Genomic DNA, 72,089 nt, shown 5'->3' with positions numbered 1-72,089 from the left:
GTGTAGACAGTAGGGGTATATAGGAAACCTGTGTGCCTTCTCTCAGCTTTGATATGACCCTAAAATTTCTCTCAGAAATAAAGTTTATTTTTTATATAAATGGGTAATATGGTAAATTTTCTATTACTTTTTTTACCACAATTAAAAATAAAATAAAAAGCAAACAAACAGAAAGAGGGGATCTTGAAAGCAGCAAGGAAAAAACTACTAATTACATTTAATTACAACTAATAATATGATTAATAGAGAAGTTCTCATCAGAAACCATGAAGAATAAAAACAGGGAAGGTCAAAACCAAAGAGCTGAATGTGCTGGAAAAACAAAAAAACAAGACACAAACCAAAACCCCTCAAAAAAAAAAAAAAACCCACAACAAAGCAAAACATGACAAAGAAAGCTTGTCACAGAAACGTTCCAAATTCAGCAAAACAGTCTTTCAAAACAGAAGGTGCATGACGACCTAACGGAGTTTCTTAGCAGACCTGTTCTCCGTAAATGTTTTTCAAGCTAAAAGTAGATGAGAAGGGATGGTGTCCACAAGAAGGAAAAAAGATCAATAGAAATGGTAAATATGTGGGTAAATTTAAAAGTCTCTGTGTGTGTTTGCTTCTCTCAATTTTTTAAGAGGTAAGATTATTTAAAACCACAATTAAAGCCCTGTATGGTTGGGTCTATACCATATATGGATACAACCTTGTGCTGGTAATTGAGCACATCAGAGAGGAAAGAAAACCTTATTTTGTTAGCACTTGTTGATTTCTGTGGTGCACAGTCACTGTGAAAGGTTCAAGTCACCAATGTGAAATCATGAGCACGGTGTTGAAAAAGATATGCATAATTAGTGGTCAGAAACCAGTATTAGCTGGCTTCAGCACTGTTTCAGAAGTACATACAGGTTTCCGTCCCTATCTGAAAGTAGAGCGCTTTTATGAAATCATCCGTAAACTGAAATGGCGTAAATTGAATAAGCTATTATCATTAATGCATATGCAAAAGTTTCAAGCATTCCCAGACTGCCACCTTGTCCCTGGACTACTACACCCTGCCTCTGTGCCCAAGCATCCCTGAACCTCATAATCCCAGAACTTGTGTCACTGAGGCATTTGCTTCACCAGCCAGAGTCACAGTGACTATCTATCCCCTGAGATGTAATTACAGTATCCCTCGGATATCGGCACATGCCTCCACCGTAGCCATCAGTTCCAGTGTGACAGCAAGTGAAACTGCCCAGGACCCTACACCGTGGAAGTTCCATTTGCACTTGTTCCTAGCACTATGGCTCCAATACTGCTTGGAGTGCCAGCATGCCAAGAAGGGTCACTTCAGCCAAACCTTCTCCCATGCACAAGCCCAGAGAGGGTAGAATGTTTTCTTTTTCTTCTTTCTTCTTTTTACTTGCAGTACAGCTAACATACTATAGTGTTTTATTAGTTTCAGGTATGTAATAAAGTGATTAAACATCTCTATATGTTTCTCATTGCTCATCATAAGTATAGTCTTAATCCCGTTTACTTACTTCCCTTCTGGTAAGTTCTCCGTAGTGAGAGTTTGTTTTTGGTTTGTCTCTTTGTTTCCTGGTTCATATGTTTTGCTTCTTAAATTCCACATATATGTAAAATCATACGGTCTTTGTCTTTCTCTGACTGTCTTATTTCACTTTGCATTATACTCTTTAGATCCTTCCAAGTTTTTTCAAATAACAAGATTCATTACTTTTTATGCCTGAGAAATATTCCATTGCAATAAACACATTGCAATGGTGTCTATACCTTTTCAAATTAATGTTTTTATATTCTGTGAATAAATATTCAGTAGTGGAATTATAGATCATAGGAGAGTTCTATTTTTAATTTTTTTAAGGAATATCAATACTGTTTCCACAGTAGGCTGCATCACTTTTCATTCACAGTCATGCACAAGCGTTCCTTTATCTCCACATCCTTGCCAACACTTGCTGTTTCTTGTGTTTTTTTTTTTATTTTAGCCATTTTGACAGATGTGACATGATATCTCATAGTAGTTATGATTTGCATCTCCTTGATGATCAGTGCTGTCGAGCATCTTTTCATGTATCTATTGGCCATCTGTGTTTCTTCTTTGGAGAAATATCTGTTCATGTCTTCTACCCATACTTTAATTGGAGTATTTGGAGGGTTTTATTGGTTTTTTGCTTTTTTTTTTTTTTTTTTGGTGTTGAGTTGTATATGTTCTTCATGTATTTTGGATACTAACCAACCCTTTGTTGGATATGTCATTTGCAAATATCTTCTCCCATATAGTATGCTGTGTTTCAATTTGGTTATTTCCTTTGTTATGCAGAAGCTTTTTTATTTTGATTTAATCCAAATAGTTTACTTTGCTTCAGGAAGCATATCTACAAAAATGATGCTGTGGACAAGATCAGTGAAATTACTGCCTCTGCCCTCTTCTAGGATTTTTTTTAAGGTTTATTTATTTTTGAAACAGAGAGAGACACACCATGAACGGGGGAGGGGCAGAGAGAGAGGGAAACACAGAATCGGAAGCAGGATCCAGGCTCTGAGCCATCAGCCCAGAGCCGGACGGGGGGCTCGAACTCGCGGACTGCGAGATCGTGACCTGAGCTGAAGTCGGATGCTTAACCGACTGAGCCACCCAGGCTCCCCTCTCTTCTAGGATTTTTATGGTTTCAGCTCTCACATGTAGGTCCTCAATCCATTTTGAGTTTATTTTTCTGTATGGTGCAAAAAAGTGGTCCAATTTCATTGGTTTTTTTTTTTTAATTTTAATTTTATTTTTTATTTTTTAAAATTTACATCCACATTAGTTAGCGTTGTTTTGCATGTAGCTGTCCAGTTTTCCCAGCACTATTTGTTTAGGAGACTTTTTCCCATTGCATATTCTTGCCTCTTTTGTCAAAGATGAATTGACCATATACTTCTGGGTTTATTTCTGGGCTCTCTATTCTGTTCCATTGATCTCTGCATCTATTTTTGTGCCAATATCACACTATTTTGATTATGACAGCTTTGTAGTGCATCTTGAAATTTGGAATTTTGATACCTCCAGTGATGCTCTTCTTTTTCAAGATTGCTTTGGTTATTGGGCATCTTTTGTGGTTCCATACAAATTTTAGGATCCTTTGTTCTGGTTCTGTGAAAAAATGCTGTTGGTATTTTTATATGGATTACGTTAAATCTGTAGATTTCTCTGGATAGCATGCACATTTTAACAACATTTGTTCTTCCAATTCATGAGCATAGAATGATTTTCCATTTGTGTTGTCTTTCATTTCCTTCATCAATGATTTACAGTTTCAGAGTACATGTCTTTTACCTTCTTGGTTTAACTTATTCCTAGGTAATTTTTCGTGCACTTTCAAATGAGATTGTTTTCTTTTTTTTAAATTTTTTTCTATGTTTATTTATTATTGAGAGACAGAGTGAGACAGAGCATGAGCATGGGAAGGGCAGAGAGAGGAGACACAGAATTTGAAGGAGGCTTGAGGCTCTGAGCTCAGAGCCGATGCGGGGCTCCAACCCACCCACTGCAAGATCATGACCTGAGCCGAAGTTGGATGCCCAACTGACTGAGATTGTTTTCTTAATTTTTCTTTCTGCTACTTCATTGTTGGTGTATAGAAATGCAACAGATTTCTGCATATTGATTTTTGTGTCCTGCCATTTTACTGAATCCACGTATCAGGTCTAACAATTTTTTGGTGGAGTCTCATGGGTTTTCTAAATAGAGGTATGATGTCATCTGCAAATAGTTTTACTTCTTCCTTACCAATTGGATATCTTTTATTTCTTTGTGTTGTCTGATTGCCGTGGCTAGGATTTCCAGTACTATTTTGAATAAGATTGTGAGAGTGGGCAACCTTTTCTTATTCCTGACCTTAGGAGGAAAGCTTTTAGTTTTTCACCATTGAGGATGATGCCCGCTGTGGATTTTCATATATGGCCTTTATTATATTGAGGTATGTTCCCTGTAAACCTACTTTGTTAAGGATTTTTAACAAAAATGGATGTTGTACTTGTCAAATGGTTTTTCTCCAGCTATTAAAGTGATGATATGGGTTTTATTTTTTCTCTTGTTGATGTAATGCATCACACTGATTGATTTAAAAATACTGAATATTTGCATTCCAGCAATAAATTCCACTTGATTAGTGTGAATAATTTTTTAGTGTATTGTTGGATCTAGTTTGCTAATATTTTATTGAGGATTTTTGCATCTGGGTTCATCAGAGATAATAGGCTGTAGTTCTGGGTTTTGTTTTTGTTGTTGTTGTTGTTGTTTTTCTAGTGTCTTTATCTGGTTTTGGTGCCAGGGTAATGCTAGCCTCATGGAATGAATCTGGAAGCTCTCCTTCCACTTCTATTTTTTAGAATGGTTAGAGAAGAATAAGCATTAACTCTTCTTTAAGTGTTTGGTAAATTCACCTGTGAAGCCATCTGGTCCTGGAAGTCTTTTGTTACTCTTCAATTTCATTGTTGGTAATCAGTCTGTTCAATTTTCTATTTCTTCATGTTCAGTTTTGGGAGGTTATATGTTTCTAGGAATTCATCCATTATTTTTAGCTTGTCCAGTTTGTTGGCATATAATGTTCTTTTACAATCCTTTGTATTTCTGTGGTGTCAGTAGTTATTTCTCCTCTTTCAGTTCTAATTTTATTTGATTCCTCTCTCTCTCTCTCTCTCTCTCTCTCTCTCTCAGTGAATCTGGTTAGAAGATTATCAAGGTTTTTTTTAATCTTTTCAAAGAACCAGCTCTGGATTTCATTGATCTGTTCTATTCTTTGTTTACTTTCTATATCATTTATTTCTGCTCTAATCTTTATTATTTACATTCCTTTTCTGGTTTTTCCTTTGTTTTTGTTTCTTTTTCTAGCTCCTTAAGTGTAAGTTTTCGATGTTTATTTGTGATTTTTCTTCTTCTTGATGTGGGCCTGTATTGCAATAAACTTTCCTGTTAAAGAGCTTTTGCTAGGGGCGCCGGGGTGGCGCAGTTGGTTAAGCGTCCAACTTCAGCCAGGTCACGATCTCGCGGTCTGTGAGTTCAAACCCCGCGTCAGGCTCTGGGCTGATGGCTCGGAGCCTGGAGCCTGTTTCCAATTCTGTGTCTCCCTCTCTCTCTGCCCCTCCCCTGTTCATGCTCTGTCTCTCTCTGTCCCAAAAACAAATAAAAAACGTTGAAAAAAAAATTAAAAAAAAAAAAGAGCTTTTGCTGTATCCCAAACACTTTACACTGTTGTGTTTTCAGTTTCATTTGCCTCTATTTATTTTTTTATTTCCTCTTTGATTTCTTAGTTGTCCCATTTACTGTTTAGTAGCATGATCTGTGTCTCCCTCTCTCTCTGCCCCTCCCCCGTTCATGCTCTGTCTCTCTCTGTCCCAAAAATAAATAAAAAACGTTGAAAAAAAAATTAAAAAAAAAAAAAGAGCTTTTGCTGTATCCCGAACACTTTACACTGTTGTGTTTTCAGTTTCATTTGCCTCTATTTATTTTTTTATTTCCTCTTTGATTTCTTAGTTGTCCCATTTACTGTTTAGTAGCATGAAATTTAACTTTCATGTTTTTGTGTTCATTCCATATTTTTTTCTTGTGGCTGATTTCTAATTTTAGAGCATTGTGGTCAGAAAAGATGCATGGTATGACTTCAGTGTTTTTCAGTTTGCTGAGTCTTGCTTTGTGGCCTATTCTGGAGAATGGTCCATCTGCACTTGAAAAGAATGTGTGTTCTGCTCTTTTAGGGTGGAATGTTCTGAATATACCTGGTAAATCCATCTGTTCCAGTGTGTCATTCAAAGCCACTGTTTCCTTGTTGATATTCTGTTTGGATGATGTATGCATTGGTATAACTGGGGAGTTGAAGTCCCTTACTATTATTGTATTTCTATCAGTTACTTCCTTGTAGTTTGCTACTAATTTCTTTATGTATTTGGGTGCTCCCATGTTGGTTGCATAAATATTTATAATTGTTTTATCTTTTTGTTGGATGATTATAGAGTGTCATTCTTTGTCTCTTGTTACAATCTGTTTTAAAGTCTATCTTGTCTGAAATGAGTATTGCTACCCTGGCTTTCTTTTAGCTTCCATTTGCATGATAAATGCTTTTCCATCCTTTCACTTTCATTTTCATGTGTTTTTAGCTCTGAAGTGAGTGTCTTGAAGGCACATATACATGGGTCTCGCTTTTTTATCCGTTCCATCACCCTGTGTCTTTTGATGGAGCATTTAGTTCATTTACATTCAACGTACTTATTGACAGGTATGTAATTATTGTCATTTTGTTACCTATTTTATGGTTGTTTTTGCCATTCTATTCCGTTCTTTTCTTCTCTTGCTCTTTTCTCTCATGGTTTCCTAGCTTTCTTTAATGACATATTTGGATTCCTTTATCTTTATTCTTACATATCTATTACTGGTTTTTGATTTCTGGTTACCATTAGGTTTATGTTAACATCTTCTGCATATTATAGCAGTCTATGTTATGTTGATAGTCTCTTTTGAACCCATTCTTACTGCTCTCCCACCACACATTTTAGGTGTATGGTGTCATACTTTATATCCTTTTATTTTGTGAATCCCTTGCCAGATTTTTATGGATATACTTAATTTTAGTGCTTTTGTGCTTCCTGTTTTTCTTAGTCCTCCTTGTGGTCTTACCTTTCCACTCAAAAAGTCCTTGTTAACGTTTCTTGAAGGGATGGTTTAGTGGTCGTTAATTCCTTTAACTTTTGTTTATCTGGGAAACTCTATCTCTCCTTCTGTTCTGAATGATAGCTTTGTTGGAAAAAGTATTCCTCATTGCAGATTTTTTTTTTCATTCAGCACTCTACATGTATCATGCGGTTCCCTTCTGGCCAGCAAAGTTTCTGGTGAAAAAGCAGCCAATAGCCTTATGGTGTCTCTGTTGTATGTAACTGTTTTCCTTTCTCGTGATGCTTTCAATATTCTCTCTTGACCCTACTTTTTGTCATTTTAATTGCTATGTGTCTTGGTGTAGATCTCCTTAAGTTAACTTACTCCACCTCTTATTTCTTCAAATAAATATTCTACCACCTTTTCTCTCTCTTCTCCTTCTAGGATCTCTATAAAGCAAATGTTATTACATTTGATGGTGTCTCCAAACTTCCTTGTTCTATTTTCATTTATTGTTATTATTTTCTTCTTTCTCAGGATCAGTTGGGTTGCTTTCCATTACTCTGTACTCCAGGTTGCTGATGTGTTCTACTTCCTTTAGTCAACTATTTACTCCTTCTGGTTTACTTTTAATTTCAGTTATTGTGTATTTTTTCTTTCTCCGTTGAGGGTCTCGCCGAGGTCTTCCACTCTTTTCTCAAATTCAGTGAGTATCTTTATGGCCATTGCTTTAAATTCTCTATCAAACATACTACTTATCAATGTTTCGTTTACATATTTTGCTGTGATTTTGTCCTATTCTTTCACTGAAACATTCCTCTCTCTCCACATTTTGCCTAACTCTGTGTCTATTTCTGTGTGTTAGGAAAGGCAGCTACATCCCTGTTCTTGAAAGTAGCAGCTTTATGAAGAAGAGCTCCTGTAGAGCCCTGCTATGCAATGTCACTTGTTCAGAAGAACCTGGCATTACAGGGGTGTCTCCTGTGTGTTGTGCGAGCCCCACTGTTGTGCCTGAGCTGCTATTGCTTTCACTCCAGTCATCTGCAATGATTCTCTGAGTCTGTTGGGAGCAGAGTTTGGTTCCAGTATTATTAGTGGGACACCCTGGGGCTTCCTTGAGCTTGAGTTGAGTCAGACCAGGCATTTGCCAAAGATTCGGTAGCACAGAATGGCAAGGCATCATCCCTATGTTGTTCTAGGAGAAGTTTTGTGAGCAGTGCATGCAGTCAGACTAGATATCAGACTCCAGCCCTCTACTGGGCCACATTTGGACCTGGATGTGTGGTACGTTCCCTTGTCTTCCAGGGCAGGAAACCTCTGGAGTGGTGCTGGCCCCTGTTGTGGCCGCTTGCCTACTACCAGGCTTGTGACACCACTTTGGATGGGCTCTGGCCAAGGGCATGTTGAAAGGGGCAGATTCAAAGGAGAATGTGAGGCAAGGAACATGGTATTAACAAGGCTTACTCAAGTCTGCTGTGGGAAGAGACCTGGGGAGGGGCTTGGCAGAATAGGTGTGTTTCCAGGGTAGCACAGAAGTAACATACTGTGTTATCAAGTTGGGTGGAGATCATTGGTAAAGCACTGATTCTCACAGGTGTCTTGGTCACTATGCTAGAGAGCAAGAGAGGGAGATGGCACCAGACAGCTCCTTTGTTCTTGGAAAAGAATCCTAAAGATCCCTGCCCTCCAGCACACGCTCTGAGATTAGTAAATATATCTCTTTCTTGTATATCCCCGGTGTTTTTCAATTCATGTTTTTGTTGTGCTGTCTCTTTAAGGGTGAAGAATAAGTGTTCTATGCTCTCTGGGCTCTCCCAGAGCTACAACTACTCGGTTTTAAAGATGCAGGTGTTCACATTAATCAAAGAAAGATTCAGAACAACCCAGTCCTCTCAATAGGAGCAGAAAAGCATGAGACAAAAGGCAGCACTCTTCCTCGAGGAAAACTCTCAAAGGAGTAAGAATAAAAACGACATACCTCAAGGCCATAAAGGTCATATATGAGAGGCCCACAGCTAATATCATCCTCAGTGGGGAAAAACCGAGAGCCTTCCTCCTAAAGTCAGGAATACAACAAGGATGTCTACTATCACCACCACTGTTCGACGTAGTGTTGGAAGTTCTAACCTCAGTGATCAGACAACAAGAAGAAATAAAAGCCATCCAAATCAGCAAGGAAGAAGTCAAACCTTCACTCTTTACAGACAACAGGATACTCTGTGTGGAAAACCCAAAGACTCAACCCAAAACCTGCTAGAACAGATTAAGGAATTGTTAAGGAATTGCAGGTTATAAAAATCAATGTACAGAAATCAGTTGCACTTCTATACACCCTTAATGAAGCAGCAGAAAGAGAAATCAAGGAATTGATCCCATTTATAATTGCCCCGAAAACCATAAAATATCTAGGAATAAACCTAACGAAAGAGGTAAAAGATCTGTATGCTGAAAACTATAGAAAGTTTATGAAAGAAATTGAAGAAGACACAAAGAAATGGAAAAATTGTCGATAATACCCAAAGCAATCTACACATTCAATGCAATCCCTATCAAAATAACACCAGCATTCTTCACAGAGCTAGAACAAACAGTTCTAAAATTTGTATGAAACCACAAAAGACCCCAAGTAGCCAAAGTAATCCTGAAAAAGAAAACCAAAGCTGGAGGCACCACAATTCCACACTTCAAGCTGAATTACAAAGCTGTAATTATCAAGATGGTATGGTACTGGCACAAAAACAGACACTGAGATCAATGAAACAGAATAGACAATCCAGAAATGGACCCACAAATGTACGGCCGACTAATCTTTGACAAAGAAGGAAAGAATATCCAATGGAAAAAAGTCTCTTCAGCAAATGGTATTGGGAAAACTGGATAGCGACATGCAGAAGAATGAATCTGGACCACTTTCTTACACCATACATAAAAATAAACACAAAATAAATGAAAGAACTGAATGTAAGACAAGAAACCATCAAAACCCTAGAGGAGAAAACAGACAGTAACCTCTTTGACCTCACCCACAGCAATTTCCTACTATACATGTCCCCAGAGGCAAGGGAAACAAGAGCAAAAATGAACTATTGGGACCTCATCAAAATAAAAACTTCTGCACAGCGAAGGAAACCATCAACAAAAATAAAAGGAAACTGATAGAATGGGAAAAAATATTTGCAAATGACATATCAGATAAAGGGCTAGTATCCAAAATTTTAAAGAACTTACCAAATTCAACACCTCCCAAAAACAAGTAATCCAGTGAAGAAATGGGCAAAAGACATGAATGCTTTTCCAAAGAAGACATCCAGATGGCAAACAGACACAAAGATACTCAACATCACTCATCATCAGGGAAATACAAATCAAAACCACAATAAGATACCACCTCATGCTTGTCAGAATGGCTAGAATTAACAACTCAGGAAACAACAGCTGTTGGTGAGTATGCAAAGAAAGGGGACTCCTTTGGCACTGCTGGTGGCAGGCACTCTGGAAAACAGTATGGAGTTTCCTCAAAAAACAAAAACAAAAACAAAAAATAGAGCTACCCTACAACCCTGCAATTTCACTAGTAGGTATCTATCCAAAGGATACAAAAAATGCTGATTTTATATATATATATATATATATATATATATATATATATTCACTAAAAGTGAAATATATATATATTTCACTTTTAGTGAATATATATATATATATATATATATATATATACACATCACTAAACGTTAACTAACTTGGATTTAAATAAAGTCTTAAAAAATAAATAAATTTCCATGTGTTAAGCCAGGTTGATTATAAGAACTCACAAAATAAGACCCCTCTGGTTTTTGAAGCCAAATGTAATGGAAATTCATCTTCTCTGAGTGTGTTCCCCATGTCTGGGGTGCTTTGTGTGAGGGCCTTTTCTTCTCCTCTCTCCACACCCATGGCATCCCCTCTTCTCATGCACGGTCCTGAGGGTCTGCCTAGCTTGTGACTGGATCTTTGGACTTTCTACGCTCTTGGATGTGTCCTCTTTTCTACATTCAGCTGTTCAGAGTCTGTTCTGTAAGTATTTGGGTCATTTTCTAGGTTATTTACAGTTATGTGGGTGTTATCTAGTTTTGTCCATGAGATGAGGTGAGTTTAGGACCTTCTTACTCTGCCTCTTCCCCAGAATTTGGGATACTATTTTCAAAGTGATCAAAGGCAAAAAATAACTGTCAACCAAGAATACCTTACTCAGCAAAGCTATCATTCCAAAATACAGGAGAGATAAAGAACTTCCCACCATCCCAGGGGATGGTGGATTGGATCAGTTTCTACTCTAGCCGTAGGTGTCAGTCACAGGATTACAGCAACAGGACTCCCCTGGTGATCTGTTAAAGCCATGCATCATAAGTACTAGACCTCTATCCCATAGAAATGCTAAAGGGAATTCTTCAAACTGAAACAGCAACCAAAAAAATCATAACATAAAAATGTATGAAAGTATGCAATCACTGGTACAGACAAAAGGAAAATGATCCTTGACAGTGGTCCAGGCAATAATGTCTAGAATATGTCACCACAAGCACAGGCACCAAAAAATAAAATAAAAAGTGAGGCTACATTGAAATAAAGAGCTTTTGCACGGCAAAGGGAACAATCAATAAGCTGAAAATACAATGTATTGAATGAGAGAATGTAATTGCAAACCATACATCTGACAAGGGACTAATTTCCAACATATAAAAAGAACCATTCCAACAGTATAACAAAAAAGAAACTAATCCAATTTTTAAAATGGGGAACGGATCTGAGTAGACGTTTTTCTGTAGACATATAAATGGCCAGTAGGTACATGAAAAGGTGCCCAACAAATGACTCTTCGGGGAAATACAAATCAGTGAGCATAAAGTAATGAGATAATCACCTCACATCTGTTCAGATGACTTTTATCACAAAGAGGAAAGATATTGGTAGAATGTGAAGAATGGGAAAAATTCAGGTGGGAGTGTAAATTGGTGCAGCCACAATGGAAAATAGTATAGTGGTTTTTCAAAAAATTAAAAATAGAACTATCAAATGATCCAGTAATCTCACTCTTGGTATCTATTAAAAGGAACTGAAGTCAGTATCTCAAAGGGATCTCTGCACAGCCATGCTCAATACAACATTACTTACAGTAGCCAAGATACGAAAACAAACGAAGTGTCTTCCAACAGATAAATGGTTATGAAGATATGATATGTATAATGACATTATATAGATATAGATTGGATATAGATATAGATGGATATGGAAGTTAATTAAAGTCATAGTAGGAAGGAAGAAATGATAAACATATATATATTTGAAAGCTGATGCTAAAATATGAATAGTAGAAGAACTCGTGGTAGCCTCAAATGGAACAATACCCCAAATTCCAAGGGCATCATCAATAGAATGGAAAAATACGTTGTAGCAGAATCAGACAATAGAACAGCAAGGAAGTGTCGAGAAATTACAAATTCATGCAATTATAGGGATGGGTCTCACGAGTTTAGCTTTACCTAAAAAAGCCAAATATAAAGTATACACATAGTATGATTTCATTTATATAATGTGCTCTTTAATGAAGAAAAGGACATGAAAGGGGTATTTTGCAGTGCTGGTAAAATTCATTTCCTCATTCCATGTGACAGTGACACTTGAAAATTCTGCCATCTGTTGGCATGAATGACATGTGTTTTCATCTGTATGTATATAATACTTCAGTAAAATTATATGAGAATATTATGAAAATATGCAAATATGTTTAAAAATTCTATCAAACATTTAAAGAAGAGTTGATGCTTATTTTTCTCAAATTATTCCAAAAAATAGAAACGGAAGGAACACTTCCAAACTCATTCTATGAGGCCAGCATTACCCTGATTCTAAAACCGGACAAACACCCCACCAATAAAGAGAAGTATGGACCTATATCCTAGATGAACATGAATGCAAAAATTCTCAACAAACTACTGGCTTGTTGAATCCAATAGTACATTAGAATAATCATTTACTATGATCAGGTAAGATGTATTCGTGGACTACAATAGTGGTACATTATTTGTAAATCAATCAATGTGATACAGCACATTAATAAAAGAAAGGCTAAGAACCTTATGATCCTTCCAATAGATGCAGAAAAAGCATTTGGCAAAATACAACATCCAGCCATGATGACTCAACATAATAACCATCAACAAAGCAGGGATAGAGGGAATATGCCTCAACATAATAAAGGCCATATACAAAAAACCCACAGCTGATATTATCGTCAGTGGGGAAAAACTGGGAGCTCTTCCTCTACAGTCAGGAATAAGACAGGGAATGTCCACTCTCACCATTGTTATTTAACATAGTACTGGAAGTCCTAGCCTCAACAATCAGACAACAAAAAGAAATAAGAAGGATCCAAATCAGCAAGAGAGAAGTCAAATTTTCACTACATGATACCCTATACAGAAAACCCAGAAGACCCCACCAAAAAGTTGCTGGAACTAACACATGAATTCAGTAAGTTGCAGGATACAAAATCAATGTACAGAATTCAGTTGCATTTCTATACACCAAAACTAAAGCATCAGAAAGAGAAATTAAAGAATCAATCCCATATAAAATTGCACCCCAAACCATAAGATACTTAGGAATAAGCGTAACCAACCAGGTGAAAGCTCTGTACTTAAAAACTCTGAAACAGTAATGAAAGAAATTAGAAGGTGACACAAATAAATGAAAAAAACATTCCATGATCATGGATTGGGAGAAAAAATATTGTTAAAATGTCTATACTGTCCAAAGCAATATACAAATTTAATACAATCCTTATCAAAATACCAATAGCAGTTTTCAAAGAGGTAGACCAATCTTAAAATTTGTATGGAACCACAAAAGACCCCGAATAGCCAAATCAATCTTGAAAAAGAAAAACAAAGCTGGAGGCATCACAATTTTTGTCTTTAAGATGTATTACAAAGCCGTAGCGATCAAGACAGTATGGCATTGGCACAAAAATAGACAGATCAATAGAACAGAATAGAAAACTCAGAAATGACCCACAACTATATGGTCAACTAATCTTTGATAAAGCAGGAAAAAATATCCAATGGAAAGAGGATGGTCTCTTCAACAAATGGTGTTGAGAAAACTGAACAGAAACATGCAAAAAAAAAACAAAAACAGGATGAGTTTTTTACACCATACAAAAAAAATAAATTCAAAATGGATAGAAGGTCTAAATGTGAGACAGAAAACTATCAAAATCCTAGAGGAGAACACAGTCAATAACCTCTTTCACATCAGCCATAGCAACTTCTTATTAGATATATCTTCTGAGGCATAGGAAACAAAATCAAAAATGAACTATTGGGACTTCATCAAGATAAAAAACTTCTGCATAGAGAAGGAAGCAATCAACCAAACTAAAAGTCAATCTTTGGAATAAGAGAAGATATTTGCAAATTACATCTGATAAAGGCTGAGTATCCAAAATCTATAGAGAACTTATAAAACTGAACACCCAAAAAACAAATAATCAAGTGAAAAAATGGGCAGAAAACATGAATAGACGTTTTTTCACAGAAGACATACAGATGGCTAGCTAATAGACACATGAAAAAAATGCTCAACATCACTCACCATCGGGGAATATTACAATGAGATATCACCTCACACCAGGTAGAACAGCTAAAATGAACCACACAGGAAACAACAAATGTTAGTGTGGATGCATAGAAAGGGGGACGCTCTAGCACTGTTGGTGGGAATGCAAACTGGTGCAGACACTCTGGAAAACAATATGGAGGTTCCTGAAAAAGTTAAAAAGAGAACTACCCTACAATCCAGCAATTGCATCTCTAAGTATTGACCCAAAGGTTAAAAAATATAGATATGAAGGAATACATGCAACCCAATGTTTATAGCAGCATTATCAACAATAGCCAAATTATGGAAAGTGCCCAAATGTCTATCGACTGATGAATGGATAAAGAAGAGGTGTTACATATATATAATGGAATACTACTCAGCCAAAACATAAAAAATGAATGAATTTTTGCCGTTTGTAATGATGTGGATGGAGCTAGAGACTATTATGCTAAGATAAGTCATACAGAGAAAGACACTTACCATATACCGTATGCTTTTACTCACATGTGGAATTTAAGAAAAAAACAGATGAATTTAGGGGAGAAAGAGGAGAGACAAAGTAGAAAACAGACTCTTAAATAGAACAGAGTGATGATTACTGGAGGGGCATGGGGGAGGAGATAGGTTAAATGGGTGATGGGTATTAAGGAGGGTACTTGTGATGAGCACTGCATATTGTAAGTGATGAATCACTAAATTCTACATCTGAATCTAATATTACACTATATGTTAACTAACTGAAATTTAATACATTGCAAAAAAAAATGACTTCGCTGTTGCAGAAGGCATTTGATAAAACTAATATTCTTATTTGAAAAAATAACTTTTAAAAAATAAAAATAAGAGAAAATACCACTCAAATATCTAGAGTAGTCAAGACAACAAAGCAAAATTAATATATATGTATTTTTTAAAAAAATAGCTTTTTAAACAGGAAATTGAAATAAAAATACATAACTAGGGGCGCCTGGGTGGCTCAGTTGGTTAAGCGTCCAACTTCGGCTGGGGTCATGATCTCACAGTTTGTGGGTTCAAGCCCCGCATCAGGCTCTGTGCTAACAGCTCAGAGCCTGGAGCCTGTTTCAGATTCTGTGTCTCCTCCTCTCTCGGCCCGCCCCCCCACCACCACCACCTATGCTCATGCTCTGCCTCTCTCTGTCTCTCAATAATAAATAAACGTTAAAAAAGTTAAAAATAATACATAACTAGATTAATGAAACAGATTAGAAGGTGAAAATTTATATCCACACATATAGGGAATGCAGATTTCAACAAAGATGCATAGTCATTCACTGGAGAAAGTATAGTCTTGTCAACAAACGCTGTGGAAATAACTATCAAATAATATTAATAATTACATGCCCTAAGCTCCATACAAAAATGCTCCAAACTGATTGTAAACCTAAGAGTAAACTATACACTTCTTTTAGTTTTTAGATAGACATTTTATTTTTTATTTTTGTTTTTTTTAATTTTTTTTTTAACGTTTATTTATTTTTGAGACAGAGAGAGAGCATGAACAGGGGAGGGTCAGAGAGAGAGGGAGACACAGAATCCGAAACAGGCTCCGGGCTCTGAGCTGTCAGCACAGAGCCCGACGCGGGGCTCGAACCCACAGACTGCGAGATCATGACCTGAGCCGAAGTCGGACGCTTAACCAACTGAGCCACCCAGGCGCCCCTAGATAGACTTTTTAGACAGAATTCCAGAAGCATGATCCAAAGAAGAACAAATTGATGAAGTATACTTCATCAAAATAAATGACTTCTGCTTTTTGAAGACAAAGAAAAATCACAGACTTGAAGGACATAACTGCAAATCATACATCTAATAAAAGACTTGCCGCCAGATTACATAAAGAATTCTCAAAATGCAAATAACAAAAATTAAATATAATCAAATATTTCATGAATTACATCACCAAGAAACATAGAAGATTGGCAAATGAGTACAGGAAAAGATGCTCAAAACTGTTTGCCTTAGGAACATTCAAATTAAAACCACCACAGACCAGACTTCCTGTTTTGGAAAAATGTAGAGGATAGACTTTTCCCTATTCATCCCACTAAATATAGCTAGAACCCCTGGACATTATACATAATAAGACAACATAAGAAGATTTAGAAAGGTAATGAGAAAGCTGGCAGATCCCAGCCCTGGAAAAACGAGGAATGACAGGGAGGTCAGCTCCCTGGAATTTCTTTTCACCTCACATATCCCAGACTGGTGCCTGAGAGGCCAGCAAATCACAGACACAACAGGTACACACAAAAATCCCCCCAAAATTTTTTCTCTCCAGTCAAAATAACGGGGAAAAGGCATGCTGGAAAGACAGAAAAGTTTTTGATACTAACTGCATTATTCCAATCCAAAACCATTGACTATCCAATAAAAATATAACTCAGGCTTGCAGGGGAAATCAAGAGATTCTCCAATAAAGGAAAACTAAGAAAATGTACCACCACCAGATCCGCTCTGAAAGAACTGCTAAAGGGAATTATCTTAACAGAAATTAAATGATAAAAGGAGTCCTGGATCATCAGGAAGAAAGAGGGAACAAAAGAAAGAATAAAACTACCATTAGGCTTAATGGACGGATTTTCCTTCATCTCTTGTGTTTTCTAAATTGTTTGATATTTGAAGCAAACTTATCAGTTGAAGCAAAATTATAACATCCATGTGATTCTCAGCATAAATACAGAAATATTTAAGACAATTCTATTGTAAATGGGACACAGTAGAGGGACATAAAGAAAAGTAAGGCTCTACATTTTACTTAAGCTGCTGTGGGTTGTGATAGACTGTGTAGTTGTGATTATATGTATATATAATTTTATAAAGATATATAATAGATTACTATCTTATAAAGCATATTAGAGCTTATATACTTACATATATAACTCTATAAAAATTAAATGTAAAGTAAAGAATCTACTTTGTTACAAATTTTGTTCCATCAATTACGTAGTGATGTAGAAAAGTATAACCTTCACTTTTATCTCACAGCATCACAAATACAGCATCACAAATGGATCATAAACCTTAGTTAAAAGTTAATAAATAAATCAACAAATCCTAGAAAGTCATATAGGAAATTATATTCATGAACTCTAACTAATTTCTGAAATGGGTCCCAAACAAGCACCAATGCCCAAAATGATAAATTGAATTATAGTGACATTAATAAATTTTGGTCATTAAAAGAGTAAACATGCAAGTCACAAGAGTCAAAGATCCATTTGCATCTTAAAACTCAAAAAAGAGCTCTTATCTAAAATATGACAAGGACTTCTAAAAAGGGAAAAGAAGACACCATCTAGAAGAAATGGACAAGGGACACACTTGAGCACTTCTCACTAACACAAAAGAAACAATCCTAATGAGTTACAGCCCAGAAAATGGTACTGTTATGAAACATTCAGAGCTTATTATATTAATTTTGTCAGACTACTACGTTTTGGATCAAGAACCCATTTGGTACAACATGTATTCACGCAATAAGCTAGAAAAATGTTGTAATAATCTAATAAATTGAAATACACACATACCTGTGAAGGTGAAGTTTCATTCTAATGCTTAGAGGAAAATGTGTTATGATTACTCATAAATACCATGATAGTGTTATATTTCTACATTATTATTTTATTGTGATAAATATAATATTGACATGCCTAAACATATTATATACTATATAGTTATGCCTCATATATATTATTATAATTACAAAGTAATATGTAAAAAAGATACAGTAAAGGCTTTTCTTTTTTTAAGGTTTTATTTTTATGTAATCCCTATACACAGTGTAGGTCTTGGACTTAGAACCCCAAAATCAAGAGTCGCATGCTCTACTGACTGAGTCAACTAGGTGCCCCAAAAAGGCTTTCCATAAAATAATTCTTCATAGTGCCCTCACCACATATTAAAAGTAAACTAAAGTTGTATCTGAGAATAGATTTTAAAATATCATATTCATATAAGACAGCAGTGAAAATTCACAAACTATAGACAAATGTGATAGCATAGATGGATTACACACACATGAGGGCGAAGGGAAACACACATAAAAATTCATACCGCATGATTCCATTGACATAAAGTCCAAAAATAAGCGAAGATATTTCATAATATTGAAATTGGCAGGGCTGACAAAGGCCTGATGTGTGGTAAAATTAAATAGCAAAGTTTATTTCTGGCAAAAGAGCATTTATAGAAGCACAATTTTCTATGAAAAGCAAGAAGTGGAAATTATCAAGCGTACCTTAAAATATAAAAATATAAATAAAATATCATAGAGTCAAACTAGGTAATATTAACAGACTTTAAAATAAACTATAAATATGTACAAAGCTATGAATGAACTCTACAAATATTATATTAACTGACAAGCTATTAATAAAATCTGGAATATTTGAAATCTTACCATTTCTTCTTCATCATCTATGTACAGCAGGTTAGAGTTCTTAGAAGCACAGGACATAAAACTCTCATTCCATGATTTTCTCTCAGTGCTAATGTAATAGCAATTGTTGGAATACACAAACCACTCTTTGGGACAACCACAGTGATGTGCTGGAGAAAGATTATGAGATATTACCCAAAAGCATTTTGAACACTAACAAATTCTAGTAAATTTACATACTTGTATATGGATATACATGCGTACATATTTATGCACCCTCACAGACCCATATAAATAAAACAAAATATGCTCATGTACACACAGAGAGAATGGTCAGCTTCTCATTCCCTAACTTATGTGTCCATATAAAGCAAACACACAAAAATATCCATCTCAGCATGTCCTGAGATCACTGAACAAAGCCACTTTTTTAGAATAGTAAAATGATTTATCTCTCATCATGTTATACCAGAAGAAAATTTGAGGAAATTGGCAACAATGGGTATGGCAATTTTAAATGAGTATCTCTTCATATTGTTGCCTAAGAAGTAATACTCTCGTATAATCATCATTTCTGAACCATTATTACCCAGTTTTGTAATTAATTTTCCTCCAAAAACTCCAGTACCATTGTTGCCCAGCCAAAGGTAGAGATAAAATAGAAACTATGTTAATATTAGAATTTTGAAAATCACTTTGTACCTTTCTGGATCTTTGTTGTCAGGGACAAATTTTTCTGCTCTGGTATTTCAGTAGCTGAAAAAACTAAATGAAGCCTCATAAAAATTTAATATTAAACCAAATACATCGTAATGATTTGAGTTTCTCAATTTAAAACTTTCTGTATTGTTTAGAATTAGAAAACTGTAATAAAATTTATATTACTAAGCAAAATTAATAAAGTAATGATTAGGGAGAAAATATTTCGAAAGCCTACAAAACCAAACCTCACCATCTCTTATAGTATTTGGCATAATCGATCTCAAGAATTAATTTATATTTCTCAACAACATTTCTCCTAGATCATCTCTTTGAGTAATGACATCTGAACACATGTGTAATGCTGTCTGCAATTATTCTGTTATTTTTATTTTTGACAAATTCAGAATAACCATTGCACATTTAGAGCACATATGCATTAAAATGGAAATTCTATTCCATAATAGTAGGAGACATTTTGAGGCACTGACAGTCATTAAAATGAAAAGTTCCCAAATAGTCATTCAAACACTTACGGGTAACAACTACTATTGTTACCACAGTGGACATCAAGACAAGGCAGATGATTCCCAGGATCCTAGCAATGAGCTTCCCTGGAAATAATAGTAAATATTTAGAAGAGAAATGAAAACACTGAGAAAGGGTGGAAGGAAATAATTATTTAGGAAAGTTACATATAAGAGAACTACAGATGCACAGGGAGTCACAAATAAACACTTGGACCCCAAGCCCATATCTACCATCGTAATCTTTTCCCAGAATATATGATTGCATTTTAAGTAAAGGTAATACTCCATGAGCTTTTGGTCAAAGACTACAAATTACAATAGCTGAGTAAAGTTAGTCTTTAGATTTCAATTAGAATACCATTATCCAACTCCAAGCTCTGATATTCACAAATGAAAACTATGAGATCATTCCCGGCTCATTCTCTACACCCCTGCACCTTAACTGCACATCCTAGAAAAGTTATACTGTGTGCATATTAAATGTTTTACCTTTGCAGTGATAATTCTTGTCATTCCCTTGAAGATCCTGAGAAGCATCTTGAAGATTTAACTCTGCATAGAGCAGTTCCTGCTGAGTTACTGAAATGGAACTTTTAGTGCCCTTGGGTTTCATTTGCTGTCTCTTTGAGTCTTTCATCAGATTAAGTTCTGCATAAGTGACTTCTTGGCTATTCATGTCTGCAGCTGAGTCGTGACAGGCACAGAGCTGTATGAAACTGTACTGAAGGTCTTGATAAATAATGTATGTAATGTAAGGACAAGATTGCTCACACGGGGTGGAGCGCGGGGTAAGTGATACTACTCTTTTGCAGTTGAACAATGTGAAATCTGGTACTAATTTCCTAAGAGCTTTAAAGGAGTGTGTCATGATAGAATAAATGGGTTTTATTCTGATATTCTGTTTGACACAGTAGTATTGGTTGGAAAAATGTAAAGCAATAGATTAGTGAAGAAGAAAGGAATTCATGAATAACACTGTCCTCATTAATATAAGGCCAGATTCCACAGAAACATTTCAACACTATTAGAATAACTGGGTTAAAACTAAAATGCTGCCTTAGAAAGAAAATGTTGCACCAATGTTTTTGACAAGTTTTAAATCCATTATTGGTTAAAAGTTGAGTATTCTGATTGGGGAATTGTGTTTTAGCACATATAGAACTATCCTGTAATAAATTACTTTTATTTGGTGACATACTTATTTATTAAAAGGTGATGTGTTATTATCAAATGATCTTTTATTTGGGGTTATTGTGGAGTTCTGAGAAATTATTAAATTTTAAAAGAAAAAACGTATATGTTCAAAACTGTTAATGTGACACACTAAACTTATCCAAAACTTGAACAATACTGAAAACAAAATTTTAAAAAATGACTTTCTTCAAGAACTTTTTTAACACCAGAAACTGCCATTAATTGTAATATGTGTAACCATAAAATGATAAAATTACAACAGTATAGATCATTTGTGGAAGAACTGTTTTGGTACAAACTTCCAGAAAGATTTGTGAATGTTAAAAGTTGTGAGGGTAGTTTTAATTGTGTAAGCAAGTGTAATAAATAGAAATAAATGTAAATTAATAGTTCAGCCAATGAGCTCTGTAGTCAGGGAGATCTGGACCTACTTCTGTCTCTCAAATTTACAAAGTATGACCTTTAAAAAGTTACTTTGTGTCTAACTACCTCGTTTACTAATGTAAACTTGGAGCAAAATATGTAAAAATATAACACCTATAAAGCATTCACTATTCAATCTGGCTTTTATAAACTCTCAATAAAATTATTTTAAGTATTTTTAACACCATAGTCACATTATAACTACTGATTTGTTAGAGCATAAAACATTATTCATTACACAGTAGTGCCTTTCAGTATGGATTCTTTTTTTTTTTTTTTTTTTGAGTTTTGGTTAATTTTTAAAAGGTCTTTTGATTGTTTACAGTTAAGTTTAAATTAGTATTTTACGGAAGGTAGCTCATCCTGCTTTTTATGAAAACCAAACTGCTTTCATTTACCTAAGTAAGTGTGTAATGTTTGACTCTCACGATGCGATGAATTCACTTTAAGAATCTATTTTTAAAGGCTGGGCTAAATATCAAATCATACATGTAATTATATCTATACTGATGACAAATTCAAAATTAACTGTTTCTTGCCATGATGCTTATGGGATTTCACTCGACATTATATTAATTTACAAACCCAAGTATATGTGTCTGTGTGTGTGCTTGATTACTTCTCCACAGGCAAGATTAAATATTTAAAAAAACTCTCCAATGTATTTCATATTCATTCTTGTTTGTTACCCTGAATTGTTGGAATACAGATACCAATGTTCTCTGTGATTTCATTATATATTAGCTGTGCCTCAGATGCATCCCACCAGCATTTATAATCTCCCACTCACTGGGGTGACGGAGTAAAGAGACAGGACAGTAGTGACACATGCCTTCTGTGGCCCAGACACTCATGCATCTTCCAGAGGGAACCAGGTTACTCTTGTAAACAGATGATATCTGTGGTTTTCACAGCCTGTTGGCCCTGTGTGACCTCAGAAGGAGGCAATAATGGAAAAAAGTAGATTTCTCATCAATGTGTCACTTCAAATTTGAACAGGAAATTCTTACCCTTGGGCTATTTTGAAGCCCATTTATATTATCACACGCCTCCAGAATGCAGAGACTTGCAGCCTGTAGTGTGTCGTTTAATTTGTCCATTGGCAAATGCCCTTGAGAAATGTTTAGGTTCCACAAGATATTGGGATCAGAAACTTGACCACCCAGGCTGTTCACTTGCTTCCATCTGAATCACAAACACTGAGGACTTAGGCCTTGTGAGAAATACCTTAGATGTTTACGTTTTAGACAAAGTTGCTAAATATTACATACTTCTTTCTTTTATGCCCTTGCTATGTCATTTCTCTTATACTGAAAATATTCTAAAACCATCATCCCCATAACAGTATTTAATGTTATTTGACACTAATTCTGAAGACTTGCTATATTTTTGGCTTTCTTGTCACTGTCACAAAGTCATTAATTTCCAAACTTTTCTTCTCAAGTTTTCTGCCCTAAGTTTTAAGATACCTGCATTCAATTTTGTCATGCATAAATGAGTTATTAGGTTTCTGCGGAAAACGAGAAATTTCTGGAAAGGAGAAAATATCAAACAATATTGAACAATAACACCATGGCAGAAATTGAAACATTAAATAATTATTCATATTATTCATTGATTCATCCTCTCATGATAACTAGTTGTCTGTATTTTAATCAATATATTTGTTCTCACTGACAAAAGCCTGAGTCTAAGTCCATAGGGGAAAAATGAAGGTAATTTTTAAAAATTTACTGAGGGCAGAAAAAGTACTTTTTAAAAAATGTTTATTTATTTATTTTTGAGAGAGCGACAGAGACAGCACAAGCAGGTAGAGACAGAGAAGTAGAGAGAGAAAACCAAGCAGGCTCTGTGCTGTCAGCACCAAGCCTGACACGGGGCTTGAACTCATGAAACGTGACATCATGGGGGCACCTGGGTGGCTCAGTCGGTTGAGTGTCTGACTTCGGCTCAGGTCACTATCTCACAGTTCATGATTTCAAGTCCCACATCAGGCTCTGTGCTGACAACCCAGAGCCTGGAACTTGCTTCAGATTCTGTGTCTTCCTCTCTCTCTTCCCCTTCCCTGCACACACTCTGTCTCTTAACAATAAATAAATGTTAAAAAAAAAAATGTGACATCATGATCCGAGCTGAAATCAAGTGTTGGCGGCTTAACCAACTAAACCACCCGGGTGCCCCCAAAAAGTACTTGTAAAATACAATTTCAAGGATTTTTACACGTAGGTTTCTACTGGTCTGTAGTTTTTCCTTTGCAACAGTGGGGGATAATTTTATCTGTTAATGATGCATAGTTGACATACAATATTATATTAGTTCCAGTGTATAACACAGTGAGTCAAACTCTACACAGAATGAACTGTTCACCCTTATAAATCTTATGACCATATGTCAGCACACTAAGTTATAAAAATATTATTGACTATATTCCCTACGCTGTAATTAATACCCCGGTGACTTACTTATTTTTTGAGTGTTTATTTAAATTCCAGTTAGTTAACAAACAGTGTAACATTAGTTTTAGGTGTACAATATAGGGATTCAACACTTCCGTGCAACACCCGATGCTCATCACAAGTGCACTCCTTAATCCCCATCATCTATTTAACCCATCCTCCCACACGCCTCCCCTCCGGCAACCATCAGTTTGTTCTCCAAAGTTGAGAGCCTGTTTCTTGCTTTGCCCCTCTCCCCACCCTCTTCCCTTTACTGTTTGTTTTATTTAATTTCCACCTATGAGTGAAATCATATGGTATTTGTCTTTCTCTGGCTGACTTATTTTGCTTAGCATAATACACTGTAGCTCCATCAACATTGTTGCAAATGGCAAGATTTCATTCTTTTTGATTGAATGATATTCCATCGTGTGTGCGTGTGTGTGCGTACGTGTGTGTGTGTGTGTGTGTGTTTGTGTGTGTACTCAACCGTCTGAGCCACCCAGGAACTTATCATAAAGAAAAGATAAAGGACTCAAATAAATAAAATCACAAATGAGAAAGGAGAAATAACAACCGACAGCACAGAAATACAATTATAAGAGATTATGAAAAACTATGAACCAACAAATCAGACAACCTGGAAGAAATGGATAAATTCCTAGAAACATATAAGCTCCTAGAACTGAATCAGGAAGAAATAGAAAACTTGAACGGATGGGTAACCAGCAACAAAAATCATCAGTAGTCAAAAAACTCCCAAAAAACAAAATTCTAGGGCCAGATGGATTCACAGGTGAACTCTATCAAATATTTAAAGAGGGGTTAATACCTATTATTCTCAAAGTATAAGACATTTCTTCCCTCCTTCCTCCCTCCCTGCCTCCTTTCTCCCTCCCTCTCTCCCTCCTACCTCCCTCCCTCCCTCCTACCTCCCTCCCTCCCTACTTCCTCCCTCCCTCCCTTCTCCCTTCCTTCCTTCCTTCCTTCCTTCCTTCCTTCCTCTCTCTGTCTCTTTCTTTCAACACAAACTCCACCAGAATTGAGACCCTGAAGAACTCTCTGGTAAGAGGTGTGGGCAGGGGTTTGTGCTGGTGTTTAGGGGAGGGGTCCACTCTGGGACTGACATAAACTTGACTGAAAAGGCCAGTCCTGCCAGGACGCAGGGGTGATGGGCTTGGTGTAAACAAGTTAGGCAGCCAGTGTTTCACTGCAATGCTTCCTGAAGGTGGGTGGGTGTTTATGCTAGATACAGGAGAGGGAAACGGCATAGGCCCCCTCCTTTTTGCCAGGAGAGGCATTTCAGTCAACACTGCCTCTCAGGGGTGTGCTCCATAAGAGTGAATAATCACCCCCGCGTGTGCCCCGGGTGTTCTTCAGATTGCTATTTCCATGCCATCTGCCCCCATGTTGTTTGCTTGCCTTCTCTCCAGGAGCAGGGTGGTGCCTTCAGGGCTCTATCCTAGTCAAGCTCATGGACCCTTAAAACTCCAGACATTAAGCCCTATAGTTGCAAAAACTCATGAAATTCAGCCTCTTGTTTTCCAAGCCATGGCTTTGGGGAAAGGTTCTCTTTGTGTTCCTGTGTGCACCTCTCTCTCACCCTTATCCGTGACCATGGCTCCCTTCCCTCCACAGCACTCATGATCCCTTTCTTCCCTAAACCACATCTCTGCACTTCCTTCTTTGATGTGGCCTCTTCTGTCCCTTTAGTTGTTGAGTTTGTTCTGTCAGTTTTTAGGTCACTTGCTGGGATATTTAGGATGATCTGATAGTTATCTAGTTGTGTTTTTGGAACAAGACAAGCCTAAGTTCCTTTTATTCTGCCACCAACTTCCTCCTTCCTCCTGTGATTTATTTATTTTTAACTGAGTGCTTGTACCACTTAATTCCTTTCACTTATATCACCCATCACTCCTCTCCCCTCCCCTGTGGCAGTTAGCACTTTGGTCTCTATATGTATGAGTTGGTTTCTCGTTTCTGTTTTTGTTTTGTTTTGTTTTGCTTTGCTTTCCTTTTTCTATTCCATATATATGTAAAATCACACAGTGTTTGTCTTTCTTGGTCTGACATATCCTGGGTATTGTAAATAATGCCACAGTAAAAATAGGGTGCCTACAACTCCTCAATTAATGGTTTCATTTTATTCAGAAAAAACACCTGGAAGTGGAATTTTTGTATCTTAAAGTGTTTTTACTTTTAATTTTTTGAGTAACTTCCATATTCTTTTCTCTTCTGGCTACAGTAATTTACATTCCCACCAGCAGCATATGAGGGGTCTTTGTCTACATCCTCACCAGCCCTTGTTATTTATTGTCATTTTGATTCTATCTATTTTAACAAGTGTGAGGTGATATCTCATTGTGGTTCTGAATTGCATTTCCCTGATGATTAGAGATGTGGAGTATCTTTTAATGTGTCTGTTGACCACTATACATCTTCTTTGAAAGAATGTTTATTCAGTTTCTCTGCCTATCTTTTAATTGTTTGGGGGTTTTGGGGGGGTTTTGAGTTGTAAGAAATCTTTGTGTATTTTGAATATTAATCCCTTGTGGATATATCATTTGCAAGTATCATGTGCCACCAGTAGGTTGCACATTTTTGTTTATGATTTCCTTTGCTGCGTGAAAGATTTTTAATTATATATATATATGTGTGTGTGTGTGTGTGTGTGTGTGTGTGTGTAGATAGATAGATAGATACATATATATATATCCCCACTTGTTTATTTTTGCTTTTGCTGCCCTTGCCTAAGAAGACAGATCCAAAAAATAGTTTAAGACCTTTGTCTAAGAATTTACTGGGTTTTCCTTTTTTGTGTTTTATGGCTTCAGGTCTTTAAGCTTTGAGTTTATTTTTATATACAGTGTAAAAAAGTTGTCCAGGTTCTTTTTGCTTGTTTGTTTGCATGTAGTTGTCCAATTTTTCAACACCATTTATTGAAGATGGTCTTTAACCCGTTGTATATTTTTGCATCCTTTGTCATATTAATTTACCATATAAGTACATGTTTCTTTCTGGGCTTTCCATTGTGTTCCATTGATTTATATAAGTCTATTGTTGTGCCAGTACCATATTATTTTGATTACTATAGCTTTCTAGTATAGTTTGAAATGTAAGAAAATAATATCTTCAGTTTTGTTCTTGTTTCTAAAGATGGCTTTGGATATTGAGTCTTTTGTAGTTCCAAACAATTTTAGGATAATGTATTCTAGTTCTTTGAAAAATTCTATTGGCATTTTGATAAAGATTGCATTGAATCTGTAGGTTGTTTTGGGAGCACGGATATAGTTACAATATTAATTCATCCTGCCATAAATACAGTATATCTTCCCATTTATTTATGTCATCTTCTAATTTCTTTTATCAATGTCTTATTTCAGATATAAGGCTTTATTGGGCTTACTTAAATTTATTCCTAGGTATTTTATTCTTGTAGATGCAATTATAAATGGCATTTTTTCTTAATTTCACTTTTTGATAGTTTGTTATTAGTGTGTAGAAATGCAACAGATTTCTACATTTAAATTTTGTATCTTGCAACTTAACTGGTTTCATTTATTAGTTCTAATAGTTATTTAGTAGAGTCTTTAGATTTTTCTATCTACTGTATCATGCCATCTGCAAATGGTGACAGTTTTACTTTTTCCTTATAAATTTGGATGTCTTTTTGTTTTGTTTTGTTTTTTCAGATTATTGTGGCTAGGACCTATAGTACTGTGTTGAATAAAAAATGATAAGAATAGATATCTTGTCTTTATCTTGGTCTTAAAGCAAAAGTTTCTGGCTTTTCACTGTTGAGAATGATGTTAGTTGTGGGCTTGTAATATATGGCCTTTATTATGTGGATGTACATTCCCTCTCTATACACTTTCTTTGTAGTTTTTATCATAAACAGATGTTGAATTTTGTCAAGTGCTTTATCTTAATCATATGATCATATGATTTTAATCTTTCATGTAGTTAACGTGATGTATCAAGTTGATTGATTTGCAGTTATCGAACCATTCTTGCATACATGTAATAAATCCCACCTGATCATGGTGTGCGATCCTTTTAATGTGTTGTTTAATTCAGTTTGCTAATATGTTGGTGAGGATTTTTGCATGTTCACTGGGAATATGAGCATATTATATTTTTGAATTTGGTGTCCTTATCTAGTTTTGATATCAGGGAAACGTTGGCCACATAGAATCAATTTGGAAGCTTTCCTTTGTTTTCAATTTTAGAACTAATTTGAGAAGAATAGGTATTAATTCTTCGTTAAAAGTTTGGTAGAATTCACCTGTGAAACCATCTGGTCCTGGATATGTGTTTGTTGGGAGTCGTTTGATTAGTAATTCAATTTCTTTACTATTAATTGTTTTTCAGATTTTATTTTTCTTCCTGATTCTGTTATGAAAGATTGTATATTTCTGGAAAGTTATCTTCTTCTTCTAGGTTATCCAGTTTGTTGGCATATAATTGTTCACCCTAAGTCTCTCGTGATATTCTGTATTTCTCAGGTGTCTGTTGTAATTTATCCCTTTCATTTCTGAATGAATTTGGGCCCTCACTCTTTTTTTCTTGATGATTCTAGCTAAAGATTTTCCAATTTTCTATATTTTTCCAAAGAAGTAGCTCTTAGTTTCCTTGATCATCTCTGTGGTGTTTATAGTCTATGTTTCAATTATTTCCATTCTCATCTTCTTCATATATTACTTTTTCATATATTTCCTTCTAGTATATTTAATAGATATGTGTGTATGTACATATATAAATAGATAGATATCTTTTTCTAATTCCCTTAGATATAAAGATAGACTGTTTATTTTAGATTTTTTCTTATTTATTGAGATAGGTCTGTATCATTGTTAACTTTTCTCTTTAAACTGATTTAGATGTGTCTCAGAGATTTTGAGACATTATTGTTTAATTTTCATTTTTCTCCAGGAATTTTTTATTTTCTCATTGATTTCTTCGTCAAACCATTTTTTGTTTAGTAAGATGTTGTTTAGCCTCCACATGTTTGAGTTTTAGCAAATTTTTTTCTTGTAATTGATTTCTCGATTCATACCTTGATGCTCAGAAAAGATGCATGATATGATTTCAGTCTTCTTTAATTTCATGAGACTTGTTCTGTGACCTGACATGAAATCTATTCTGCAAAATGTTCCAAGTGCACTTAAAAAGAATGTGCACTCTGCTGATTTGGGATGTAATGTTCGGTACATATGTATTAAGTTCATCTAGTCTAATGTGCCTCTCTTTCCTTATCGATTTTCTGTTTTGATAGTCTACCTACTGATTCAAGAGAGGTGTTAAAGTCTCCTACTATTACTTCCTTACTGTCAATTTCTCTCCTGTGTCTCTTAATATTTGCTTTATTTGTTTAGGTACTTCTATGTTGACTGCATATATATTTACAATCGTTCTATCCTCCGGTTGGATTTTTCCCTTTATCATTATGTAATGCCCTTCTTCCTTTCTTGTTACACTTTTGTTTAAAATCTATTTTGTCTTGGGGCGCCTGGGTGGCTCAGTCGGTTAAGCGTCCGACTTCAGCTCAGGTCACGATCTCACAGTCTGTGAGTTCGAGCCCCGCGTCGGGCTCTGGGCTGATAGCTCAGAGCCTGGAGCCTGCTTCCGATTCTATGTCTCCCTCTGTCTCTGCCCCTCCCCTGTTCATGCTCTGTCTCTCTCTGTCTCAAAAATAAATAAACGTTAAAAAAACAAAATTTAAAAAAAAATCTATTTTGTCTGATATAAGTACTGCTACCTTACCTTTCTTTTTATTTCCATGTGCAATGGGGTATTTTTTTCCATCTTTTCTCTGTTAGTCAGTGTGTGTCTTTAGGTCTGAAATGAGTTTCTTGTAGGGGCATATAGATGGGTTTTGTTTCTTATCCAGTCAGTCACTATTCAGTCCTTTGATTGAAGCATTTAGTTCATTTACATTTAAAGTAATTATTGATAGGTATGAACTTACTGCCATTTTGTTAATTGTTTCCTGGTTGTTTTGTACTTTTTTTCTGGGTTTTTTGTTTGTTTGTTTGTTTGTTTGCTTGTTTATTTTTTGGTTTGAGGGTGTGTTGTGTTTTGCTTTCTTCTCTTGTGTTTTGATGACTTTCTTTAGTGTTATGTTCTGACTCCTTTCTGTATTTTGTGTGTGTGACTATAGTAAGATTTTGGTTTGTGGTTCCTGTAAGGTTCATAGATATAACACATGTACATAACAGCCTATTTTAAGTTAATAGTTGCTTAGGTTCAAACATATTCTGTATTACATTTTTACTACCCTCCCCCAACATATTTTGTGCCTTTGACACAATGTATTACTTCTTTTTACACTGTATATCATTTAACCAATTATGTTTAGTTGATATTTCCACTTTGATCTTTTAATCTTCATATTAGCTTTATAAGTGGTTGATCCATGACCTTTAATATATGCTTGGTTTTTGCCAGTGAGATTTCTTCTTTTATAACTTTCACACTTCTATTTATGACTTTTTCTTTTTCCTTAAAAAGTTTTTTTAACATTCTTGTAAGTCCAGTTTAGATGTCATGAACTTTTTTAACTTTTGTTGGTCTGTGAAACCTTTTATTTCTCAAATCTGAATAACCTTGCCAGTGGAGAATTCTTGGTTTAGGCTTTTCCTTTTCAGCATTTTGAGTATACCATGCCAATTCTTTCTGACCTATAAAGTTTCTGCTGAAAATTCAGCTGACAGTTTTATGGGGCTTCTCCTGTATATAACTAGTTAATTTTCTCTTTCAGCTTTTAAGATTCTCTGTATTTAATTTTTGCCATTTTAGTTAGTATGTGTCTTGTTGTGGACCACTTTGCATTCATCTTGTTTGGAGTTTTCTGTGCTTCTTAGACCCAGATGTCTGTTTGCCTCCCCAAGTCAGTATAGTTTTCTGCTATTATTTATTCAAGTAAGTGTTTTTGCTTTTTCTATTTTCTTCTTCTGGGATTCTTGCAATGCAAATATTAGTAAACTTGATGTTGTCCAGAATTTTCTTATTCTCATTTTTAAAAATTCTTCTGCTTCTATGATTTCCACTACCCCATCTTCCAGATCACTGATCCCTTCTTCTACATCACCTAATTTTCTGTTGATTCCTTCTAGTGTATTTTTAAGTTTTAGTTATCATACACTTCAGTTCTGATTGATTTTTTTATATGTTCCATTTATTTTTTGAAATTTGACTGTGCTCATCCTTTCTTCTCCAGAGCTTGGTGAGCATCTCTTTCACCATTACTTTGAACTTCTTATCAGGTAGATTGTTTACCTCCATTTCATTTTGATCTTTTTCTGAGATTTTGTCTTGTTCTTTCATTTGAAACATGTATTAAAGTAACTGAATTCATTATATAAACCTTCATACAAAAAAAATCTGTAAACTCAGATGGCATTAGTAGTGAATAATGACACTTAAAAATATAACATAATCATATTGTTGCAGCCACTATTGAAAACAATATGCAGTTCCTCAAAAAATTAAAGATAGAAATGCCATAACACCCAGAAATTAACTTCTGGTTATTTATCCAAAAAAAAATGAAAACTTTTATTCCAAAGATATAAGCACCTGTATGTTTATTGTGGCATCATTTACAATAGCCTAAATATGGAGGCAGCATAGATGTCTATAATAGATGAATAAAGAAAATGTTATATATATATATATATATATAATTATATTATATATAATATGCTATATGTATTATATATATGTAAAGATTATATACATACAATCTTTAAATATATATAATCTTTACATATATATGTAATCTTTATATATATATATAATCTTTACATATATATATGTAATCTTTATATATATATATATAATCTTTACATATATATATAACCTTTACATATATATATATATAAAACCTTTACATATATATATATAAAACCTTTACATATATATATATATATATATATATATATATATATATATATAAAATCTTGCCATTTACAACAACATCAATACACCTAGAGGATATTATGCTAAGTGAAATAGGTCAGAGTAAGACAAACACACCATACATTTTACTTAGATGTGGAATCTAAAATAAAACAGTTGTACAATCAAAAAGAAATCAGAAATGCACAGAACAAGCTGGTGGTTGCTTGGTGGGGGTGGATAGGACAAAATAGGTAAAGAAGATTAAGGGGTACAAAAATTCCAGTTACAAAATAAATAAGTCACAGGGATGAAAAGTACAGCATAGAGAATATAGTCAATAATGTTGTAATAACTTTGTATGGTGACAGAGAGTAACTACACTTATCATCGTGAGCATTGAGTAATATACAGAATTGTCAAATCACTATATCAAACACCTGAAACTAATATATGTCAACTATACTTCAATTAAATACTTATATATATTACATGTATATTATATTTATATATAATATAGATATGTATATGTAGTGTACATATGTACATTTTATATGTAATATAAATTTATATGTAATATAAATATATGTAACATGTAATAATATGCATGTGATAATATATATGTAATAATAATATATATAATAATATATATAGTAATCTAAAATACATATGTATATGTAATATAATATGTATGTAAAACATGTAATATATTACGTATACATATGTATACGTAATATATATGTATATGTAATATACATATGCATATTATATATGTGATATAAATTTATATGTAATATAAATATAATACATATGTAATATATGTGATAATATATATGGAATGATATGTGGAATAATAATATATAATAATATGTAATAATATATGTAATATATATATTAGAGCAGTACTCTTGCACAAAGAAAGTTGACGATTTACCTATATGGATATAAAATCTTTCAGGCGCTAGGAAAGAGATATGCTTCCCAATATAGCCTTGCTAACAAAACATAGCTATCAATGAAAACTCAGTCTAATCTCTTTGTGAATGGGTGAAGAAAAAATTCTTATATACACTATTATATCTCACAAGACAGATTTTTGCTGTTATGTTTTCCTTGTACTTCATATAAAAATAGTGAATAGTCATTGTGAATATTCATTTCTATGGCTGATGTGTTAATTAGGAATATATTACTAAATTTAAAACTATATAAGGATCTTCAGATTTTTGGTTACTGACTTCTATTTTAAGTAAACTATAGTTAGAGAATTTTCTGTGAAGCTGGAAATGGCACATTTCTATGTAAATGTGACTAGTTTAGTATAATATATGCACTGATTTTTTTAAAAAGAACAATACAGAATTATCCTTGTGGTTTTATTTCAGAAGTGTAAGATGACTTTAATATTTTAAAGAATAATTTAATTACTTTATAAGTATTATACAGAGAAAACATCATTCCAATAGATGGAAAAATAATATAAATGTAACCGATTATAAAATCTGTTAGAAAAAAAGGAATATTATGGAATTGCTTTAACATGAGAAAAGTGTGATTTAAACAAACAAAGAAACCTTAAAACAAACCTCATACTTGAAGATAAAATATTGAAATATTAACCCCTAACATAAGGAATACTGCATATAGAACATTTACTGTATCTTCTATTCAACATTGGAAATAAAACCCTAGCCTGTGAAAATAAGTCAAGAAAAAAATACATAATTACACCTGGAAAGAAGAAATAAAACTGTGATTATTTACAGCTGAAATAGCTTATGTATATAAAACATCCAGAAGACCATTTATTTGAAATGGTAGAATTAATACATAAAATCAGTAAAGTCATTCTATATAATACCAACATGTAAACTTCAATTGTATTTCTATTTACAATAGCAAAAGCTTCTAAAAATTTAAAAATAAGGATGCCATTTACAGAAGCATAACTGAAATACTCATATTTCTGTAAGACTTCAGTAGAGAAACATACAAACTATAATAGGAAGAAATTAAAGAAAACCTATTTAATGGAAGGATCCAACACGATACAAATCAGAAGGGGCAATATTGTAAAAATGACTAATCTTTACAGATTAAAGATTAAATGCAAACACAATTTCAGGAGTTTATTTTTAACAGCTTTATTGAGGTTTCATTTACACAGCATAACATTCATCCATTTGAAGTGATTAATCAATGAATTTTAATATATTCACACGGCTTGCAAACATCAGCACTATCCAACTCTAGAAAATTTCATCACCCCAGAAGGAAACACTGTACAACACAGTTCTTTCCTATCCTACCTCCCCTTAGCCCTTGGAAATCACTAATCCTACCAGAGAAAGGTAGGACCAGGGAAAGACATCCCATGATAAAAATACCAGACCCAGGAAACCTTTGTATTCTTGGGGGCATAAGACTCACATCCTCACTCCCAAGAGACATCAGTAGAATGTATTTTAAAATGTTATATTCACACAGTTTAGAAGAGTTAACACACTATAGATAAATGGGATAATATTGGTGAATTCCAAGAAATAGCATATGGGAATGAAAAGAGGAACAAAAATGCATACTGCATGACTCCATGTATATGAAGTTCAAAACCAAACCAAGAGACAAAAAGTCAGGACAGTGGTTGAAAAGGAAGGAGGAGGAGGAATGATAAGAGAATACAAAGAAGCAGGAGCAGGACTGCTGGAGAGGGGAAGTCCTGTTCATGATCTGATTCATAATTACATGCTTCAATTCACTTTTGCATCAGTCTGCGTAATCATGTTTAGTTTCTTTGATGTCTGGTCAATTAAATAGCAAAGTTTATTTTAGACAAAAAGAAAAATTACAGAAGCATGGTTTTCTATAAAAAGGAAGAACTGGAAATTATCAAACATGCATCAATAGTAAAAAATATATAAATAAAATATTATGAAGTCAAATAATGGAATATTAATAGGCTTTTAAATAATAAACTACAAATATACACCAAAAATATAATATTGACTGAAACAAGTTTTTAACAAAATGCTGGAAACATTTGAAATCTTACCATTATCTCTTCATCATCGATGTAGAGCAGGTTAGAGCTCTTAGAAGCACAGGCCTTCAACCTCTCATTCCATGTGTGTTGTGTTTTTTTCTTCAAAATTAAAGTAATAAAAATTGTTGGGACATGTTAACCACTCCTTTGGACAATAACTACAATGATACACTGAGGAAAGATTATAAATTATTATCCAAAACAGTTTGAATTTTTGAAATGAAAATTAATTTACCTATTTGTAATAGTTATAAACATTACATGTACATAACATAGCTATGCACACTCATAAGCTGGTAATATACAACAAAACACATTCACACACACTCACAGAGAAGGGTTAGTCTCTTATCCCCTACTTTATGTGTCCATATAAAGGAAACAAACAAAAATACCTATCTATTCTTGTCCTGAAAGTCATTGAACAAAACCACATTTTTAGAATAGTAAATTTTTTGCCACTTATAATGGGAAGGAAGAAATTTGAGCCAATTGGCAACAATGGATATAATAATTTTAAATGAATATTTCTTCACATTGTTAGTGAAAAGGAAATAGTTTTCTCTAATCAGTATTTATGAACATGGATTGCCTAATTTTATAATTTACATTCCCTCAAAAAATATTTATCATTTTGTCTACCCCAAGATGAACACAAAATATAAACTTTACTAATATCAGAACTTTGAAAATCATTGTATATGTTTATAGATCCTTGTTACCAGGGAAGAATTATTCAGCTCTGGTATTACAGTACCTAAAAAAATTAAAATAATCCTCATAAAAATTAATACTGATCTAAATAGGTCTTAATAATTTTAGTTTCCTAATTTGATATTTGATTATTGTTTTAGATTAGAATGATCTGAAATAAAATAGATATTTCAAAGAAAAATTAATAAAGAAATGAAGATGTGGAAGGAAAATATTTCAAAAGCCCAAAGGACCAAACTTCACCATCCCTTACAATATAATTTTTAGCCAATCTCAGAAATTAATTTGTATTTTTCACAAAGGTTTTTCAGTCCCCTAAAGCATGTCTTTGAGTCATTATATATATATGTATATATATATATACATATATATATACATATATATATAATATATAATATTCTCATATATATGATTTTCTCGATGGTCATTCTGTTATTATACCTAGGAAAAATTCAGAATAATTTTAGTGCAAAAAAATACATTAAAATGTAAGTTCTCTTGTGTAATATTGTGAAATATTTAGAGGCACTGACAATCATTAAAGTGAAAAGTTCCTTTATCATCTTTCAAAAATTACTTACAGGGAATAACAGCTATCAGTTACCCACAGTGGCTATCAAGATAAGGCGGATGATTCCTAGGATCCCAGCCTTGAGCTTCTTCAGAGATGATGGTAAATCTGCAGGAAGAAAAATCAAACACTGAGAAAAGATGGATGAACACAATTGTTTAGAAAAAGAACCCATATGCAAAAGATATCATATATATAAACTTGGACTCCAAACTCATATCCACCATTGTAATCTTCTCTTAAAATATGCCATTGCATAATGCTCCATGAGATGTTGGTAAAGATGAGGAAGTATAACAACGCCTGAACAAAGTTAGTCCTCAGATTTCAATCAGAATACCGTATTCCAACTTTAAGCTCTGATCCTCCCAAATGAAAAATATGTGAACTTATTCTCTATGCTTACCCCATAACTTGGCACCCCAACTGCACATGCTAGAATAGTTATACACTTGTGTCTATTAAATGGTTTACCTTTGCAGTGTTAGTTCTTATCATTCCCTTGAAGATCCTGAGAAGCATTTTGAAGGTTTAGTTCTGCATAGGTTATTTCCTGCTCAGTTACCAAAATGGAAGTTTTAGTGCCCTTAGGTTTTATTTGCTGCCTCTTTGAGTATTTAGCCACATTCAATTCTGCATAAGTTACTCTTTGGTTATTCATCTCTACAGCTAAGCAAAGTCAGGGACTGTGGTCCAAGATAAGAGTACTTGACAATAAATGGTACATCTAATGCAGAGATACCTAGTTCTATAAAACTGGGGGTGGGGGTGGGGGTGGCAGGTGAGAATTAGTGTTCATTTTGAAACTGAAAAATCTAAAGATCTAGTTCTAAATTTCTTAAAGAAATAGACGTTTCCTCATTCATCCCACTAAATATAGCTAGAACTCCTGGGCATTATATATAATAAGACAACATGAGAAGATTTAGAAAGGTAATGAGAAAGCTGGCAGATCCCAGCCCTCAAGACCTGAGGAATGACACGGCGGTGAGCTCCCTGGAATTTCTCTTCACCTCACATATCCCTTAAAGAAGAAAAAATACATTTATGATGCTGTAAAAAAAATGTGTGTAAGTGGACATATCTAGTTCAAACCCATGTTTTCCAAGGGCCAACTGTACAAGTAATTGGAATAATCCAGATAATATAATTTAATAATTCAATCAATGGGCTCTCATCAAAAAGATTTTGGATGGGGCGCCTGGGTGGCGCAGTCGGTTAGGCGTCCGACTTCAGCCAGGTCACGATCTCGCGGTCCGTGAGTTCGAGCCCCGCGTCAGGCTCTGGGCTGATGGCTCGGAGCCTGGAGCCTGTTTCCGATTCTGTGTCTCCCTCTCTCTCTGCCCCTCCCCGTTCATGCTCTGTCTCTCTCTGTCCCAAAAATAAAAAAACGTTGAAAAAAAAAAAAAAAAAAAGATTTTGGAATTAATTCTGGCCTTGAAACATATAATGTGTGACCTTTGAAAAGTTACTTAGTATCTAGGATCTTAGTTTACTAATCTAAAATGGTAATAAGAACGTGTAAAATATAATGCTTGTAACACTTAGCACTCAACTGGAATTGATTGCTAAACAATTGTGTTCATCCATCTTTTCTCAGTGTTTGATTTTTCTTCCTGCAGATTTGATAAGCTCTCAATAAATATTAGCTATTTTAATTATTAGTTACAAGTCCATGTTATTATTTCAGATTCATATCAAATCCTATAAAATAATTTATTAAGTAGAATCTCTTTAACCAGGATGGTACACTTTGTTTGCAATGTTTGTTCATTTTTTTAAGTTCTTTGTCTATTATTAAGCTTAAATTAGCATTTTACAGAAGCAACGCATCCTGATTTTTACTAAAAAATCAAGGTGCTTTTATTCAATCCACATAAGTGTATAAGGAATTAAGTTTGGCCTTTATCGTGCAGCAAACTTCTTTGCAAGAATTTATTTATAACGGCTGAACGAGATATAATTCAACATATTAGTATGTAAAAAACACCTTGTACTGATTATAAAATCCAAAATTAAGTGCTCCTTGTCATGAAGTTTGTGGGTTTCACTTTAAATTATATTGATTTACAAACCCAAATATGAGTGTGTATATGTACTCAGCTAATTTTCTACAGGCAATAACTTGAATATTTAAGAAATATTTTTATGCTTTACAGATATTTTTATGCTGAATTATTGAAAGAAAAACACCAATATTCTCCATAATTTGATTATATATTAGTTGTGCCTCCAGTGCACCCCATCTAGCATTTGTAATCTCCCCCTGAATGAGGTGGCTAATAGAAAAGAAGATAATGACCATCCCTTCTGTTGGCCAGAAAGCCGTGGATCCTTTTGGGGGAAGGCCAGGTTACTCTCATAGAGGCCTGCTATAGCGGGGTTATAAAAGGAGAAACTTGACAACCCAAATCCAGGACAAGAATACATATTTTCTGTGACCTTTACAGATTGCCCTGGAAAATCCCAGTGTGAAGCAAGCATGGAAAAAAAATAGATTTCCCATCAATGCGTCAATTAAGGTTTGAATAGGAAATTCTCACATCTGGGCTATTTGAAGTCCGTTTATCTTGTCACACACTTTCAGAATGCAGGACACTTGGGGCTCTGATTGAAAGGGCAAATGGACCTCTAAGTGAGTCATTCAGATTCTCCATTATAAATGCGTCTGAAAAAATATCTTCATTAACGTACAGGATTTGGAAGGATGGTGGGGTTGTTTCTATCTCAGTCACAAACCTTGCAAGCTTAGAGTTTATCTCAAGTTTAGCTTTCAGAACTAGGTTGCTGAAACTTGGCATTGCATATATCTTTTTCTCATATCCACATTATTGCATTTCTATCATCACAGAAAATTTTCTAAAAATCATAGTCTTATCATCAACAGGTATTTAATGATATTTGTTACTACTTATTCTGAGGAGTTATTACATTCCCACCCATATTATACCTAGCACAAAATCAAACGTTCCCCACATAACATCTCTAGTCCTCCATCCCAGTTCTTGCATTCAGTTTTATTCTTTTTAAATAAATAATTTAATCTGCAGATTTCCTCTGGTAAAAATAAATGTCCCTTGGCAAGATTTAAGATAAATAATATTAAACTACATCACCATGCCAGAGGTTGAAATATCAAATATAACTAGTCATTATATCATTCATTAATTCATCACCCAATTATGACTAACAACTTATAATTTATACCAAACGTTTCCTCCAGACCTATGAGAGGTACAAGAAGTAAAAGTACGAGACTTAATCAAATGTGTGTTGTTTGATATGCATTAATTGATTCACTAAACATAATTATGAAGATTTTATAAGGTACCCAGATTTCTGTTATACAATGAAGAGAGACAATCACTGGAATACAGTGGTTTGACATGAGGAAAAAAATGGAAATAATTACAATAGTGTAAGAGCAATGACAGGGATGTGCAACTTGAAAGAGAACCACAAAATCAAATTCTGGTGTGGGTTGACCTAGGGAGGAGGTTAAGAACAATTTGATTTTGAGAGAGCGTATCTGATTTGAGTCCTAAAGAAGTATTACGCGTTAATGACATAACTTAGGGGAAAAGCAGACCAGAGAAAACCACATGAAATCACAAATAAACAATTATGGTCCTCATGGCAGCATTCAATGTTAGGAGGGCAGTGAGAGGAAATGAAGAGAGAATGAGAGAGAGCAGGGATAAAGAACAACCCTGTATCTCTTTAAGCAGCTTTGTTATGATCCATAGGCAATGGAAGCTTATTGGGTTAAATATATCACCTGATATTGACTGATTTAGAGTTTTAAATATGCAACTGCCTGTTATAGAGAAAGGAAACCGACCTTTAAGAAATGCTAGGAAGAGGGGCGCCTGGGTGGCTCAGTCGGTTAAGCGGCCGACTTCCGCTCAGGTCATGATCTCGTGGTCCGTGAGTTCGAGCCCGGCGTCGGGCTCTGTGCTGACAGCTCAGAGCCTGGAGGCTGTTTCGGATTCTGTGTCTCCCTCTCTCTCTGACCCTCCCCCGTTCATGCTCTGTCTCTCTCTGTCTCAAAAATAAATAAACGTTAAAAAAAAAAAAAAAAAGAAATGCTAGGAAGATGTGAGAGTTACAAGGCACCAGAGGCAATTCAAGAGATGCATGATAAGAGTTTTAATAAGAGACATCATGATGGGAATATAAAACATACCAAATAATAATTATAATTAATAATATTTATAAAAATAGATTTTGGAGTGATGCAGTACAGGGTTTAATAAATGACTGAACTTTAGGAGGTGACAAGGAAAGAGGATAGGGAAAATCAAGAAACATACAAGCATTTCTTGGGAACTGATTTAGTAATGGAGGTAGAGATTACTTAACATTTGCACATGTTTAACATGAGGTGCCCATCCCCAGAGTTTGGGAATTCATCCTACAAAAACCTGGAGTCTTAAAACGGTAAAGGACAGCTTTCAAATGACTAGTGTGGACCCACACTGTTGTCTAGAAAACAAATTGTCTGAGTCCCTGACAAAGATGTTGAATCGAGCCTTCTTGACTCCAGCCTGGGATCTATCTGTTCAGAAGGCCTGCTTTTAAAGAAACAAGACAAACCTATATGGCTTCCTGTTTGCTAAGTCTGACTTAGACCAGATACAAAGGTTCTAAGTTAGCAATCTTTTGCTAAATACATCAGTATAAATTAAATTAACTAACACATCAATTTTCACATTATTTTCACGTAAGCCCCATTTTAAACCTTGCTAAGATCTCTGCAGTATTTCCTGAAGAAAAATGACAAACAGAAAATTCCACAAAAGGTCTTTGAAATCTGACCATTCAGATGAGTAAGTATATATATAGTTAGGTCTATAAGTCTAAGTTCTGTAACAAAATGTATTTCAATAATTACATTTTTTTCTTTTTCAAATAAGCATTAGCAAATAAATTTCCCAATAAGACTAGATTTAATTGAAATATCAATAGATCTCCAACTGAATTATAATTCATGAGTTAAACTTCCCACTTTACTAGGTCCTAGTACAATCATTTAAAGGTAAGCAAAAATTTACCTTTCATTATGAGAGTATAGGGTGCTTTGCAATTTTTTTCTGGATTTATAATGGCACATACCATTCCATTAGGCTTCATCTTTTATTATTAGTTCTTTAAAACCGCAAAGACTTTTCCCAAATTCCCCAAGTTTACACACACCAAAGAATTGAAATGCCAATTTATATAATCTTGAGTCAGGATTTTTCTAGAATTTAGCAAGATTTGAAACTACATCTTCAAGAAAACGTTGCCTGTGAGAGCTTTTAGGAATTTAGTCTTGTATTTCCTTTTCCTTTCTCAGCGAATCTGTAGTTGATCTTGTATCTGGTATGCCAAAGATGCTCACTTCTGTTAGACTAAAGGGTTTTGATAAACCCATTTTCCAAAAATGAAAAGAACTAAAACAAAGAACTAAAAAACAAGAACTAAAAAACAAAAAACTAAACATTAAACACATCATTTAAATACAAAAACTTAGTAAATAGCGTTTTTATAGATTAATCCCCCACAAATCTTACCTTTATGTAGCAAATTTCAAATTGTAAGACATACTTCTCTGGTTCTATAATGCAAAAGCTAATTAGCAATACAAATTACTTTTGGAACATATCACTTTCAACCAGGAAAAAAAAGAAAAAGAAAAAGAAATTAGTCTTTTTAATACTGGTTTAATACTACCAAAACCAGTATGAAAACATATAAAATTTTATACATACAGGAAAACCCACAACATGTGCACACATAGATCTCATATGTTTAATTAAATGGTATTTATTTATTTATTTATTCTCAAGTTGGCTAATATACAGTGTGGTCTTGGCTTCAGGAGTAGGACCCAGTGATTCATCTCTCACATGTAACACTTGGTGCTCATCCCAAAAAGTGCCCTCCTTAATGCCTGTCACCCACGTAACCCACCCCTCCACCCCCATCAACCCTCAGTGTGCTCTCCGCACTTAAGAGTCTCTTATGGTTTGCTTTCCTCCCTGTTTTTATCTTATTTGTCCTTCTCTTCCCCTATGTTCATCTATTAAGTTTCTCAAATTCCACATATGAGTGAAATCCTATAGTATCTTTCTTTCTCTAACTGACTTGTTTCCCTTAACATAGTACCCTCCAGTTCCATCCACATTGTTGCAAATGGCAAGATTTGATTCTTTTTCATTGCTGAGTAATATTCCATTTTGTGTGTGTGTGTGTGTGTGTGTGTGTGTGTGTGTGTATACCACATCTTAATCCATTCATCAGTCGATGGACATTTTGACTCTTTCTATAATTTGCCTACTGCTATACACATTTCATGTGCTCCTTTGAATCAGCATTTTTGTATCCTTTGGATAAATTCCTAGTAGTGAAGTTGCTGGATCATAGGGTAGTTCTAGTTGTAATTTTTTGAGGAACTGCACACTGTTTTCCAGAGTGGTTGCACCAGTTTGCATTCCTACCAACAATGCAATAGGATTCCCCTTTCTCCACATCCTCACCAACATCTGTTGTTTCCTGAGTTGTTAATTTTTGGCCATCTGACTGGTGTCATTAATTTTTTTTTTAAGAAAACAACATTCCTCAGAGAAATAAGATATTCAATGTTTTCAACAGATTTGTAAAGTCACCTTTAGTCACTGGCTCACACAGTATATTTAAATTTCTTTCTGGAAAATCCAGTTTGTGATTCCAAATTTCATATTTATTTTATTGTCCTTATAAATGAAATCAATGATAAAACATTAATTCATGGATTTAACATTATGTTTAATAAGTGATTGAATTTTGACACAAGCCCTATCGACACAATCCCTAAACTTCCTGATCCCCTCCACATATGTATGCATGGCCAAATTTTGTATGCTCATAAAAATGGAAGGTTAGCCTTCTTCTTTTATAATATATTTGTGAACATCTTTAGTTCCATCCCATTTTCTCTGCTAGTGTCTTCTCAAGTTGGCTAATATACAGTGTGGTCTTGGCTTCAGGAGTAGGACCCAGTGATTCATCTCTCACATGTAACACTTGGTGCTCATCCCAAAAAGTGCCCTCCTTAATGCCTGTCACCCACGTAACCCACCCCTCCACCCCCATCAACCCTCAGTGTGCTCTCCGCACTTAAGAGTCTCTTATGGTTTGCTTTCCTCCCTGTTTTTATCTTATTTGTCCTTCTCTTCCCCTATGTTCATCTATTAAGTTTCATGTAAGTTTAAGTTTAAGTTTCAAGTCTTATGGACTCCATTGCCCTGAAACTTCCTCATTTCGCTCTTTGTAGGATTTCTGTTGTCAAGAAATATATTTACAGAAACAGCTTCACTTCGGACCTTTCCATTACGCAATCCACGCATCATTCAGGCCATTATTTCAACTGCATAGTCAGTAAACAGCCCCTTTGACAATGGTGACCTCCCAGGCCGAGCCACACGTCCCTGAAAGCCACAGAGTTTCTACCACATCACAGCTTTGGCAGTGGTAGTGCTTGCTCTGTACCTACAGGTGTAAGCAGACATGCTGTGGCACACACCCACCAACTCACGCTCAGAGTGATTTCTCTATCTACTCTTCTGTTATACATATATTCAGCTTTTGCATACACTCGACTTTATTGGTCACATTTCACTTCTAAGTGCTTCTGAGTGCAGGAGTTACACAACCTCTTTCCAATGCCTCATATGCCCTGAGAATCCACAAGTATCTTATCCTTCTGCTGTTGTTACTTGACAGAGCCTATGAAAAACATCGAGACAGAAAACAGGGCATCTTTGAACATGCGGTGTCTTGTCTGAAATACTCTTTACTCCCTTCCATGTGGTTAAGTCTTCAATATCACAGAAAATTAGTTGCACAATACTTTTCCACAGCCTGCCTTTGTGTGACGTATGCTGCTAACATAGCCTGGACTCACCTTAACCCATATCTCATCACACTACACCATGGTGTCTATGCCTTATTTTCCCAAAGACCACAAGTGTCTTGATGAGCTATGCTTACTTATCTTTGCAACATAAGACTAACACAGTAATAAGCTGCATATACTAACTTACTAAATGTTAGTTCAGTGAATAAGTAAGTGGGTATTAAAGGTATCACAGGTATTAAAGCACAAAATAATGCTTAAGGGATAACCAAGGTAAGTATCTTTTTTTTTTTTTTTTTTTTACTTTTCTAACGGTCATAATTTTTAAAGTGAATGAAGAAAAAGAGCACCAGGTGATGTTTGGAAGTGTTATCACTATATTGTACACCTGCAACTAATATTATACTGTATGTTGACCAGCTGGAATTTAAATAAAAAAAGCTTTTAAAAAAGAGAGAAGTGTTTGTGGAAGATATAAAATACAAGCAATTAGAATCCAGTATTTTTTAAATAAACACAATGGAAAAACTTTAATGGTTAATACAGTTGGATTTCCATCTTTTCTACTTTTTTTATTTAAAAAAAAATTTAATGTTCTATTTATTTATTTATTTTTGAGACAGAGAGAGACAAAGCATGAACGGGGGAGGGTCAGAGAGAGGGAGACACAGAATCTGAAACAGGCTCCAGGCTGTGAGCGGTCAGCACAGAGCCCGACGCGGGGCTCGAACTCACAAACCGCGAGATCATGACCTGAGCTGAAGTCGGACACTTAACCGACTGAGCCACCCAGGGGCCCCCATCTTTTCTACTTTTACCGGCAGCCCTCCTCAACACTAGACTCAACCATCTGCAATTCAAACTAAAAACTGCTCGTTTTAAATTACAGTCACATCAGTGAATCCAGTTAACAGGTATGAAAACGGTAATTATTTTTTTATTTAATTATTTTCTTTGTCTTTTGGAAATCTTTGATTGTTCTTTTGGCATCAATGTTACAAAAAACCCAATAAAATTCAATCATCGCACTTCTATACTCGGTTATATTTGGAAATTTCTTCTTCTAAGAAATAATTTTCTTTTTTTTTTTTTTTTTTTAATTTTTTTTAACGTTTATTTATTTTTGAGACAGAGAGAGACAGAGCATGAACAGGGGAGGGGCAGAGGGAGAGGGAGACACAGAATCCGAAACAGGCTCCAGGCTCTGAGCTGTCAGCCCAGAGCCTGACGCTGGGCTCGAACTCACAGACGGCGAGATCATGACCTGAGCCGAAGTCGGCCGCCCAACCGACCAAGCCACCCAGGCGCCCCTAAGAAATAATTTTCTTATGACAGCAAGTATAGGTCTACACGCCTATTATCTTTCGCAGGGGGTAAGTTGCAATTAAACTGAATTTTGTTAAAAGCATAGATAGAGAGTCACAGCCATCTAAGAAAAAAACTAAAAATTGCTTAGTTGCCAAAGCAAAAGAAACAGAACACCTATCAGCTGTAACTTTATTGAAAATTCTTTCAGGAATCAAAACTACAATTAGTTCCTCAAACTTCAGAGCCACGTTCTTACTTCTTACTTTTATTTTCTAAGTTGATGTAATCTTCACCATCTGATTTGGGACTTTTTCTATTTTATCGGTCCGTTTTTCCTGAAGTCAATTTTTCTGAAGTCTATGATCATCAGAGGTAGTACTTCTGTTAACATTTTATAAAGGGCTCAGCCAGCATCAATTACGTGACAAAGTATCCAGATGTAAGGGATACTGTGAAAATACACATAAAAAGAAGAAACTAGGTAGAGTTTAATGGTCAGAAGAACGCAAATGTGTCCTTTGATATGATAGATGTAAATAAAAACTGGGAAGTGAAAATTTATTGAGGTTAGAAGTTATCCAACATTGTATGTTTTCCGAAAAACTTTGCATGCAGATAAAAAGTCAGTGTAATAAATATTTATTTGGGGACACTGATACTGAAAGAGAATAAAATAAAGGATGCTATGAGGAAGAAGCTTGTAGCGATAAACTCTGTTATTTATATGATAAAATTCCCTATAATTATACATGAATAACAATGGGAAAAGGGAGAATTGTGGCACTTTTTTCTATGTTAGTTTGCTCCTAAAGTTGTGAATTTTTTATTCAATTGTGTAATTTTTGTTTGTTAGGGTGTTTAAATCAGGTTAGAGTGTTGTATTACAGTTTTCTTATGTTTCATGTTTGGTTTTTGTGGGAGAATTTTCATCAGCTTAAATGTTTGAATTCTCATTTTCTATGTTCTTCCTGTAATATCTGAAAATACGTGACACACACTTTTTAAAGAGTGGAGTGGTAGTTGGTTGATTTTTTGGGTTCCTAGGTCAAGAGTGGCCTCTTCTGTCAAGAGAATGCAATGCAGCACCTTCAGTGAGTGGATTTGGGAGACAGAAAAGGGTTTTTGTGGGGTTTTTTTTTAATGTTTCTTTTTGAGAGAGAGAGAAAAAGAGAGCACAAGCAGGGGAGGGACAGAGAGTGAGAGAATCTGAAGCAGGCTCTATGCTGATAGCTCAGTCTGACAGAGGGCTCGAACCCATGGACTGCGAGATCATGACCTGAGCCAAAGTCAGATGCTAAACCAACTGAGCCACCCAGGTGCCCCTGTTTTGTTTTTTAAATGTCATTTTTTCTAACATATTATAACACCCTCCCTGCTTCACGTGCATTTATCTGCTTCTTTTTTGAATCAGCTAACTAGGGTTACAAAATGCATTTTTATTACCAACAACCATTGACGACTTCTCTCTACCCAAACAAGCATGAACTCACTGGTTTTATGTTCAACTTCAGTTAATTTTCTAGAATGGAATCTAGGAGGAGGTAAAGAATCCCTTTTACTTATACATCTGGTGGAATCACGTCTCATCTGAATTCAAATACAGATTGAAACAGGTATTATTTCTCCATTGTTGCAAAAGTAAGAGAAAACATCTAAAAATTTGGTCCCTGTCCAGCATTTATTTCAGTGACAGAATAACAAAAACACTTGCCAATATTACCAAGCAGAGGGTTTTAAAGTTACGCATTAATCTCTTTTTCTTTTATTACTTCTTCTTGACCAGAAAGTGTCATTCTAGCATTATGTATCCTATCCAGTTTTTAGTCCTCCATTGTTTCTCTATATCCATTGTTATATAGTTCTTTTAAATGTTTAAAGAAAGATTAAAAACTACACTCTTGTGAGATTCTTATCAAGATTCTTATCATTGTTAGAATATCATTTTATGCCACTGTCTGTCCCTTCACAATATTTCCCCGGCGCCTCAGAAAGTATATACAGTCGTCACCCCCCCACCAAGCCCCATCTGTGGTTTCAGTTGTCCAAGGTCAACTGCAGTCTGGAAGCAGATGATCCTCCATCTGACATTGTCAAAGTAGCCTAACACTAAGTCACAGTGCCTACCTCAATCACCTCACTTCATCTCGTCACATAGGCATTTTCCCATCTCACATCAGCACAAGAATGAGGGGCTCCTGGGTGGCTCAGTTGCTTAGGTGTCCAACTCTTGATTTCAGCTCAGGTCATGATCTCAAGGTCATGAGATCTAGCCCTGCATCAGATTCTATGTTGAGCATGGAGTCTGCTTGGGATTCTCTCTCTCCCTCTCTCTCTGCCCTCCCATACTCGTGCTTTCTCTATCTCAAAATAAGTAAAAACAACAAAAAAACAAACGTAAACACACACACAAACAAAAGAAAGAAGGATGAGTACCCTACAAGATATTTTGAGAGAGACCACATTCACATAACTTTTATTATAGTATATTATTATAATTTTTCCATTTTATTATTAGTTATTGTAATTAATCTCTTACTGTGTCTAACTTATAAATTGAACTTAATTAGTGGTAGTATATATAGAGAACTCAGTATATATAAGATTTTGTACTTATCTCCCACAGATAAGGGTGAATTGTACATGACTTTGAGATTTTCATTATTTTTTATGTATGTACAAGACATATTTAGATGTAAAGAGTATTAACTCATGTCTATCATGTTGCTTATAAGTATATTTTTCAGTTTATCTTTGTCTTCCTTTTTTAAAACTTAATTTTTGTCAGAGTTTAATTATAAACCATCACAAATTTCCTGAAAAGATTTTGCTTTAAAAAGTCTTTCACATTTTTTTGCTTTAAAAAAAAAGTCTTTTTTTTTTGCTTTAAAAAGTCCTTTATATTCTGATTCTGTTACTGCATTTTCATTGTTTTTTTTTCAGTTTATATTTCTCATTTTATTTTCCTTTTTGGGTATATTTTGGTATATAGTGTGAAGGGAATATGTAATTCTATAATTTTCCAAATTGTACAATTATTATAAAACAAACTGTCTTTTCTTAGGTTATTTGAAATGTCACTTGAAAAAGAGAGGGAAACAAACCACAAGACACTCTTAACGATGAATAACAAACTGAGGGTCGATGGAGGAAGATGGTAGGAGATGGGCTAGATGGGTGATGGGTATTAAGGAGGGCACCTGTTGGGATGAACACTGGGTGTTGTATGTAAATGATGAATCAACTGAATTCTACTCCTGAAACCAATATTGCACTGTAAGTTAACTAAAATTTAAATTAAAAAGGAAAAAAAGAAAAAGAAAGAAAAGAAAAAAGGAAATGTCATTTGAATGAGAACGACTATTCATATTTTTATAAGTTTGTGTGTTATTTTAAAATATGACAGTAAAAGCTTAACTCAGTAAAATTTTCACTTATTATTATTCATAAAAAGTTTTCTTACTTATTTCACTTTCATCCAGAGAGACTCTACACCAAACTCCTAACTAGTTTATATTAAATGAATATTTAAGGAATGAAAGCCAAGTGCTGGGATTTGTCTACATAAAACCCTTATCTTTTCCTTAAGTTTTTGGTAACATGATGAAAGAGTCTAGTAAAATTTCTCTAACAACATAATTAAGATGGGCTCACTGAATCAGCAAGAGACTACATGAGGATATAAAATAACACTTTTCAATGCATTTTTTTCATGTTTCCTCACATTCTGCTATGGCTGTACATAATCAATTATCAGAAGACTTCCTGAGTGATAAGAAATATTTCAATCACTTTGATGCAGTGCATTACCTATTAAGAGTTAGGTAAGTATTCTCAGCCCTCATTAAACTAAAACTTATGAAAACTGCTTCATAGCCCCACTCGAGTCTTAATCCATCAATAACTACAACACTGGCTCTCTAGCTTTGATTTTGGCTCCCTATTTATCTCCCTTTCTTAATTGAAAGCTCACATAGGATTAAAAAAAAAAGTTTCTTACATATTAAACATTCACTTTTAGTGGGATGATTTTAATTAGTCAATCTGTTCTATCTCCAGAACCATAAGTTCTAGGATTTTTTATCCATTAGCACAGAACATGAATGTTCTAGGGCTTAGAAAAATAAAATAAAAATGATAAAAGAAAGGCAAAGAGTTTAGCATCATTGAGACATCTTCAATTTGTTCAAAACAAAGAGGAAATTAAATATAGTGTTATGCTTACATTACAGTAAGTATTAGATGTAAGGAATATAGTGGGGGAAAGCATAATAATGTAAGAGATAATAAATTTAATTTTAACCACCTTTACTCAGCTTTTAATGCCAGACATGTTCCTAGCTCTTAGATGATGCTAATGGTGGATACATGATAGATGATAGATAAGTAGATACAAAGACGATAGATGATAGATAGATAGATAGATAGTAAACTATAGGTGAGAGAGAGAGAGAGAGAGAGAGATAATAGATTGAATGGTATGGGTTTTCCTTGGCAAATGATACACCAAAATATTGAGAATTTTACTGTTCCACAAAGCCCACCACTACCATTTTAGCTTCAATTTCACATTGAGATTGGCCATTTTTAAAGAATCTTATATGTCCATAAAAGTATTTTTTATTTTAAGTGTGTGTCTAGTCCCCACAGCACTAGGCTTTTTTGCATTCCCTTCTTCCTTACTGAGAGCCCTCAATCAATGTTTTTGAGGAAGTAACTGAGAAGATCCCTGAAGTGTTGTTACTTGTTTAATGACAATCAGCTAGTTCAGTATGATAGCCTCAGTTCCCAGACATCTTCCATATTTCCTTGTAAAACAAAGGTAAACAAAATGGAGCCTGAGAGGATCTACTCATTGACTTGGGTCTTCTTTTTGAAGTTACAATTTTCTAGTTTCCATGAGTTTACCTTCCACATAACCAACGTATAGAGAAGAGCAACCTTATTATTCACTAATATATATTCATAGATCCTTAAAAGCAGAGGCCAAATATATAACATGGGTTATAAAATTGTTCCTTGAGTTCACCTGAATATAACTGGGTTAATATAAAAAAAAATCCTTGGGCAATCTATGTCTTAATTTCATGGCATTTATGCATTATTTTTTTGGCTTTCTTTCTTTCTTTCTTTCTTTCTTTCATATACAATCAAGAACTAATTTTACTGTGTGAATTGCAGCTATGATCTTTGCTGTAAGAGAAAAATGAGAAACAGAAATGAAAGCTGTATATTTGGCTTTATCACGTAGGAGTAAATAAGACAGTTTGAATCATCTACAAGATACCATAATAGGCACTGAGTTAAACCAAGGTCTCAGACATATTCATTTAATATTTCTTCAATTAAACAAAAGCAAGCACAAGTCCAGAATTGAGGACGAATGTGACCATGCTGTTACAACTATTTCTTTCTCTAAAATTCCAAGGGAAGACAAACTACTAAGTGTTGCAAATGTTTTTCAGTTAAAATATTTAGTCAGCCATACTGACATGCAAACTATAATTTCCACCTAAAATAGCCATTTTTTGTTCACATACTTTGCAACGTCATTGATATTGTCTCCTTACCAAAGCCTTGAAGCTATTTAAGCCCTGAACTATCTCACAACAGAAAAATAAAGACACCACTGTGACCATATTGGTTTAGAAGTCTGCTGACTAGAGAGGATGTTGGGTGACCAATAAGTCAATCTACCCCAAACCCATCACCTTCTCAAGGTATTGCCCAATCAATCTCTCCTTATATTTAAACATCCTGGTGGGGGGGGGGGGGGGGGGACTTATCTAAACCTCCTTTCTCCATCTCATAAGTCACTATAACCTAACTTTTGTTCTTTTTAAAAACATTTTTTTTAGTGTAGTTGACATACAATGCTGCATTAGTGCCGGGTATTTGACAGAGTGATTCCACAACTCTATACAACATACTGTGCTCACCATAAGTGGAGCCACAAGCTCTCACCGAACGATGCTATTTCAACACCATATTCCTTATGCTGTGCCTTTCATCCCTGTAACTTACTCATTCCATAGCTGGAAGCTTGTATCTCCCACTCTCCTTACACCATTTTGCTCATCTCCCCAACTCCCTCCCCTCTGGCAACCATCAATTTGTTCTGTGTGTTTACGGCTCTGTTTCTGCTTTTTGTTTATTTATTCTTTTGTTTTGTTTTGGTGTTTGTTTTGGGGGGGGCTTTTTTTAGATTCCACGTATCAGTGAAACCGTATCTTTCACTCAGTCTGACCTACTTCACTTACAACCCATTAAAAACAAAAATGAGATCATGCCATTTGCAACAATGTGGATGGACCTAACTTTTGTTCTTTTACCGTCTCATTAAAACTGGTAAAGCCAAGATCACAAATCGTATCCCTGCGGCTAAACCTAATGGATATTCTTTAGCATTCGTCATATTTATCATTCCATCATTCTTGAAATACTGTATTCCAAAAGTTCCTAAGATATCAATTTTCCTCCTTCTTCTCTTCTACAGGACTATATAACAATACATTCTTCTGTGGCTCCATTTACCCATATGGCTCATTTCAATATTGCTGCTTCTCGGATCTTCTTCTCCAGCAGGATCCTCCTTTACTAACCTTTACTAATGAAAGGAGATTGTCAGCTATATTTTGCTGACTTTGTATTTTTGTATCATATATAAATTTGTATTATACCTGCACAACATGTCAGCAAAATAGTTATCAGTTGCACAAGCAGATAGCCGGGTGTGATCTTGACATCTCGTCACAGAGAAATGAAAGTGACATATGACGGTTATAGTGGCTTTTATTTTGGTCTCCAACTGATTGAAACGTGATTGTTTTTCACTCCATTCCAAGTGTGCAAACTATGTAAATATAGGCAAAATGATGTTTCTATGCTCACGAATTTTTCATACCCACTCTCCCACTTGTTGCTGTGTTCTATTTTCAGTAACACTGTTGCTGAATGGGTTTTTTTAATGGTTATAAGAAGAGTAGATTGTAAGTTTCTTTATCAGAACGTTTAATATATCACTGGCTGGGACTAGAGAAATGAAATGCAAAAGAGAAAATGTCTTTTGATTTACGGCTAAGTCGGTATAAGTCTCTCACAATCCCCAACATTCTTTCTTCTATCTTTTCCACAGACATTTTTGGAACAATGAAACACCTTGGTAGGCCCTAGGAAGAACTACATCATCATATGTTCTCCTAATTCCATGCTATTGGTTGTGTGTGTGTGTTTATTTACTTTCTTTCTGGTCCATTCACAGACTGAGAGGCATTAACAGCAACATGAATCTGAATTTGTAGGAGAGGACTTTCCCTTCTATTTCATTTGGGAGTATTTTTTAGAAGCTATTTTTACAGGTAAAAATAAAGTACAATTGCAGAACTAATTTTATGTGAATTTTTGTTTAAGCTACATTTGCTCTATTGTTGAGTTAAAAAGAGTTTATAAAACGGAAGGGTCTGAGCATTCTATTCTCATTAAACCAACTGGACTCTGATTTTAGAGCATGTTACCAGCTGGATATTTCAGATATACCAAATTTATTATACCTAACATTTGTCATTCTGGAATTCCAGGAACTTTTTCTTCCTTCTGTATTCCCCACTGAGTGGAGTTATCAGCCAACTAGATGTCCAGCCATATCACTGGACTTAGTCCATGATTCTAATCACCCGATTCAAATAGGAAAAAAAAAAGAACCCCTCTTTATTCCATCTCCTTTCAGTCAAAAGTTGAGTGATTACTTAGTGAGTATTCCTTTCTATGTGCTGTTTTCTCTGTTGAAAACTTCTTATGCATAAAATTGACTTCTGACCAATTCTAACTCAGTCCTTCAGATCTGAATTCTTAATGTTTATTTATTTATTTATTTATTTAATATATGAAATTTATTGTCAAATTGGTTTCCATACAACACCCAGTGCTCATCCCAAAAGATGCCCTCTCCAATGCCCATCACCTACCCTATCCTCCCTCCCACCCCCCATCAACCCTCAGTTTGTTCTCAGTTTTTAAGAGTCTCTTATGCTTTGGCTCTGAATTCTTTATTCTATCATGAATCCTGTGCTGTGCCCTGATTCCCCTTTCAGGAATGTTGATGCATGACAGCTCTGAGATTTCCACCCAGAAGAATTGCCCTCAGCTAAAGACATCTGCCTCACCGGGGATCACTACCCTTCCTACTGGATAGCTACATCCCTTGTCTGGGTGATACGAGAGAGATAAAGACCTGGCACTCACCCCCCATTGGGGATTATTCTGAAGGACCTTCCCAGCTTCATAGATTCCCATAAAGTTGGCTAAAGCTTGAACTTGGTTGTGAGTTCACTGCAGCTCATTGGATCCAATACTGTCTTTTTTTCCCACAGAGTGCTGGTCCCAAGAGCATTTTTGATACAATAACCTCTGTCTCAGACACTATTTCTCTTGGAAACTGATTTGCAACATATTCAAAAAGCAATCTGAGACTTCTGCTATATATCAAGATGTAATTCTAGAAATCCACTGGAATTGCTCTTCTGGTTCGGCCTTAAATCTGAGTTGCGTCCCTTACATATACTCCCCAAAGAACATGTTCTTTAGCTGTCACTGCAATTCTACCACAAAACTGTATAGTTTATATAAGATGTATATATATATATATATATATATATATATATGTATGTATATATATATATATATATATATATATATATATACCGTGTGTGTGTGTGTGTATATATATATATATATATATATATATAAATGCCTGTATAGTCTTCTGAATTCCAGAATATTTTGTATGAATATGGAATCGTTAATTTTTTTATTCACTATTTTCCAAGGCTTCTAGTATAATCTTACCTGCTATTAGATGAGCAGGTATGTGAGAAGATACGTATGCTAGTGTGTTTGGGAGCATGGACTCTGACATTAAGGTGTCAGAGTTCAAATTCTAGCTCTGTCACTGACAAGTTCCACGACTTTGCAAAGCTTCACTTAGCCTCTTCTTTCTTCTATGAAATATATGAAATATTGCCATCTACCTTGTTGGTTTGAGAATAGATTTGATTAACACATACAAATCACTTATAATAGCACTTGACAAAGAGTGAATTTTAAATATGTGCTTGGTATTATTTTGTTCAGGTTTTTAAAAAAATCTTTATGCTTTCTTGAGGAATATATTTGATTTGTGGCACCTTTGTTTGTGCAGGAAAAATTAGTGAATAATTGTAGGGGCATCTATGCTCTTGTCAGCCAGCATGGATCCTTCCATCTGAAAACTTCCGACCCTTCAAAATATACACTTATAGCTAAGGTGGCCATATTTTGAGGGCTTAGTCCTCCCTAGCTAGACCTTATTTATTATATTTTCTAGTAAAAATTAGATAAGAACCTCTCCTATAATAAAAGCTATAAGATGAAGGCCTGAGAGTAGTTGTTGTCAGTGTTTGCAATTATATGGAAGGAATCTATCTTCATGAAAAAAAAGGAATAAAAGGAAAGAGAAAGGCAGAGAAAAGCAGTGCAGGCAGCTGGTAGTCTTGAATTCCATAGCTCATTTTCCCTGTGGCTAAGCTCTGTCGCTACCTTTCCTATGGTTTGTTTATTCAAACTCTTCTTCAATTATACATAATAACCAAGTATATTTCCAAAAGTTTTCCCACTTTTCCAAGCCAGATTGAATTCTGTTTCTGTTACTTGTAATCAATTAAGTCAACCTGACTTGTAGAACAGACAAAAAGAAAGGAAGATCGTAAAGAAAGTGTGTAGAGAATTGGATGAAAAAGGAAGGGAATAGAACAGTGTGGAAGAGGGACACCTGGGTAGCTCAGTCAGTTAAGTGTCCAACTTTGGCTCAGGTGACAATCTCATGGCTTATAAGTTCGAGCTCCACATGGGGCTCTGTACTGACAGCTCAGAGCCTGAAGCCTGCTTCTGATTCTGTGTCTCCTTCTCTCTCTGCCCCTCCCCCCACTTGTGCTCTGACTCTCTCTCTCTCAAAAATAATTTAAAAACATTAAAAAAATTTACAAAAAAAAAAAAGGAAAGGGTTAAAGACATAAAAAGGAAAATAGATTAAGGAGGTAAAGAAGTTAATCTTATATGTATGAATAGTATGCATTTCAATCGCCAACATTTCTACATCGTATCATCATTATTTGTAATAAGACTACTTTTAAGTCATATAATGTTCCACTGTTTACAAGAAGCTTAAGATTTTTCTTCTCGTCTGTAACAATAGCTAACCCCAATGGAACACTTACTCTGATCTAGCCATTCTTCTAAATGCTTCGAACATACGATCCTGTTTAATCCTTAAACAGCTAGGAGCTACAGCTATTATCATCCCAATCTTATGAATCAGGAAACTGAGACTTACAGATGAAAAACATGCCAGATGGCAAATATATAAAGAGTGTAATAGAAGATATTTGAGCCCAGGCCTCCTATCTATCTTACAGCAAAAGGTTTCTTTACCACAGATTAAAAAAAAAAAAAAAAGTATTTAGTAAGGATATATATAAGATTTGAAAAACATAACACGCCCAAGTTTTAACTGATGTATACAAAACACTGCAAGATTTCAACCCAGTTCTCTCAAGAACTAATGGAACAAACAGACAAAACTCCCAAAAGGTAGATTCAGAATAGCCAACACATTACTGAAGAACAAAGGTGGAGGACCAAGACTCTCTGACTTCGAGACTTACGAAAACGCTAATACTCAAGACAATGTGGTATGGGTGAGGGAACAGACAAAACAGAGAGCCCAGAAGTAGGTCCACGTAAGTACAGCTGACTGATCTTTGAGAAAGGAAAAAAGGCAATTCGAAGGAGAAGGGGTAGTCTTCCCACCACATAATGCTAAACCAACTGGACATCCACGCGCAAACAAAACAAAACAAAAACAAAAACAAAGACAAAGACAAAAAAAAAAAAGACTTTAAACACAGATTTTACACCCATCACAAGAATGAATGAGCTTTAATAGCTATATATTTACATATGAACATATAAGCGATTCTCAGATGTTTTCATTTATTTTATACAAAAGCAAAGATGGATGAGGCAGGCGTTAAGGGAGTTGGAGAACCAGTGAGGATATAGCCACCAACTGAGACAAAACACACCTATGTCAATATATCAAATGTCGTCTTAAATGGAATGAATGCTCTTTAATGAAAATTTAAAGCTGAAAAAGATGAGGGAGAAATTAGAGATCCATAAAGGAGACTAAAACTACAGGACCTGGGTGGTAGGAAGAAAACCGAGAGAGCAGGGCCATTCAAAGTAAATAATACTACATCCAAAGATGATGATGGTGACGACGACGATGACAGCAAAGTGTCAAGAAGCAGGAAATAAGTAACATAGAAAAATTCTGTCCATAGGACAAATCATATAAATATTGAAGTAAACTGGATTTATGCATTAAACAGACTGCCTAACACAGAAACATATATATAAAAAAAAATCAAAGTCAATGAATGACAAATAGACCATTAGTGTTTTAAACAAAAGCAGTCTTGATAAAGAGGAGAAAAAGAAAAGGCAAACAACAATGTTCTGAGTGAGTATTGGAATGTGAGAAAGTACATAATCCGTATAGATTCTTCCCTCAAGTACATTTACTTTGAAAAGAAACCTATATAAGGTGTGAATTGAAAGGGTACATGAGTAGAAGCAGATGGGAAGAGATGCACAGGTATGTTCATGTCCATTTTGAAAGAAAGAGATAGAAAGCCAGCAGGGGAGGAGCAGAGAGAGACGGGGACAGACTCCCAAGCAGGTTCCGCACCGCACGGTCAGCACAGAACCTAATGCAAGGCTCAAACCCAAGAACCATGAGATCATGACCTGAGACAAAATCAAGAGTCGGATGCTTCACCAACAGAGCTACGCAGGTGCTCCTGGAAAGTAATATATTTGTTTCATTTTTTTAAAAGTTCACATCCAAGTTAGTTAGCATTAGTGCAGTAATTATTTCAGGAGTAGAATCCAGTGATTCATCCCCTACATGTAACACCAAGTGTTCATCCCAACAAGTGTCCTCCTTAATGCCCTTTGCCCATTTAGCCCATCCCCCCCACCCACAACCCCTCCAGCAATCCTCACTTTGTTCTCTATATTTAAGAGTCACTTATGTTTTGTCCCTGTCCCTGTTTTTATATTATTTTTGCTTCCTTTCCCTTATGTTCATTTGTTTGTATCTTAGATTTCACATATGAGTGGTATCATATATTTGTCTTTCTTTGACTGACTTATTTCACTTAGCATAATACACTCTAGTTCCGTCCACGTTGTTACAAGTGGCAAGATTTCATTCTTTTTGACTGCTGAGTAATCCTCCATTGTATATATACACCACATCTTCTTTATCCATTCATCTGTCGATAGACATTTGGATAACATATTTTAAATGGAAGTGGTTACCTGTATGTGATGAGAATTAATAGCATAAAAACTTGAAACAGTTTAAGGAGTAGTCAGGAGTTGATCCAAAGTCTTCTCAAGAGTAATATTTATTTATTTATTTATTTATTCATTTATTTATTTATTCATTTATGTATGTATTTATTTAGAGTGAGAGAGAACAGCATGTGCACAAGCAGGATTTGAAATAACTGGGGTTTTTTTAGGTGTTAAGATATTCAGGGCCACGTGGATCTTTTCATCTTACCCAAATTTGTCCTGCAATTCCTTTCTTTAAATTTTTTTATTATTATTATTATTTTTAATTTGAGAGAGAGAGAAAGAGAGTGAGTGAGGGAAGAGGCAGAGGAAGAAAAAGAGAGAATCTTAAGCAGTCTACACCCTCAGCACAGAGCGCAATGCCAGGCTCGATCCCATGACCCTGAACTGAAATAAAGAGTCAGACACAACCGACTGAATCACCCGGTCACCCCCAAAAGTAATCTTTAACAGAAAATACTCTTTTCACCGAGAAGAGAAGCAAGGAATTGAAGATAATAGTGAAATTGATATTTAAATCTGCTAGTAAGGCTTCTGTAAGCAATTTGGGAAAATAGGTGACTTCAGAAATTTATTTTATTTTTTTTTAATTTTATGTTTTTGTTACTATTGATACTCCTCCGTAGTTTTCACATCCTTTGTATGCTATGTGTTAAATTATTTAATACTTATATTTCCCACTGTATTTGTTCTAAAGGTTTATTTCCATAGGGTCACAACTATAAATGAATAAATAGACTCTGAAATGTAAAAGACAGCCAAAAAGACTAAGTAGTCATGACAAATAATGTTTATTAGTTCATTTATACAATTCTCATGAAATCAAACAGGTTCTGAATTTGTAACTTTTTGGTGCTACTCTGATATTTCTGCTAAAGCTCTAGGCTTTGCCTTCGTCTATCATAAAGTCATTTGACAGTTTCTGCTATGAGATAAAAGGGTTACAAATAACATGAAAAAAACAATAGAACAAAGACAAGCAGGTCTTGCGTCTGGAATGTTATTGAGATGTGACCCTCATAGCTTTTCTCATAACTTTCTTCTTCTGATTTTTAGTGGACAGCCTTCTCACACAGGCATGAAGAGGGTATGGTGCAGTTATCAGTACCAAGAGTGTGTGCATTTACATACACACATTTTCCCTGGAAATCCAGACTTGGCTCTGGTAAACCCCTGAGAAATTTAGAAAACACAGGTCACTGGCCATACTCATTATGTGTATACAAAATAGCATTACTTAAGAACTACTACGTGAAATTCACCACACTTAGCACTGTCAAGAACTCAAGGCAGTGAAGACACTCTCCCTCTTGCATAAAGACCTCATGCATTTACAGAAGAGATAAGATAGGCATGATGTGACAATTATTTACAAGTGGGAAAATACACACCAGTGTAAAAAGAAAGAGAACGCTCTGGCTGGAAAACTATGGCAATAGCATGAAAGGACATATGACCTGGGATATAAAATTATGGTTTAATACAGATTGGTATGATGGAAACCATTCAGCTATGCGTGTACAGCTGCAATTGGAGGAGAGATATTTTGCTTGTAAATACATTACATTAGATAGTCAGCCGATATTAGTAATAAAATTTAGAATGTATATATACGTATATATACGTGTGTGTGCGTCTGTGTGTGTGATATTACAGGATGCTTCTCTCTGCTCTAATGTGTACTTCAATTTACAAAATCACCACTGACTTTAATGCCATACAGTAGATGCTATCCAATACTCGGGTTGAGTTTAGTCCCTAACTAAAGTTCTAGAGCATTTTAGGTCATTGTCAATAAAACTACCTCTCATCAACTCTACAGCAAAATTGGTTGTCTAATATTGTCTGGAAAAAGGTAAAGTCTGTCTACTGAAACATTAGATGTATATTGCCAACGAAATTAGAAAAAAAAAAAGAATTCTGAACTGTGTAGGAAAAATAAATTGCTGAAATATTTTATTCTTTCTTCCAGTCATTAATCACATACATATTGAGTATTCTATGTGCCAAACATTGTACAAGGCTTGAAGTAGAGGAAAACATTCAAGTCCCAAAATTCTAATAACTATAAAGATCAACCAAAGCCATCCCATGTCAGCCTGAGTCTGGTTACTAAAATTATTAAAACATATTTTTGTTGTCATAATGTTTACAACATTCATCGTTCTCCAGAAGACTGATGAAATTTATTGTGATTGGGGGACTGTGATTTAACTATATAAAGAGATCATGATCACATAAGAAACCTGATATAATAATATCAAAGCCTTCATAAAAAAACAGCATACTTAAGCCAACTTTGAGATGGAAATAGTAAAGCCCTTTATCTTTTATAATTTTTAACCTGAAAATGACATTGCTTATAAGGCAAAATTATCTGGCCACTTAGAATAAAAATATGCCAGAGATATATCTTGCCTTTCTGAATAGTTCGAAATGAAAGAATGTTATTTCAAAACAAATATGATGTTTCATTTGGCAAAGAAAGAAGAATAAAATTCATATTTAAAGTCAGGAAAAGTAATAAAAACTGGGGCGCCTGGGTGGCTAAGTCGGTTAAGAATCCAACTCTTGACCTGGGCTCAGGTCATGATCTCATGGTTCTTGAGTTCGAACCCCTGCGTCAGGCTCTGTGGTGACAGGTAAGAGCCTGGAGCCTGCTTCAGATTCTGTCTCCTTCTCTCTCTGCCCCTCTCCCGCTCACACTCTTTCTCCCTCTCTCTCTTAAAACTAAACATTTAAAAAAGTAATAAATAAAATTGTCAACCATGAAAATAAACATAGACTCATAATTTGAAACAATAGCACAAGCAAGACCAGAAAAATATTCGTGGTTTTTTACACATTAAAACATTTACTATGAAATATTTAAATGACATATTAAATGAGTTAAATTATTTAAATATTACATTTTAGTGTATCAAAAATGTGACATTAAATTCAGTGATGAAAAAATAATCATTTAAACAGTACTCTGACAATTAGTTACCTAACTGAAATATACATATTAAGAACAGATATAATTATAATTATACATAAACACACATGTACCTGCTTCAGCTTTCTCCATTATATGTCAAAACAAATTTCAAATGAATAAAGACAATCTCTGTATACCTAAATGTTAACTTCCCATTCATGTAATAAAGGCAAATTACTTAAAGGGCAAATTACTAAAGGGAAAATCTGGTAAGATGTCTGAAAGAGAGGTTAGACACTTAATATATAAGAAACCATTCCAAAAATAAAAAATAAGTAAATAAATATGATAAAATGGTCAAAAGTGTTATTATAGGTTGTAGGAAAATGGTCTCACTAAATATCAGAAGACTATAACATAAAAGGACAAAATAAAAATAGTCAGCTGTCAAAATTATCAAAACTTTGAAATATTACATTTGTCATACAGTGTTGAAGTAGATTTATATACATATTTTTTCAATAGCTATCGAATGTAACGTTTCTGGATCACAATTGACCAGTATGTGCTTAAAACCATAAAAAGGAAAAAAAATAAATAAAAAGAAAAAAGAAAATAAAACCATAAAAAGGACTCAAATTCTTTGGCCAGGGAATGACAATTCTATACTTCTTCCCAAAAGAGCAACATAGAGGTCCTAAAATTTACATATAATCATATTCTTGTCCATATTACTTTTCTTATCTAAAATTGCAAATAATCAGATTCTATAATTAGAGAGGCATATTTACATTAATTATAAAATACTTACTTGACTTTATGGTTTATAATATTGCTGACGGTATAATGTGAAATAACAAAGGTAAGGGGAAAAAAAAAGTCTAAATTTTGTCCCCAGTCATCTCTATTTCCTCAAGCTCTTTCAGCAAAAGCCATTGAGAAAGGAAAAGAGAACTAAATTATATATTGGAAACTTACAGCCCAGGAGAAGGAGAGGAGCCATCCTCCCACTTCCATTCATTGTTCTCCTTCTTGTAAGACAGGCCAAGCCAAGTAGGACCTACTGCAATTAATTCCATGACATTCTGCATGGAAGCAAAAAATATAAAGCTATTAATACTAAAAGCACATTACAGACCAAAAATATGGAATTTGGGTCAGGTGAGAAGTAAAGAATCACAAAAAGAAAATATATATATACATACATGTATATATATATATATATGTATATATATACGTATATATATACATGTATGTATATATATATGTGTGTGTGTATATATATATATATATATATCCAATGATAAAAGAAACATAAAAAAATATATTTCAGTTCTGCAGTGCCCGTGCTTTTCTCAAACCAGGAATTATATACAAAGAAAAAAAGAAAGACTGCTAATAGAAAATCTTATATTCAAGAGGACACCACACAGCAAAAATGAATTTCTTCTATTTACCCATTCTATTGTTTAATCCAACTCTGTGTCTACTCTTCCACAGGAGACATATCATTGAACAAAAATGAGAACGCTTCCTGCTTTGGGTGATTGGGTACAGACAGAGGTAAACATACATACAAGTGATACATAAGGTGACACCAGCTATAAAAGAAACTAGAGCAGAGGACCACAGTGAGATATCATCTCAGATCTTTCAGAATGGTTAAAATCAAAACCACGAGAAACGGTGTTAGGAAGGATGTGGAGAAAAAGGAACTTGCCTTCACTGTTAGTGGGGAATGCAAGTGGTGCCGCCACGGTAGAGGACAGGGTGGAGGTTCCTCAAAACATTAAAAATAGAACTACCCTATGATCCAGTAGTTGCGCTACTGGGTTACCCAAAGAATACAAAAACACTAATTTGAAAAGATATGTGCACCCCTATTTTTATTGCAGCAGTATTTACAATAGCCAAGCTATGGAAACAGTCCAAGTGTCCATTAATAGATGAATACATAGAGAAGATGTGGTAGGTATGAATCACGTGATGTTACTCAGCCATAAAAGAATAAAATCTTGACATTTGCAGCATGAATGGATCTAGAGGGTGTAATGCTAAGTAAAATAAGTCCGCAAGAGAAAGACAGCCACCATATTATTTCCAACATATATGGAATGTACGAAACAAAACAAATGAACAAAGAATAAAAACAGACACACCAAAAAATGGACTCTTCACTATAAGGAGCAAACTGATGGTTACTAGAGGAGAGGTGGGGGATGGGGTGAGAGGTGAAATGGGTGATGGGGATTCAAGAGGTACGCTTATCAAAAGATAAAGAATGATTTCCTTATTTTAGCCCCTGGATTCAATAGAATAAGGTTAATTTGAAAAAAAAAAAAGAGTACATTTATCATAATGAGCATTGGGTAATACATAAAATTGTTGAATCACTATGCTGTGCACCTGAAACTACTGTAACACCGTATGTTAACTATACTGCAATTAAAATAAGAAGTGGAAAGGCAAGGCAAGGCAAGGAAAGAAGAAAGGAAAGGGAAGGAGAGGAGAGGAGGACAGGGGAGGGGAGGGGAGGGGAAGGAAGGGAAGGGAAGGGAAGGGAAGGGAAGGGAAGAGAAGGGGGAAGGGAAGGAAAGGAAAGGAAAGGAAAGGAAAGGAAAGGAAAGGAAAGGAAAGGAAAGGAAAGGAAACGGAAAAAATTAAAGCAGGTTAGACTAGGAGTACAGAGAAGGACATCTGTGGGAGACTGGGGGTGGACACTGATGTACAAGTTGCAAATTTAAATGGGGGTGTCAGGGCAGGTCATTGAGAAGGTGGTAACTGAATGAATGCATACTTGAAGGAGGTGAAATAGTCCATGGTTACATGAGAAAAGAACATTGCATGCAGAGGGAGCAGCAAATGCAACGTTTCTACAGGAAACCGAAAAGAACGGCTTGCTGAAGTGGAGCAGGCCAGGAAAAGATGAGTGAAAAACGAAGCAAGAGAGTACTCCTTTCTCTGTTTTTAGAGCCACAGGTGAACACTTCCTGTGACTGGTGCCTACTATATATTCATATCCCAGAAGTAAAGAAGAAAATACAATCTCACCTTTAACCTACTCCCTTCTGTCTTTAAAAATGTAGCATTCAAAGAGACACAAAGATCGGAACAGTTTAACCAAGAAACCATTTCCATGGTTTGGTGGTAGCAGTGGTCATTGGATTGAACCCAGTGTTTCAGAGGATGTCCACACCTGACTCCTAGGAAAGAAAATATTTTTTATTAAAAATTCAAGTCGGTTAACATACAGAGTAGTCTTGACTTCAGGAGGAGAACCCAGTGATCCGTCTCTTACCTAGGACACCCAGCATTCATCCCAAAGAGTTCTCTCCTTAATGCCCATCACCGTTTAACCCATCCCCCACCCATCACCTCCCCTCCAGCAGCCCTCAGTTTGTTCTCTGTGTTTAAGAGTCTCTTATGGTTTGCCTCCCTCTCTGGTTTTCTCTTATTTTTCCTTCCCTTCCCCTATGTTCATCTGTTCAGTTTCTCAAATTCCACACATGAGTGAAATCATACAATACCTGTCTCTCTCTGCCTGATTTATTTTGCCTAGCATCATACCCTCTAGTTCCACCCACATTTTTGCAAATGACAATATTTCATTCGTTTTCATTGTGAAGTATATATGTATATATATATATATATATATACACACACACACACACATATATACATACGTGTGTGTGTGCCTGTGTATATATATACACGTGTATATATTTACACACACACACACACACACATGTATGAATATACACATACACACATACATACACATACCTCATATCTTCTTTACTCATTCACCAGTCAATGGACATTTGGGCTCTTTCCATAATTTGGCCTTGTTAATAGCACTGCTATAAACATTGGGGTGTATGTGCCCAGGAAAGAAAATATTTACAACTCAGAGCCCACAGACCCTCAGAACCCACAAACAAGGCCTTATTGCTTCATACCTTTCCCTTTTCAGATAAATAAGACTGTTATTAAGAATTATTATCAACTCAGAATTTTTTCACTTCCAAATTACCTTGTTTCTGATTTAGTTCATGTAAAACCTCAAGGAGATATTCCTGGCTTTGCAGCCACTCTAGGGTTTCCACATAGGACAATGAGGCTTCGTAATAGACGAGAAGACACATTACATCAGATATAGTCACAATAGGGAAATTATAATAATGAAAACTACCAAGTCACAATAATGAAATTACCACGCGGCAAAATACATAAATAATTTTGGACAATTCCCCTCTCTTCTGAATTACTTTTACCTTTAGCTGAAATAATCAATCGCTTAGAAACCAGCCTTTTAAAATGCACAACTTAGCGATCGTAATCAACAATACTGTATTAGAAATTCAAAGCTCCTAAGGCACTGAATCTTCATTGTTCTCAATACAGAATTGAAATGGTAATTATGCAACATGATATGCTACTGTAGTAATCATACTGCAATATACAAATGCATTAAACCAACATTTCATACATCTCAAACAGACACAGTGTTAGATGTTAAGCATATCTCAATAAAAAAAAAGAAAAAGATAGAAAGAAACCAGTCCTTTATCACAGCCTGTCACTAAAGGACTCCCACATGGTTGATTTAAGTATTCAAGATAGATTTGGTACCTCACAGGAAACAAACTAACATTCTAATGCATGGCCTTTGTAAAATACTTATTTATTGTAAATATGGACTATTTTATGTTACAATTACTTAACATAAAAGACGCTTTATGACGACTCTAGTATTTTCAACTCTTATTCTTAGGAGTTTGAAACTATGAAAACACCATGACTTTTCAGGTATTTAAATTCTTCCATTTCTATGCTCCATGAACATCTTGCACACCTCTATGCACACCTGGACATTTTGATTTATTTTTGGTTTATATGCTTTCTCCTGAGCCTCCCAATGGTAGGGTTCATACTGATCACTAGCCTAGTGGCTGGCATTTAGTGTGCATTGAACAAATGTGGATGAATAAATGAGTGAATGAGCTAATTAATTAATATAGGAAGTCTTGTCTCATAAATATGTGACTCACTCAGTTTCAGAAGATTATGTGAGGAACTAAGAGGCAAGAAGTCGTCAAAACAGCCATGCTGTTGTGTCAGAGGGCTCCTGTTACATGATGCAACCAACCATTTCGGGACCGCAACAAGAAGAACAATCTAGCATTCTGTAAAAAGAGTTTGTTCTAGCTTTCATATTACCTTTATTTTGGTCAAGAACATTTTGGACATGAAGAAATTTGTCTGCTTTGCTTTGAAAAGACTCAATCAATGCGTTAAGGCTCTTCATCTTGGTCGCTGATGCCTCAACAGTATGAAAGTCTAAGAACAAGAATTCCCAATACATATAAACCACATTCTTAATTATGATGTAGCAGTGTGTTCAATTATAAGGTATAATTTTTATAGTTTCCTCCCTAATAAAGGTCTCCATAAATATTTTCCAAGATTTCAAAAAGATCTATGGCTAAATACACTTTCATTTATCCACTATCATTTCTAAAGTCTCACCTAAAATATCAACCTAATTTCCTTAGAAGTTTGAATGCACGTTTCTATTAATAGAAAAATGGTACAATTCAAAACAGACAACGAAAACAATAAACATAGTCTTGAATAAATCTTTTGGCATCATGAATGGTTGATTTAATGTGTAGAATTTCACTTCCTGATCAAAATTACAGAATTTTGAGTTTCGAGCTGATGTTATCAAAGAGGAACACTTATTTTCAAATCACCAGTTGTGAATAATTTTAGTAGCGATAAAAACATTCTGCCAATCTAATTTAGGCTGCTGGAGACACTGACAATTTAAGCAAATTACAGAAGAAATTACTTTCTGTTTTCAAAGTAAATACAGTTGTAAATTCATTGAACTTATTTCTTAGCTAGTTGTAGTTTTCAAATAACAATAATAATCATTGCTATTACTCTCTCTACAGCAATTGCAATAATATCACCTCCCTGGAAAAACAGGTGCAGTTACTGAGAGCTCACAGAGTTAAGTTATTTCATATGGTAAAAATTGTGATAATTGCATGTCATTTTTTATCTGTTCTTTTTTTACTTATGGCATTAAAACATTCACCAAAAACTATTATCTGAAAACGGTTTAAAACAATATGATAATCTGAGAAATCTTTTCCCCTAATAAATCAGACTTACACTGATAACCAAAGAATCCACATAATGCCAAGAGCAGCAAGCTGAAGATTCCCAGGACCACAGGAATGATTCCATACAGAAAAAAGGGAATAGAAGAAGCTAAGAAACAGAGTGAGTGATAATCAGAGATATTCTGAGCTCCTATTGTTTGAAAGATTAACACCACTATTAGCCATTGGCTATTGCTCTTAAAATATCCCAAATTTTCTGAAACATATTGTCCAATGAACTTTTAGGCTGAATGAGAAGGGAACAAAAGCTACTTAAGAGGATGTGCAGAAACGAATTAACATAGCAGACCTGACTACCATCCTTTGAAAGGTCTGCTTGTAAGGTTGGCCTTGGCTTGCTTCTGGAAACCTAGATTTCAAGAGGGTTTCCACAACAGTCATTGATAAGAGTGGCTCACTATTCCTGAACTGTTTATGCACACCATATAGTTCATGATAATCTCCTGCTTTCCTTCTGAAAGTCTGGAGTTTTGTTACATGCCAGCCAGAGGTTGCCTGTGTAATCAGCCCCAATAACGACCCTGAACACCAAAAGTCTAATGAAGTCTAATGAGTTTCCTGGGATGGCAACATTTGACACACATTGTCACAACGTGCGGGGGGAATTTGCGTGGCCTGTGTGACTCTACTGAGAAAAGACCCTTGCAAGCTTGAGTCTAGTGTCCCCCGTTCTTTATTCCATCTACCTTTTCCCTTTGCTGTTTGGGCTTGGTATCCTTCCATTGTCATGAATCTTAGCTATAACTATGAGTATCTCTGTGAGTTCTCCCAGTCAACCATCAAACCTGAGCATGATCTTGGTTTAGTCATGGTCAGATGAAAAATTTATGTACAGGTATTAAATACCCTTAAATAACGGGTATAAAATTTCAGCTCAGATTACCTTATTCTCATTAATATAATCAGATGGGAGAAATGGTTAATTATTTTAAATATCTTCTGTTATTCAAATAGAATTCTTTCTGTGATCGTTCTCACTAGTGGTACATTCTTCTTAGAAAGAATTACTTTATAATAAGTCTTGGGGACTATTTTGGATTTAGGCCAAATATCTATAATTTCTTCAGTTTCACAACAATAAGATGCTACATCGCCACATTTTAGAAACCAAACTTTTAGCCATCGTGGTTTATAGTCTTTTCTTGGTATGTTTATTTCTTCTGAAATAAACTTATAGACTCTAGTTTTTAAAAAAAAAAAAACAATTATACTTCTGAAGAATTGCACTTCTGAAATGAGGTGAAACGCTGCCATAAAGAAAATGGTTATGTTAATAACTACTGTCCAAATCACTTCTTTAACTTTCTGAATAATGTAATGGCGGTTATCGACCAGAGGCATTTGTAACTGTCTGGAGACATTCTTGGTGTCATAACTGAGGGGCAAGGGCTACTGAGGAGCAGTGTGACTGGTATCTAGTGATTAGAAGCCAGAGATGCTACTAACCATCCTACAATTACTGGACCATCCCCCACAACATTTAGCCCAAAATGTCAGTGGTGCTGAAGCTGAGAGATCGTGCTCTACTAATGTTTCATTATGATCAAAAGGATGCAATCATATAGTAGGGTTCTACCTTTCTTGTCGTTTTATAAATCTGCTGAATTTTAAATCATGATCACATTTCAAATTTGCACCTTGATCATGTTTAAGTCTCTCCGTTTCATGCCAGGAAACAATTCAAAATTTGGACAAATGGCTTCTTTTGTATTTGAATATTCTCCTTAATGTATGAAATTTTCAAATGTCTTTGTGAGAAAATATGCTTTTGATTAATTACTATATACATTTTGAAAAACTTTTAATCTCTATATTTTCTCTAAATTGTAAAATTCCAAAATAGTAACAGCCAGAGAAAAGTAAAATCAGGTGAAGAAGTACCTTAAGATAAGAAAGAGAAAACACAGATCCATAAAATCTGGTATATATACTGTACCACTCATGTGAGTAGGCTCGGGATTTGGGCCCCATTCATCCTCTGGAGCAGGAGGAGGAGGAGGAAGAGGAAGGTTCAAGTCCACAATTGTCTCTGTCTGCTCTGTGATTTCTTTTAGCATAGAAAATACATAATTAGTTGTTTTTAATGTATTTAAATTTTAGTTAGTCAACATACAATGCAATATTGGTTTCAGGAGTAGAATTAAGAGGTCCGTCACTTACACACAACACCCAGGGCTCATCACAACAGGTGCCCTCATTAATACGCATCACCCATCTAGCCTATCTCCCATCCACCATTAATTTATATTCTTGTAAAGCAAATAAGATTAGAACTTAATGTAGAGATTCATGACTACTTTCAAAAATTGTTAGAAAAATGATTATAGTAGTACTGAAATTAGAAGCAGTCAAATCACATTTCAATCGAACAGCCCACTCAGCTAAAACTATTTAAATGATTGGTTATGCTTTTGGTTGAGCCGGGAACTACATCATTATTTCTGTTAATTTTATTTAAAAGCATCCTTTCAGTATATCTGAAAAATATTAAAGAAAATATAAGGCCTTTATGCCCCTGTTATAATCATAACCATCAATGATGATAGACAAAGATGATGAAAATTTTATTTTCATTAAAATGGTATAGGATTTTGAATGAAAAAAAAAAAATACCTGGAGGCTGCTGAGAGTCTGGAGCATTGGACATGATCAAGCCTTCTGGATAATTCCTTGAGCCCCGTGCTGAAAAGAAATCCACAAAGATGGTGGTAAGTGAATGAAGAGATTTGTTCTGCCACTACCCTAGAGTTGATGAAAAGTACGGACCTACCCTAAATGGGAGGCTACTTACAGTGTAAGATACTAACTTACTTTGGTAAAAACCACAAAGGAAATGTGAAAGCAACTGGATATATTTCTAACAGTTTTGCAAACATAAAAACTGTTCCTACTTCATTAAATTATGTACAAGCCTTTTAATAGCATCTGGTTTGTGCAAGTAATGGTCTGAAAATAAATTAGGAAAAGTCACTGTCATAACAAAAAATTTTAAATAAGTAGTCCCCAGTGAAAATTTTCATGAGAATTGGGTATGTACTAAAGGAAGACATAGGTACATGGAACTAAGGGTCGAGCCAGCTAGAGGGATAAGAAGGAAATATTGGAAATAACGGATATCTGTTAAAGAGAGATTTAAATGACACCCTATAGTAAATGTCTATTGAAGAATTAGACCACATAATAAAATCTATAGATCAAGATATTGACAGGTTGGCTTAAGGTTTTTTGGTACCAAGCCCCTCTGCCACTTTTTTTTCAAGTAAAAACAAGTTCTATTCATAGAAATAAAATTGGGTAACCACTAACAATCTACCATGTGCTATTTATTGAACTCAGATGAAAAAAATAAATATCTGGAGTGCGTTGAAATCGATATTGTACATAAATAAAAATAGGCATAAGACTCTTTCTCATCATTGGTGTTATAACCTCACAGAAACGAATATATATTTAGGCCAGTCTGGTTGAAACCACACAGGATACCTTAGACACAGGTGGTTGTCATGCTTTCCATTCTTCTATGTCCAGTTCAAAATGGCCTTACAAGTAATCTTAAAAATATATTGCATTTTATCTTTTAGTATATGAAATACAAGGTTGGCTAATGAGAATATTATAACATTATTGTTTGCTCAAAGATCTCAGTAAATCTCAGGATGGAGAGAGTTGAGACTTAATCAAAAGATATCATATATTAACTTTCTGCCTATATTGTGATTCATTTTTATTTTGTTTACTCTCTGACTCTAAATATGAAACTCTCATTGTATTCCATTAGATCAGGATTCAGATAAATATAAGTGGGAAAAAAGAGAAAGTATTAATCATTAATGTTTGAATATCACTTATAATAAGCAAATATGAAAAATATCATGTGGGCATATATAATATTCCATTCATGGATCTATTCGTTCTATTTATTTTTTTTTAATTTTTTTTTTAACGTTTTATTTATTTTTGAGACAGGGAGAGACAGAGCATGAACAGGGGAGGGTCAGAAAGAGGGAGACACAGAATCTGAAACAGGCTCCAGGCTCTGAGCTGTCAGCACAGAGCCCGACGCGGGGCTCGAACTCACAGACCGCGAGATCATGACCTGAGCCAAAGTCAGCCGCTTAACCGACTGAGCCACCCAGGCGCCCCATATTCATTCTATTTAGAACGAAATAAAGTTGACTATACTATAGCCTTTTGATATGATTAATCACCTCTCCACATGAGTAGTTATATAACCATGCATTTTTTTAAATTTTTTTAATGTTTTTATTTATTTTTGAGACAGAGAGAGACAGAGCATGAGCAGGAGAGGGGCAGAAAGGGAGGGAGACACAGAATCTGAAGCAGGCTCCAGGCTCTAAGCTGTTAGCACAGAACCCGACGTGGGGCTCGAACTCCTGGACTGTGAGATCATGACCTGAGCTGAAGTTGGACGCTTAACAGACTGAGCCACCCAGATGCCCCTATAACCATGAATTTTTAAGAAAGTATTCTTGGGGCACCTGGGTGACTCAACCAGTTAAGTATCTGACTTTAGGTCAGGTCATGATCTCGGGGTTCATGAGTTCAAGCCCCGCGTCAGGCTCTGCGCTGACAGCTAGAGCCTGGAGCCTGCTTCAGATTCTGTGTCTCCCTCTCTCTCTCTCTGCCCCACCCCTGCTTATAATCTGTCTGTCTGTCTCTCTCTCTCTCAAAAATAGATAAACATTAATTTTTTTTAATAAAAGAAAGAATTCTTTAAAGAATAAACCAGAAGAAGGTTCTACATGTTCTGTTGTTTAAAAACAAAAATCAAGTTGCAGACTACGGGGCAGTTACATGGCATAGGAAAAGGAAAAGTGGAAGAAAAATGAGCAACAAGAGGAAGAAAGGAGAGGATGAAAAAAAAAAAGAAGAAATAATATACGTAAATATACTTATTTAATTCATAGGAGCATAAATAATGATTTACACCGGTGATCATAGGCAAGTGGGACTAGGTCATGATCCTAGGGTCATGAAATCATGACCTGCATCAAGCTTCATGCAGAGCATGGAACTGCCTTAAGTATCTCTCTCTCTCTCTGCCTCTCTCTCTCTCTCTCTCTCTGTATATAATTAATAATTATTACATAATATATAAATAATAAATAATAATAGATATATTGTTGATATTG

General features: G+C 34.9%; 2 protein-coding genes across 2 annotated transcripts in view; both read right to left on the bottom strand.

Annotated features, from left to right (window-relative positions):
• Window positions 1–20,635, bottom strand: part of LOC128778997 (NKG2-A/NKG2-B type II integral membrane protein-like) — a 26,170-nt gene extending 5,535 nt beyond the window's left edge. The window contains exons 1-4 of the mRNA XM_053909524.1: window positions 20,390–20,635; window positions 19,907–19,984; window positions 19,374–19,427; window positions 18,693–18,841 (exon numbers count right to left, since the gene is read on the bottom strand). Coding sequence (XP_053765499.1) covers window positions 18,693–18,841; window positions 19,374–19,427; window positions 19,907–19,984; window positions 20,390–20,576 — 468 coding nt within the window. The 5' untranslated portion in view covers window positions 20,577–20,635. The remainder of the gene's footprint in view (window positions 1–18,692; window positions 18,842–19,373; window positions 19,428–19,906; window positions 19,985–20,389) is intronic.
• A 37,959-nt stretch (window positions 20,636–58,594) lies between these two features.
• On the bottom strand, window positions 58,595–64,850 carry LOC128778996 (oxidized low-density lipoprotein receptor 1-like). The gene is made up of 4 exons (XM_053909523.1): window positions 64,776–64,850; window positions 63,794–63,945; window positions 61,721–61,827; window positions 58,595–58,995 (listed from the first exon to the last, which is right to left on the bottom strand). The coding sequence occupies exons 2-4, from the start codon at window positions 63,878–63,880 to the stop codon at window positions 58,875–58,877; spliced, it is 315 nt and encodes a 104-aa protein (XP_053765498.1). The 5' UTR covers window positions 63,881–63,945; window positions 64,776–64,850; the 3' UTR covers window positions 58,595–58,874.
• Window positions 64,851–72,089: the final 7,239 nt, after the last annotated feature.

The sequence above is a fragment of the Panthera pardus genome, unplaced genomic scaffold, assembly GCF_024362965.1.
Source record: "Panthera pardus isolate Hobbes unplaced genomic scaffold, ASM2436296v1 HiC_scaffold_210, whole genome shotgun sequence".
NCBI lineage: Eukaryota > Metazoa > Chordata > Mammalia > Carnivora > Felidae > Panthera > Panthera pardus.
Note: the sequence above shows the minus strand (reverse complement) of the source record. Positions and strands in the feature narration are given on the sequence as shown.

Bases quoted from the DNA above. Each gene is read 5' to 3' on its own strand.
- LOC128778996 (XM_053909523.1), bottom strand. From the start codon at position 63,880: ATGGAAATGGTTTCTTGGTTAAACTGTTCCGATCTTTGTGTCTCTTTG. The intron at 61,828-63,793 runs GTGAGATTGTAT...GCTTCCATGCAG, and splicing joins CAGAAGGGAGTAGGTTAAAG to AATGTCATGGAATTAATTGC. The intron at 58,996-61,720 runs GTAAGTTTCCAA...TAAATTTCTCAG, and splicing joins TCCTCTCCTTCTCCTGGGCT to GGGTTTACCAGAGCCAAGTC.